This window comes from Hibiscus syriacus, unplaced genomic scaffold, assembly GCF_006381635.1.
Source record: "Hibiscus syriacus cultivar Baekdansim isolate YM2019G1 unplaced genomic scaffold, ASM638163v2 tig00110889_pilon, whole genome shotgun sequence".
NCBI classification, from domain to species: domain Eukaryota; kingdom Viridiplantae; phylum Streptophyta; class Magnoliopsida; order Malvales; family Malvaceae; genus Hibiscus; species Hibiscus syriacus.
The window spans coordinates 955,249-1,025,368 of record NW_024062899.1 but is presented as its reverse complement, the minus strand read 5'-3'; the positions used below and the strand labels follow the sequence as shown (position 1 = coordinate 1,025,368).

At 33.3% G+C, this 70,120-nt stretch overlaps 1 protein-coding gene, 1 long non-coding RNA gene and 3 pseudogenes across 4 annotated transcripts; 1 reads left to right on the top strand and 4 right to left on the bottom strand.

The window, feature by feature from the left end:
• Positions 1-29,011: 29,011 nt before the first annotated feature.
• LOC120144416 lies at positions 29,012-30,635 on the bottom strand. Its single transcript, XR_005518034.1, has 3 exons — positions 30,328-30,635; positions 30,143-30,261; positions 29,012-29,312 (listed from the first exon to the last, which is right to left on the bottom strand). It is a non-coding gene; the product is annotated as an uncharacterized LOC120144416 (long non-coding RNA).
• Positions 30,636-30,685: 50 nt separating this feature from the next.
• LOC120144375 lies at positions 30,686-32,582 on the bottom strand (annotated as a pseudogene).
• A 3,805-nt stretch (positions 32,583-36,387) lies between these two features.
• Positions 36,388-39,669, bottom strand: LOC120144384 (annotated as a pseudogene).
• Positions 39,670-46,600: 6,931 nt separating this feature from the next.
• Positions 46,601-53,190, bottom strand: LOC120144433 (WD repeat-containing protein 26 homolog). 3 transcript variants are annotated; one of them, XM_039158485.1, is made up of 5 exons: positions 53,004-53,190; positions 50,274-51,165; positions 49,002-49,103; positions 47,083-47,709; positions 46,601-46,976 (listed from the first exon to the last, which is right to left on the bottom strand). In XM_039158485.1, exons 2-5 carry the CDS (start codon positions 51,069-51,071, stop codon positions 46,761-46,763), a joined length of 1,743 nt encoding a protein of 580 aa, XP_039014416.1. In that variant the 5' UTR covers positions 51,072-51,165; positions 53,004-53,190; the 3' UTR covers positions 46,601-46,760. The 3 variants fall into 3 exon arrangements, with proteins under 3 accessions (XP_039014416.1, XP_039014418.1, XP_039014417.1); XM_039158487.1 differs by lacking the exon at positions 53,004-53,190 and adding an exon at positions 52,183-52,272; XM_039158486.1 differs by lacking the exon at positions 53,004-53,190 and having other exon boundaries at positions 50,274-51,306.
• A 9,046-nt stretch (positions 53,191-62,236) lies between these two features.
• On the top strand, positions 62,237-66,055 carry LOC120144387 (annotated as a pseudogene).
• The last annotated feature ends 4,065 nt before the right edge of the window (positions 66,056-70,120 follow it).

Here is a 70,120-nt window from a genome sequence, read left to right as displayed (position 1 = left end):
AGAAAATAACCTCAGTGACCAAAAATGCCTTATAATATACGATTTAACCAACTTTTTTTTGGATTTGCTAAAATGACCAACTAAATCGCAATGCGATCGATAATTCGCAACGCAATCTCCAGTATCGCAAATCAGTTTCCAGATTCGCAACGCGATTCTGACTATCGCATTGCGATTTTCCAAATTCGCGTTGCGATTTTCCTAATTCGCAATGCGAATACGTAAATCGCAACGCGAATTTGAAAAATCGCAATGCGATTACGTAAATCGCAATGCGAATACGTAAATCGCAATGCGAATATGTAAATATCAATGCGAATCTGACTATCGCAATGTGAATCTGACTATCGCAACGAGATTCTGACTATCGCAATACTGAATTTCAAATTCGCAACTCGATTTCTGAATTCGCAACAGGTTTTAGTTTCGCAACACAAATGTTTTGGGTATATAACTACGCAGCAGCAGCAGCAGCAGCAACTCATAATCTAAATCTCTAAATCGCAACTCATTCCATCTCCATCTATCACTCATTCTATTTCTGACCGTGAATGATTTCGTCGGAGATGGAGACTGATATCGTTGGAGATGGAGACTAATTTCGTCGGAGATGGGGACGGATGTCGCCTTAGAGAGTGAGAGATGGAGATGAGATTGAGTTGTGATTTAGGGTTTTAGGTTATGAGTTGCAATTACGGGATATACTGTGGATGGTTCGTTGGATACGAATGGCGCTATGTAAATCGCATTGCGATAGCCAGATTCGCATTGCGATTTATTATCGCAATGCGATTTACGTATTTGCATTGCGATTTACGTATTTGCATTGCGATTTACGTAATCACATTGCGATTTTTCAAATTCGCGTTGCGATTTACGTATTCGCATTGCGAATTAAGAAAATCGCAACGCGAATTTGGAAAATCGCAATGCGATATATAGAATCGCGTTGCGAATCTGGAAACTGATTTGCGATACCGGAGATCGCGTTGCGAATTATCGATCGCATTGCGATTTAGTTGGTCATTTTGGCAAATCCAAAAAAAGTTGGTTAAAATCGTATATTATAAGGCATTTTTTGTCACTGAGGTTATTTTCTCAATTATAAATTTATCCTTAAACTATTTTAGATTTACAAACAAAATCTAAAATTAAAATTTTATATGAAGTTCAAGAGTTAAAATAAAATTTTACTCTTTCATTAAACATTTTTATATTTTTAATTTTGTAAAACAAATATATAATAATGAAAATTTGGTTAAATATACATTCCAATAATCTTTTATTCCTTTAATTAAACACGGTAATCTTAAATTCCTGCTAAACCAACCAAACACAAAATATAACATTCTCAATAATCATATTTCCTGATAATTTTACATTCCCACCGATAATCTTATATTCTCACCGATAATCTTATATTCCATGAACTAAACGCACATATATTAATATTGGGATTAGTTGAACGAGGTATGTGTTGCTTAAACGTGAACAAAAGCAGTGAGGGTTGCGAGTGAAATGGGTGTTTCAGTCATGTGATTTGCAGCCTGCTCTTAATATTGATCATTTGATAGGGGAAGGTAAAAGGCCAAAAAACGAAACCTACGGAAAATAGGTATGGATAGACCCATCAATCGTACGGATATCAATTATGTATCGAATTATACACGCAAAAAGGCATCTTGTACTTCTTGAGAAAAAAATCATAGCTCTCGTATTATTTGTATTATCTTTTTAACACGATTTTCTAATTCAAAAAAATATAAATTTAATATAATTTTTTAATTAATATTTTTTAATATTGATTGTTACAATATTAATATGTCAGTGTATGATATTGATATAACAGTTTATGATATTGATATGATAGTTTATCTATCATATTATAGTTATCAATTTAACTCGTTTGTCATCTTATTTATTACGTGAATCTGTCACCCTGGATTACAATATCAACACCGTAAACTGTCAAATTAACATCGTAAATAGTCAACGACGAAAAAACGTTGATTAAAAAATATATTTATTTTATTTTATGAATTGAAACGCCACATTAAGAGAAAAAATACAGAGCAACATTTTTTTTTTCAAAAGTAAATAGACTTTTGATGTCTTTTTGTCAATCATATACTGCCTTTTTATTTATTTAATAAAAAATTAAACCATTTTCAAATTAAACGACTTTACTTTTAGATGATTCAAATTTTTTTAATTTATTTTAGACTATATATTGTCTTTTTATTTATTTAATAAAAATATAAGATTATAACATTTTAATGATAAAATACAAAATTATTTATAAGTAAATTTTATTAAGTTATTCTTGTTATATATATATATATATATATATATATATATATATTAAATTTTTAATATTAAATTAAAAATATTTATGTAAAAATCTATTATACCTCTAGATTAAACTCGTTAGAAAATGTTGACGTTCTACAAAACATAATTATCTAGAAAATCGGTAAAGTTCGAATTTTGGGTCATTTTAGTAGGGAGTATCAATATTGAGGGGGAGAGTATCGATATTGAGGGGAAGAGTATCGATAATGCCTCTCCAATATCAATACTGAGGGTACCTGGTATTGATTTTGGATCACTTTTTAGCAAACATAAGTTATTTTTGGTACCGATACTCATGAGGGGTAATGATACTTGACCTACGAATATCGATAATGCATGTAGGGTATCAATACTACTTATTTTGGATGGTTAAATTTGACTTCATTAAGGCAGTAAGAGTCAAGGACGACTAGAGTACCACTACTTAGTATTGAACCCGAGTAAGGTATCGAGCTAGTAAATAATACAACAAGTGAACAACATAATCAATAATCATCGTAAAGTCATGAAACACATAGAGATCTCCTTAGAGTCAAAAATAACTAAAATGTCCTTAAGTGTTAAATGTCCAAAATAAAACAGCTTAATAGACTAACATATATAATAAATTAGTAAACCCTCACATAACGTTCTAGATGAAAGGACTAACAATATGAAAGCTAGTAAAGGGATGACCTTACCTTAGTATGCCTAGCTATTATAGTGTGTAGTGAGGCTACCTCAGTTTCCCTAGTGGGGCACTGTCATTGGTGTGTAGCTAGGCTATATTTGTTGCCATTGTTGGGCATTATTAGTGTTTTGTTTGAGCCCTCAGTCATGCATGTATGATTGTATCAGTCCAGTACAACAAATGTTTTCAGAGCTTGGCTTAATGGTTGTGTGAGATCGGGCCAATGCTTCATTTGAGCGGGAATTGTATCGGTACTATGTGACACCAGGTTCCCCCTCCATGATCTATTTGATGGCTATGTGAGACCAGGAGATCATTCAACATCTTAGTGGGAGTTTTACCGATGTTATGTGACACTAAGTTCCCTCAAATAACTAGTGTTTGATGGCTATGTGAGTCCAGATACCAGCATTGTGTAGCATTCAGAGTAGCGATTGTAGTATTGGGCTTTGTAAGCTCAACGTTCGGATGTTTTCTGTTCGCAGGTTATTAGCTTGAGCTATTTGTGGAGCACCATGACAGTAGAACTTCCAGCATCTTCCTCAGAGTACTATATTGTAGCTTTAGTGGTAATGTGTATTCATAGGACCCTTATTATTGTATTCAGATTTATAACTCTGAGTTGTTTTATTTTAGTTTTAAACTATGTGACACAGAGCACCGGTTTATAAAACTGATTTTTTTATAAATGTAATGTATGTTTTTTGGTACCATTCATTATATTTGAAAAGATAATAAACAAAATTTGGAAATTAGAGAATGCTTTGATAGCTCAATATAACTAGGGATGGCAATGGGTTGGGTCGGGTTTTTGGGCTACCCGACCCGAGAAGAAAATGTCCTCCACCCGTGACCCGACCCAACCCGACCCGACTCGACCCGAATATATAACTTAGAAACCCGACCCGACCCGAAATAATAAAAAAAATATTTTTATTCAATAAAAACAGTGACTTAATTGAAAAAATTATATAGAGAGGGGTATTATTGTAATTATCTCTAAATATATAAGGTAAAATTATATATATTTTCGGGTCGATCGGATTTTTCCACCCTAAACCCGATCCGAACCCGAATTTTTAAAAAAAAATCCGACCCGATCGGGTCGGGTTACCATCCTTAAATATAACACTTTAAACCCAATCAAATTTAGGGCATTACAGATTCAGTCCGACAACTTCGACGTCGTAGCTCTCATTGATGCTTAGGATATTATGTTGAATCCCTTCTCCTTTGTTAGAGCTATCCATGTTTGAGATAACAAAGTTGAGCCACCGATTTTGTCCGGATACCCCATGAAGCAAATATGCTAGCTGATCGTGTTGCAAAATTACTAAGATCGTATGCCTTGTTCATAGTGCTCCTTGACTCACCACCGGTTGATCTTCATAATTTTATTACTAGAGATATCTTATAGGCAAGCTTGTAAGCTCTTAATCTAATGGCTATGGCCTTCAAATCTAAATAATTAAAAAAAATAAAGGGAGCAAAATTTGACTCGACTCAAAAAAATTATTTCATTTCAATTTTGAGTCTTTGACTAGCGATTTAGTCTTTGATTTTCTTATTCCTTCAATTATTCCTTCATTTGACGTATATTTTTATTAAATTTGAACCACATACCCTTAAGCCATCATAAAATACCTAAGAACTTTTAATTCATATTTTTTATAATAAATTTTATATTTTCAATTTAGTCTATCAAATTTGCACGGTTTTCTTATTTCTTCAATTTATACTTCATTTTAAGTCTTTTTTCTTATCAAATTTTAATCACATGATCCCCTACCAGTATAAAATACACATGTAACTTTGATTCCTATTTTTTAAATTTATCCCATCAACTTTGTATTTTAATTAATTTGATATTTGATTACTATTGTTTGAAAATTCTTTCTTTTTATCAATTTCTTAACTCATTTATACTCTTTTCAATATTTTACTCTCAAATATCTTCTTTGATATATAATATTATAAATATATTTTATAATTTTAGATGTAACTTTATTTATTAAATAACATTGATAATGTAATATATATATATGGTTAAAAAATAATAAATTGGAATCAATCCGTACTATTTTATTATAAAGAATTATAATTAAATTTGTATCAGAGTATAATTTTACAAATTTAACTAAATTCAAAAATATTTTAAATTAAATTTTAATTTAAAATATAACTCAACAATTTGAATAATTTAAAAAATTTTGAGTTGATTCAAATTGATGTAATGCTTAATATTATTAAATCCATATTTTATTATGTGTAAGAGCTATCAATCTTCCATGATAATCCGATATTTTGTAGTTTTGTGGACGTGTTAAAATGCTACAAAAGTAAAGGTTCCTGTCTAGCCACCGACCAATTGTTGAATTATTCAAAACATTTATTTATGTGAAAATGACTTCTTGTTTTGTGTTACATAAACACGTGTGTTTACCTACATCGAACCAAGTTTCAATTTATATTTATAAAATTTTATCTAATGATTCCTGCTGTAATAATAATAAGGAGAAGGAGGACCATGCATTGAGGGTAGAAATTGATAACGATAGTTATAGATACGAAAATTCAAGTAGCCACGGTAAAATATATGTCAGGTATAACTCATAAATATATAGATAAAGAGGATAGAAAATGGAGCATAGTGAGATAGTACAAGGTTATTTTTGTAAATATATATTAGAGTTTATTTATAATAAAATGAGATGTAACATAACTTATGAGACATTAAATTGAATAAAATTCTAGCGCCGCCTAAGGCACCAAAGACGTAAGCAGATTGCTGAACCTCGTTAAAATTCTTGTGTTCTTTCTGTTTTCTTTACCCGATTATTCAACAATTGGTATCAGATGTCAGGAGCCAAATTCGAAGTTGCAAAATTTGATGGTCAGGGTAACTTCGGATTATGGCAAACAAGGGTGAATGATCTGTTGACGAAACAAGGGATCCTGAAGGCTTTGCGACCTAAAAACGTCGATGGAAGAGAAAGATTGGGAAGAATTGTAGCAGCGAGCGGCAGGAACCATACGATTATGTTTGGCGAACGAGGTCATGAATCACATCATGCATTTGTCGTCTCCAGATGAAATTTGGAAGAAGTTGGAAAATCAATTTATGTCCAAATCCTTAACGACTAAACTGTATCTAAAGCAGCGACTACATGGGCTGATGATGCAGGATGATCATGATTTGGCACAACACGTGAAAGTCTTCAATCAAATCGTTTCTGATTTGGCTCGACTTGATGTGAAAATTGGGGATGAAGACAAAGCGATGATTTTGTTGTGTTCGTTGCCTCTCTATTACTAACACATGGTGACTACTCTTACATATGGTAAAGAGACTATCAAAGTTGAGGAGATTACTGCAGCCTTGTTGGCTCACAACCAGCGAAAGCAGAATGCATGAGAAATCTCTCAAGCTGATAGCTTATATGTCAAGGGTAATCGAGATCGTGGATGGAAGCCAGAGAATGTAGGGTCTGGGAAGCAGAATTTTATATCCAAATTTAGGGATAAGAAGACAATTCACTGTTATAAGTGCAAGGAGGCGAGACATATGAAGCGAGACTGTCCGAAGTTGAAAAAGCATACTGATGAGAAATGTGATGACTCATCCAAGTCTATGAATGTGGTTGAGGATGACAATTCTGATTGCAGTGAGGGTGATATGCTCTCTATTTCAACGACTCAATTGACAGATGCTTGGATTCTTGATTCTGGATGTTCTTATCACATCACGCCAAATAGGGAATGATTTTTGATATACATGTCGGTTGATTCTGGTTCTGTTTACTTGGGTGATGATTGATGTTGCAATATTGTTGGTATTGGTGATGTCATAATTAAGATGTATGATGGTTCTGTTCGGACGTTGTGTGGAGTTCGGTATATTCCAGATTTGAAGAAGAATTTGATTTCTTTGGTCGCTTTGCACAAGAATGATTTTATCTCTAAGGCTGATGAGGATAGGGAAACCATTCAGATTGTTAAAGGAGCTTTGACTGTGATGAAAGGAAAGATGATTGCAGGGAATATTTACATATTGTTAGGGAGTACCGTTGTAGGTGGAGTTCATTCTGTTGAGTTCTGTGATGATACTACCAAACTGTGGCATATGCGTCTTGCTCATCTTAGTGAACGTGGTATGGTTGAATTACATAAAAGAAATATGTTGCATGGTATTAAAAGATGTAAGCTCGATTTTTGCAAGTATTGTGTTCTTGGTAAACAGACTAAAGTTCGTTTCAAGACATGAAAGCACACAACTGAAGGGATTTTTGATTATGTGCATTCTGATGTATGGGGGCCTTCCACGACACCGTCTTTGGGTGGATCTAGTTATTATGTTACTTTTATTGATGATATTTCACGGAAAGTTTGGGTGTATTTTTTGAAACAGAAGTATGATGATTTTGAGAAGTTCAAGCTGTGGTAGAAAACCAAACAGGACAAAAAATCAAGTGTTTGCGGTCTGAAAATGGTATGGAGTACACAGATTCAGAGTTTCTAAACTTTTGTAAGGAGCATGGGATTAAGAGGCATTTTACAGTGCACAATACGCCACAACAGAATGGTGTTATGGAACAGATGAACATGTCATTGAATGAAAGAGACAGATGTTTGCGGTTGAATGCGGGGCTTCCCAAACACTTTTAGGTTGAGGCTGTTAACATGGTGTGTTATCTTATCAATAGATCGCTAAGGGTATCATTGGTTGGGAAAGTTGCAGAAGATGTATGGACTGGTCTTGATGTTACTTTTTATCACTACGGATTTTTGGTTGTCCTGCTTATGTGCATGTACATGTTGATGAGATATCCAAACTTGATACAAAATCGAAGAAGTACATTTTTCTGGGTTATAAGACAGGTGTAAAAGGATTCAAGTTATGGGATCCAGTTGCGAAGAAAATTATGATCAGTAAAGATGTTGTTTTTTATGAACAACCCATGTTGCAGCAGAAGAAAGACACGACAGTGGTGGATTTCGAGCAGGTTCCAGTTGAGAAAACAGAAACTTCTCAACCGACTTCTGGTGGTTCCGCTACGGTTGATTTACAAGATTATAGTCTCGCTAAAGACAGGGTGAGACGGACGAATATAAAGCATCTGAACATATTGGGTTTTGAAGACTTGGTCTTTTGCACTTACTGTTAGCAGTGATGATCCGATTATTTTTCATGATGTTGTTACTAGTCAGGAAAACGATAAGTGGATTGCTGCCATGGTTGAGGAGATGGAGTCTTTGAATCACAATCGCACATGGGAATTAGTTCGTCTTTCTGAGGGTAAGAAGCCTATTGGTTACAAATGGGTGTATAAGAAGAAAGCAACAGTAACAGAAAAAGAGGGGGAGAAGTTCAAGGCTCGTTTGGTAGCAAAGGGTTTTTTCACAGCAGAAAGGAGTTGATTATGATGAAATTTTTTCTCCTATGGTTAGGCACACTTCAATCCGAGCAGTACTTGCATTGGTGGCTAGTTGAGATTTGCATTTAGAGCAGATGAATGTTAAAACTGCTTTTTTGCATGGTGATTTAGAGGAGCAGATCTACATGCAGCAGCCTGAAGGTTTCATTCAACCTGAAATGAAAACGAGCATTTAGTTTGCAGATTGAAGAAATCTTTGTACGGGTTGAAACAGTCTCCGAGACAATGATACAAACAGTTTGACTCATATATGATCAAGATTGGCTACAAGCGATGTGAGTATGATTGTTGTGTCTATGTTAAGAGTCTTGATGATGTTTTTTTTTTCTGTTACTGTATGTTGATGATATGTTAATTGCTGCGAAGAACATGAATGATGTTATCAGTTTGAAAACTTTATTGAGTCATGAATTTGATATGAAAGATTTAGGTGCTGCAAAGAAAATTCTTGGAATGAAAATTTATGGGACAGAGACTCAAGGAAACTATGGCTATCTCAACAGGGTTATGTTTAGAAAATGCTATAAAGGTTTACGATGAGCAGTGCAAAACCAGTGAGCACTCCATTGGCAAATCACTTTACACTGCCCTAAGACAGATAAGAAGCCGAAGATATGGCAAAGGTTCTTTATTCTAATATTGTTGGTTGCTTGATGTATGCAATGGTATGTACTCGTCCTGATTTAGCTCATGTTGTTAGTCAAGTTTGTAGGTACATGTCTAAACCTGGTAATCAATATTGAGAAGCAATCAAGTGGATTTTTAGGTACCTAAAGGGTATTATGGAACATGGAATTGTTTTTGGTAGTCAGCGGGATAATCCTTTAGTTGTAGAATATGTGGATTCAGACTATGCGGGTGACTTGGATAATAGAAAATCTACGACAAGGTATGTCTTTACTCTTGGTGGAGAGTCTATTTGTTGGAAGTCTATTGTTCAATCTGTTGTGGCATTATCTACAACTGAAGCTGAATATATGGCAGTGGCTGAATCTGCAAAAGAAGCTTTATGGCTTACTGGTTTAGAGAAGGAGTTGGGTGTTCAGCAAGGTGGAGTTCAGTTGCTTTGTGGCAATCAAAGTACTATTCACTTGACTAAGAATCAGATGTATCGTGCTAGAAGTAAGCATATTGATGTAAGATTTCACAAGATCAGAGAGTTGGTTGCATCTAGAGAAATTTTGTTTCAGAAGTTACATACTGATGAGAATGCCGCTGATATATTCACCAAGCTAGTTACGAGAGACAAGTTCATGCATTGCTTGGACTTGTTGAATGTTTCGAGTTGTTAAAGAAGTAAGGTAACCAACCCACATTGAATGTTTCCAAATGGGCAAGATATTTGCCAAGGTGGAGATTTGTTAAGTATAGGTCATAAATATATTGGTAAAAAGGACAAATGATGGAGGAGAGTGAGACGGTACAGGGTTATTTTTGTAAATATGCAGAAGATTTTTTTTATTATAAAAGAAGATGTAACCTAAACCTATGAGACATTAAATTGAATAAAATTCTAGCGACGCCTAAGGCACCGATGACGTAAGCACATTGTTGAACCTCGTTAAAATTCTTGTGTTCTTTCTGTTTTTGTTACCTGATTATTCAACAATATACAATAATAATAAAAAAGTAAGATATTTTGAATCACAGATTATTATATAAAAAACCCATTAATTATTTTTTTAAAGATTACTCCTTAGTAGATTTGTTAGAAGAATACTCATAAATTGTACAAGTAGGATTAACTAACATCCTACCGAGCACGAGTACATATCTCGCTTTTTATAGGATACAGGTACGATGCAATTTTCAGAGGACGTAATTTAATATGATTATTTAATACATTGCGTTTCATAGAACGCGAGGTCCCCGAGATATTGAATTGTCTGGAGAAATTTATAGCGGAAAGTATTCAATATGCGTTTTTCAAAGAACGATGTATTTAGTTTTCTAGCAAACCACAACTGCTTATAGGTATGTTTGTGTATTTAATCTCGAATTTTTTGTAATTTATAAGATTCTTCGCGTAGTATTGTAATTTATCTTCTAGTTGAGACCAATATAAAGACATACGAGATATTGTAGGCGGGTTAAAAAGCACGTTGATAATGATACCAAATCTTGTTTTGTGCAAGAATAAGAAGATACAAAATTGCATTCAAAATGAATCCAATGCTTGGCTTTGTGCATAAAGAACAAGCTAAAATAGCTTGATAAGAATGACTAGTATCAGCACATACGAGACATTTTAAGCGGTGTAATAATTGTGTTGAAAATTGTTTGAAACAAAAGTAGTACAACGAAAAAAACATAATAGGTTTAAAGCAACGAGTAAAGGTGTGCCATATGTGGGTTTGATGCCTTAAGTAAAGGATGCCACCAGAAGAATATGCCTTTTTGAAAACATCATGGGTTTGATGGAGCGTGAATCATACATAAAAATGGAATTTGAAAGCCATGCCACCACTATTAGATCCACGTTATGAGCGAGAAAATGCGTAGATGATGCCACCAGAAGATAATGCATTCTTAGAAACAATTAGTTTCTCGAGAAGGTCGGGATTTGATAGAATGAAAAGTTTCCCAAGAATCATTCCGTAGTAAATGCAAGAAAAAAAGCTCATAAGATAAGTAGAGGTGTGACATTTGTCAAATCAACGTCATGAGCGAAAAAAGTCATAGAGGATGCCACCAGAAGAGGATGCCTTCATAAATTTTCCCAATAAGGTCATGTTACTCATATTTAATCAACTTTACAAATATACCGTATGAAAAACAAGTTACAGAGGAGACCACCGAAAAGAATATATTGTCTTTTATAAACATTGTTGGTTTGATGAAAAAGGCGACATCTATGAAACAAGTATTTTGTCGAGAAGGCCGTGTCTTTTATATAAGGAATTCTCTTCGGGTGGCATAACTTATAACACCAATATTGACATAAGTTTAGTGCCCAGTTATTTCACCAGAATAAAAACCTCTTATAAGTATAGATTGTGTTAAAATTTACAATATCAGCAGAAAGGGGATATTTATAATAAATAATATCCTGATATGTAAAATGCGAGTTTGGCAGAGATTCCTAACATGATTGGAAACTCGCACTCTGTAAAATGCGAGTTCCTTAGGGATTCTTGACGTGGCAGTGATTTCTGACGTGACAACAGCATTTGATTTGATATGACAAGTCTTGCATTCTAAAATAAATGATATTTGAATAAAATATGTCAATAAAAACAAGACCAGTATCCATTTTGGATGAAATACCTTCATAAAACAAATATTGATGGTGAGATTTTCTACAACTATGTTGTAACACCCTAAACCCGATTATGCCTAAAGTATCACATTGGGCTACCGAAATAACCCCTGATTTTCAAAACATGTTCTTTTTTTCAAACATACTGAATGGTATCATAATAAAACATAAATAACTTATATACAATCATTTTTAAAAAACTGGAGCTCCGTGACACTTAATTTAAAACAAAATAATACAACTTGAAGTGTATAACTCAAATACATAGTAAGGTTCTATGAATACACATGCCTACTAAAGCTACAGTACAATACTTTGTCGGATATGTTGGAAGTCCTGCTACGACGGTGCTCCACGAACGGCTCAAGCTATTGACCTGCCAATGGAAAACATCCGAAGGCTAAGCTTACAAAGCCCAACAGTATAATCGCTAATCTAAAGCAACATAAGAATTTCATAAACATAAATATGTTGAAGATGTGGCATTAAGAAGCATGTACGTACATGGTCTAGGTCAAGTGCTACCTACTTAGGCTTTATTACTATATCACTGAAGTAGGGGTCTCACGCTTCCCTTAATCCTCTGTTAAGGGCCTCATCATGAGTATGCCTCTAAAGGGTCTCTAACCCTAAAGACTGAACATGCTACATATTATCTAAATGCGACACTGATACCCATGTGCATTAACTGAATGCAAACTTGACACATTATGCATTATTTGAATGCAGTCTGACTAGTATCTGGTCTCGCATAGCTCTCAAACACTAGTTACTAAGGGAACCCCGATATCACATAGCATCGGCGTAATTCCCACGAATATATCGAATAATCTCCTAGTCCTGACTATTCATATTCGTTCTCGTTTGAAGATACTTTGGCGTATTACGCTTAATATGGTTACTCTTGTTGTAACCTGCACTTGCGAGTATTTTTAGGTATACTTGGTCGTTTGTTCCTCGTGAACTAAGTCTTATTATTACATATCATCCTTACCTCTTATAAACCTTAAACGAGTCAAATTTGACCATCTAAAGCGAGTAATATCGATACTCTACTTGTAGTATCGATACCCTAGGTTCAAGTATCGACACCCCTATGAGTATCGGTACTAAAAATGTATTTTACTGTGAAATTAGGGTCTCAATATCGATACTGTCATCCTGAGTATCAATACTGCAAGGGCAACATCCATACTCCCATCGACAGTATCAATACTTCAGCCTAGAAACCCTAATTTTTTCCATAATATAACCAATATTAATATTGTTCATCCCAGTATGGCCATAGTTTGGTTCTAAATCATGCACCAATATTATGGGTAGTTATTTAAGGTCTTAAAGTGTCATAAAACACATACTAAATATCAAATACGTGATTTAAAACATAAATTAAAAGTGAAACATTAAATGCTAAAATTCACAAATCATAGAAATTTCTTGTGATTTATGAAAACTTAATGCTCCAAAGGATTAGAAATATACTACCTTGATGATTGGATCCTAAAATAAACCTCCTTGCTTAGCCACACTACCTTTCTTGGTGATTTGGATGAAACCCATACCTTTTTATTTAGCTAGAAAGAAACCAAGACTTTGATTCAATAAAACAGTGTTGCTAGAGCGATTTAGAATGAAAATAAAGCATAAAATTAACCCAAGATCTTACCTTTGCTAAGTAACTTGAAGATGGAGAGAAGAAAAAAGAGAAAAGAAAAGAAGAAGATGAAGAGGAAATATAAACTCACATGAAATTTGATATAAACCCTAATTTTAGCTTCAAATTTCTTTAATTGTATAATTACACTTTTAGTCCTTGTTTTTTGTCTCTAGCATTTAAAAATCCCACTTTTTTTGGCTAATTGAGCCTAATCCAACCCAATTAAACCCAACAACTTAAATCATGAAATCTATAGGGTCCACTTCCCTCTCGGGTAAACTCAAAACTACAAGCCCAAAATTTGGGGTGTTACATGTGCTCCATTTTGGAACTTATTTATACACTTCCTTCAGTGCCAAGATTAAGATAGATGAGTTGTACAATTTGAGTTAAACGGAGCTTAAAAAATGTACAACATGACATATGTCTTCTTTACAAGCTAAAGCTCCCGTGGGTAATACGGATACTAAAGCATATTACATGTTAACCTTATCAAATACAAGCGACCTTCAGAAGATGTTTAAGGCTTACACACGAGTTGGCTCTAGGAACATCCAGTTGACTGTAATGTTTGAAAAAGAACCATATTCAACAAGCAATGCAAGAGTAACTCAGTTATCACAAGACTATGAGGAAGAAGAGTCAGTTCTGCTACGTATTACCCGTGAAAGTCGTGAGAGAGAGGTTTAAACAACTCGTGTAGTTTGTTTTTTATTATATATTTAAATTAGTATTAAAATAAATTTTAGTGAGTATGATGATTCCCGAGTTATGTATGCATCAAATCGAACAAATAATTATCATATTGTTCAAGGATAACTTAAACAAATTAATAATTTAAACTTAATTAATAATTTAAACAAATTAATAATTTAAAGTTAATTAATAATTTAAACAAATTTTAAAAAAAACTAGAACATTATATTCGAATACTATTTAAAAAAAGAAAATGGAGTTCAATTAACTAAAAAAGAAAATAGAGTTTGATTAACTAAAAAATTACAAATTTAAACAACTAATGATGCCTACATCCACCCGTACTGCACTATGGTGAATGACGAGTCTGATGAGGATTCATACGAATCAATCTATATTTGGGGGGCATCATCATCACCCCCATCACCATTATCACCACCACCACCACCACTACCATCACCCTCATATACATGTACAGTACCACCACTGCCATTGGGAGCAAGACCGGTGTAGAACATACTTTGCGGCAACGTCTACTCAACACTATCAAATCCGAAGTATGTTGACAATGGTCGAACAGATGCATACGGAGGTGATGAATAATATGGTTCAACTGGTGCAGGAGGGAAATGAGAATAAACAACGACCATCGGATAGAAACGAAATATATCGACGAAAAAACCATTCGTCGGAGGTGCCATATGCTGAAATGATGATGATAAGCATATGCTGAAATGCTGACTGAGTCCAATGAGTGAATGTAGGTACGTCAACGGTATCTGATGGTCTGTAGGTGCCTCTGTCGCTCCTGATGATGAGGCTTGAGCATTTTTCGTCTACTCTAACTTGATTCTCCTCTAGCACCAGGTTGTGTCGGGAGACGTTGCATAGGTGAACGATTTAGGGGAGGCCTATAAATTTCTCGTTCTTGCTCCTCATCGGTCAATATCTTTGGCATCCCATTTTGTTCGTACTACAACATGTAATCATTTGAAGCACCGTATGACAACATAGGTTTAGAAATGACCTGCTTAACGAACCTCGTTATCTACTATATCACCCATTCCACACGATACACCTCCCAATCAACATTTGTCTTCCCTTATCTCGTTAAGCGATGAAAGGCCATGTCCAAGTTTGTTGGTGGTGGCAGAATCGTTTGGACAAGGCTAAATTGTCGCAACATGTGATCAGGAGGATGCCACTCGACAATCTCATAAACTATCAACAGGACCACCGACATCTAAATGTGAGAACTGTGACTCAGCCGGAGTACACACTCTAATAACATCGTCACTGTACAACGTCCACATGAACTACACAAATATTTTTAAACTATATTAGAAAAACTCGAATAAAAAAATTGATATTTAATTTACAAATAAAAAATATAAAATCAATTACCTCGTATATTATCTTATCGATCGACAATCTAAAATCACGAAGACTTTTTGGTAGATGGGTGTGAGTAAATATGACGATCCACCTACAATTCATATAATAAAATATTATTATTTATAAAACTAAAAAACATGTAGTAATAAATATATAAACATAGGTTATTTTTAATTACCTCCGAAGTAGTGAAAATTCTAATAGGGTTAGTTGTATAGGAATCAACACTAAAAACAAAATTCGAAACTAAGCCCACGATTGTAACAACATCAAACAACCTCCAATTTCTTGTTTGTTCGGATGAACAACTTCACATAGCTCCCGGAACAAAAAGGCCAACACTGTCGATCCCCAATTCTTATTTTTAACGTCCCCAAAATACATAGATAATATAACCATATCAGATGCACTTTGTTTTAGGATTTATCAGGCATCAAGATCACCCTAAAACTTGTAAAATATGAGTACAAACAAATTGTTGTAAAATAAAAATGGTACGAATAGATTAAAAATTTATCATCAAAAAATTATAATAACATAAACTAAAACAAAATTTAAATATTATAAATAAATAAAATAAAATAAATAAACATATATTTAAAAAATTACATGTTTAATTTCTGAAGCAGCAACAGCTGGTAGCTCTGAAAAATTGTCGTCGAAAAATTTAATGTAAATTTTCCCTCCATCCATATCGTCCTCTCTCGGATTAAGTTTGAGCAGTTGCTCACACAAGCCTTTCCAGTTCACATAAGCAATATCAATAATAGGATTTTGGTCAACATGCAATCCAAGATGGTATGCGAAATCTTCAAGGGTAATAGTTACCTTCCGCAAGAAAAATGAAACGTGTGCATATCGGGTCTCCACTGTTCTAGCAAAGTGTTTATCAATTGAGGATGCAACTTCGTACCACCAATTACAGTGCCAACGTAACCAAAACCAACTTCGTGTAAATATGGAATAATATCGTTGTTAGTGGTCGAGAAACGGTTGATATAACACATCAACGAACGCTCAAATCCCTTCGAATAATTAAATAAAAAGATTCGAAATAAATAAATCAATAAATTTGAAATAAATAAATAAATATAAATAAATTATTACAGAAATAAATAAATTACTCAAAAAATTAAAAAAATTCAAAGTAAATAAATAAATAAAAATTACCTCCGAATTTATCTACCAATAGTTGCATGCATACGAAAGATTAGCCCTCAGTAATCTTGCCATATTAATATCATAGAGAAAATATGTGAGAGAAAGTTTTTTTTAATAAAGTTGTGAGAATTTCGAGTAGTGGGGGCCCTATTTACAGCCAACCTCGCATTACCCCTGAAACTAGGTTAATGATACCTTGTATTCTATGAAACACAAGGTTCTAGGAATATTTTCAAATTTTAAATTTCAAATCTCGAGTGAACGATAATTTGTCAATATCTCGGGACCTCGCGTTATGTGAAATGCGAATTATTAAATAACCATATTAAATTACGTCATCTAAAAAATACATCGTACATTGCGTCCTGTAAAAAGTGAGAAATGTCTTCGCGTTCGGTAGGACGCGAATTAGTCTTACGTGTGCAGTTTGGGGGTATTTTTCCTAACAAATCTGTTAAGCGGTACTCTTCAAAAAATAATAATTAACGAGGGTTTTTTTTATATAATAATGCCTTTGAATTATTTACCCTTATTTTTAAAACATATATACCACATTATATTTAAAATTTAACATGAAAATTATCTAGAATTTTTTTGTTACAAATTTAAAAAATTAATAAAGAATATAAAAATAGAGATGAACAAAGAATGCGATTCTTTATTTAATATTTTTTCATTCACTTTAATAATGTATCATGATACATATGCTTGGTGCAAAAATAATGTTAAAGGTTATAAAATCAAAGATAAATATTAAAGATTAATTAAAAATACAATACTAATCTCTAACTTTTTGACACGTTCTCTCTGTCTTTTAACACATTGTTTTTTGTTTGGTTTTTCTCTTTGTTTTTCAAAGTTTCGTTTTATGACAGATCTTACTGACGACTTGGCAAGGTTGGATTTAGACATGGGGGAGGAGGTGGTTTTTGAAGCAGATAATGAATCAAAAGCACGAAAGTTTCGTATGAGTTATGTTTTGTAGGTACTTTAACTTTCAGTCTATGAGATCTACCCCAACGAACGTTTGAGATCCGATCAAGGGTATTGCAATATCAGATATGGGCAATAGTAGGTTCTTGTTTCGCCTTTTTCTGGCAATTGATGCAGATAGAATTGGGGCTGGTGATCCATTGAATTTTAATTCTCACTTGTTAATTCTCCACGGGATAAGAGAAGGGAATGGCCCAAAGACGGTTCCTATAACCCAACTCAACTGTTGGGTGCTAGTTCATGATATTCCTTTGGGTTTCATGACCCCAAATAGGGGGTGTTCAAAAATATATGATCTGCCGATTCGGTTAAAAAATATCAAGCATTTATATTGAAAATATCTAATTTTTCGTGTCGGGTGCTTGACCCGCTAAATTTTTTGGATTTCAATCGAGTACCGCGCCGACTAGGTATTCGGTTTATTATATATATATTAATTTTTATTTTGTATTAAATTTTTATTTATAATTATCAAATTATTTCACTTTAACATTCTAAAGTCCAAATTTATTAAATATGACACCATAACATTTTAGATTCTTAATTTCTTAAATTACTTCACATTAACATTCTAAACTATTTTTTAAAACATTTTTTTTAACTTTGAAACGTTTGAAATTTAATTATACTTTTTATTTTAATTTTAATAATTTTTTAAAGTTATGTAATTTGAATTTTTAAACTTTATGTGTGAATTATATATTATAGACTTTTAAATTTTAATTCTAGATTATATATATAGTGAAAATAGTATAATTTAAAGAAAAAATTAAAAAAAAATTATGAATCGTATACCTGTGACCCATAAATTCAGGTGTCTAGGTTTTACGGGTACCTGAATTATGAGTACCCAGATGTAATGAGTCGGGGCACAGACAAACATTTTGGTACCTGAAAATTGTGGGTGCCCGAAAATACTAGTACCACTTTTGAACACCCCTAACTGCAAACACAACAGAGGGGCTGGGTAATTTTCTTGCTTCTTTTCTGGAGTATGATTCCAAGGAAACAACACTCGGTTATAAGCGAATAATGAGGATTCGAGTATGTTTGGATATTCACCTAGCTTTAAAAGAGAAGAAGAAGTTTCTTCTAAAGGACGGATCCTTGCACTATGTTCGTTTGAAGTACGAAAAATTGACCTTATTTTGTTTCATCTGTGTTATGAGGAGAGCTTTTGTCTTGTCAGGACTCGACATGGTGGGAAAAGAACTTTCGTTGGCTTGGGATCTTTCGATCAGAGCACCGTCGAGAAGGACAACAACTTCGGGTGGTGTTTGGTTATGTGAGGATTCTAACCATAAAAAACCCCGTTGTTCGGGATTCCCTTAACGTAAAATATGAAATCTGGCCAATTCGGATAAATTTTACTTCTGTTTTAGGGAAAATTTACTTCTAATTCCATTCAATCAGAGAATCCCAAGACTATTCAATTTTTTTCATATACTATGGGCGGGAAGACTTTTTGGTCCAAGGGTGTTGGGCCCCAGGTTCCAACTGGACCAGCTTTTATTGGCTATTGACCACAAGAAGTAAACGTAGTTATGGGTAATTTAGATGATGATAATATGATCTCAAATTGAAAAAGAGGCCCAAATTTTAAATGTGGATTCAAGGTGTCAAGAAAAACACGTTGGCTTGGATAAGTCTTCGAAAACGTTTGTCTCAAAATAATTCTATATCGACGGACCATGCTTAGTTGGCTAACCTGGAGCGATCAAACTCCTAATCTGGAACGTTCGAGGGTTAGGACAACCTTGGATGATTAGACGCGTATAAAACACGCTGTGAAAGACGCGATCCCCTCTATAGTTTTCATTATGGAAACAAAGTTACAAGTTGTTAGTACGATAAATGTTAGTAGAAGTAGTGGTTTTTTGAATGAGATTGAAGTTGCGGTAGTGTGTAGAAGTGGGGGTCTTTGTTTTGGTTGAAAGAATAATTAGAGTTTCTTTATAATCTTATTCTAATTGGCATATTGATGTTTTGATCGATGAAGATTCAGATGGAAAAATATGGAGATGCATCGGTTTCTATGGGGACGTTCAGAATAGAAAACAAACATGGGATTTAATGGGGCAGCTAAAGTTTAATCCTTCATGCCCTTGGCTTGTAATAGGCAATTTCAATGAGGTCCTATTTAGCCATGAGGAGGAGGGAGGTCTCTTAAGACGTGAAAGTCAGACGGGTTCTTTCCATTCAGCTCTTATTAATTGTAGTCTTAGTGATATTGGGTATTGCGGTGTCTAGTTTACATGGGAGAAAGGTTGATTCAAAGCTACAAACATTCGGGAATGTTTGAACCTTGGTGTTGTTAATGACCCATGGTGGGATGCGTTCTCCCATTTCAATCTTGACCATTTGCATTATTTCTTTTTCGATCATTATCCCTTTTTACATTGTATCGATGCTTTTGTCTCACAGCCTACTCCTCATTAAAATTTTCATTTTGAGACGGCTTGCTGACGAGTCTTGCAATTAGTAAGTACGAGCCTGGAAATTTGGTTTAGAAGAGTGCAGCATGAAAAGAGGCTTTCGGAGAAACAATTGAAGGATAGACTCGCCCAATTAAATGATGCATAAGTTAATGGTGAAGTCCTTGGTGAAATTGTGAAGTTGAAACTGGCCTTTAATTTAGAGGCATATCAATAAAGGCTTTATTGGGAGCAACGTTCCCAAGCGAATTGGTTAAAGCATGATGATCGTAACACTACGTTTTTTTTCTCTTCATAATATAGCCTCTAGTAAAAGACGACACAATAGAATCTTAGGCCTCAAGGATAGTGTTGGTAATCTCGAAGAAGAGCCTGATAGAATTAATCGAATAGTGGTAGATTATTTTATTGATTTATTTATATCCCAAGAGGATAGATCAGTAGTAGAGATTCTTGAAGGAATAACATTGAGCATCGATGTCGCCTTTGATGCTCACTTAACAAGGCCTTTTGAACGCCAAGAGATGGTAGGAGAGCTAAAAGCTAAGGCTCCTCTAAAAGCTTCTAGGGAGGATGGGTTAGGAGCGGTTTTCTACCAACGATTTTGGTACATTATGGGAGAGAATGTGCCTACTTTCTGTTTGCAAGCATTGTCTGATAATAATTTGTTAGCTAAGATTACTAGAACCTATATAGTCCTCATTCTAGAGATCTATAATCCGACGGGTATGCCACATTTTCATCCATAAGTCTTTATAATGCCCTTTACAAGATTATTTCGAAAATGTTAATGAATCATTTCTAGCACGCGCTTTATTTATGTATTGACGAGGCCTATAGTGCTTTCGTGTCGGGCAAATTGATCTAGGATAATATAATGGTGGCCTATGAAATTTTGCACTCATTAAAGAATAAATGTACTAGTCATTTAGGTTATTTTGCTCTGAAATTGGATATGAACAAAGCCTACGATAGAGTCGAATGGCAGTTTCTGAAAGTAGTAATGCATCGGCTGGGGTTTGGGTCAGTTTAGATCAACTGAACTGTTACCTATTCAGTAGTTTTGAATGGCAATGTGAGTGAGGTCATCACTCCCACAAGGGGTCTTCGTTAAGGCAACCCTTTGAGTCTATATTTGTTTCTTATTTGTGCTAAGGGATCGTCTTTATTACTTTATACTGCATCATGTGCATGGTCCTTGTAGGGTTATCAGATTTCTTGGTGGGGCTCTTTTAATAAAGCACCTGTTTTTTGCGGATGATTGTATGATCTTTGGTTTGCGGATGATTTTATGATCTTTGGAGAGACAAGTGCAATCAGAGCTATGCAGGTTCGACATTTATTGAATCATTATGGACAATGTTATGACAATTGCTTAGTTTTGAAAAATATGGAATCTTTTTTGGGGCAAATTTCATAGAGGTGAATCGAAGGGATATATTTTGTATCCTCGACAGTTCTAATAATCTAGAGAAAACAAAGCCTATCCATGTCATGTCTTGTTTTGGTGGGACTATTGATAATCGTTGGAAAAAACAAGACAAGAGCTTTGGTGGCTTTGAGATAGATTTAGCGATAGTTTGAATAACTGGAGCTCGAGATTACTTTCTAACGGGGGTAAAGAAGTGTTAAAAAAAATTATTCTCCAGTCGTTGCCCATCTATGTCATGTCTTGTTTTTTGTTACACATCTTTTTGCTATGATCTTGAATCATGGTAGCTAGTTTCTGGTAGCCAAATTCAGCCACGAAACGTGGTATTCATTGGTGTACTTGAAATGCCCTTTACAGGTCTAAAGAGGAGGAATGACTTGGTTTTCGAGACTTTAGTAAGTTCAACATTGCTTTATTTGCAAAACAAGGCAGAAGACTCCTTTAGAATCCTGATTCGTTGGTGGAAAGGACTTTTCGAGCAAAGTATTATTATTATTATTAGAGAATTTGTAAAAGGACATCAGTATCGATTTGGAACGATTTTTGGTTGTCGACATTGAGACAAAGTACGGTCGGAACATATAAAGTTTCAGGTGTAGAATATGTTGCTCATCTAATTTGTCGAGTCAAAGAAAATAGACTGAAGATTTAATCTCATCTATCTTTCTCTCCGATGATTCCAATCATATTTTTAGTATCCCTCTTACCCAGTCAAGTTCTGAGGATATCCGTATTTTGGGTGAAGAGAAGAAGGGGGTTTACACAGTAAGGTGTGGTTATAAATTCCTTTCGACCGCCCCTCTCCATGAGACAGAATCTGAGGCTTGCCCTAAGTCTTTATGGAGCGTTAATTTTCCTAACAAAGTAAGAATTTTAATGTAATTTTTTTATGAATTATGTCTCGTGTTTTCAACTTACTTGTAACCCTTTTTGCCTCGGTGTGAGACACAAGTGGAACGACGTTGCATATTAGCAAGGAGTGTTCTTTTACGTAGTGTGTGGAATGGCCAACGTTCATGTGGTCTACAGAGGTCTAACTAATGGGTGTTGAAGAATGGTTTGTGTAGTGTTTTCAACATCTCAACAACAAACAAAAACAATAAATGAACCTTACTGTTTGGGCTCTGTGACATGCTCGAAATAGACTTGTGCATGAAAACAAAATTCAAAAATCAGAGGAAGTAATCACATTTGTTTTAGGCTACACTTCTGATTTGGGGGCTCTCACTTTTACTCTTGCTCATCCAAATCCGAACGAGTCTATCTCTTGGTCTCCTCCGCCGGCTCATCTAGTGAAAGTTAATGATTCTAGTTATCTTAATCAAACAAGATAACAAGTTCAAGGATTATTATTAGAGATAATTTTGTTTTTGGGTTGGGGGCTTGTTGTCGAGTTACTTGATGGGTGAATTTGACCTTTGAAGCTGAGGCTCTCATTTGCTGAAGATATGAGCTTCTTGAAGATTACGGTAGAGAGGGATGTTTGATCGATTGTGCAACAAATTACATCCTCTAATTTTGGCCTCTCGAAAATCAGGCATATGAGTGTAGATACATGAAGTAAAACAAGATGTTCAAGATGTGTAGTTTTTCATACTCTGAAATACTAATCAAACTGCACATGTATTAGCTAAGATAGGGCTAATCGAAATGACCGACCTGCTTTGGTGAAGAAGACCCGGAGGAAGCCCATGACTCTGCAGATCGGGGTCGTCGTAATCTGGATCCTCCGTGAACATTGGGTTTGTTTGTGTTTGTGAGATGGAGGGATTTGTAGTATCTTCTCCCCTCGTCTCTTTTTCTTTTGCTTTTTTACTTCACGTGGGTTTTTTTGGCGAGAAAAGGACTGTCATTGTCTTTTGAGATTTTAGTTTTGTTTTTAATCGCGAAGTTTCCTTTAGCTCAGGTGTTGTTTTGTTTTGTTTTTTATGTTAACGGAGGACAACTTATTTCTCCCGATTGTACACTTTTCATTAATAAAATGTACACTCTAAATTTTGGTTAGTGACCAAAATATAAATTTTGAAAATTTAGTGGTTAAAATATAAATTTGGAAAAATTAAAAGACTAAAAATGTAATTTTCAAATATTTAGAGACCAAAAGTGTAATTTTTAAAATTTATGTGTTTTGACCTATTAGTTCACCCTCAAGAATGATGTTTTGGTGGGAATCAGATTTTTAATATGAAATTTATGTTAAAAGTTGTAAAATGTTAAAGTCCGGTAAAATTTGGTAAATTGGATCGAACAAAAATTTTGAGAAAATTTAAAGAATATTAAATTAAGCTTAGAAATATTATTTTCACATTTTAAAATGATAGAAAATAATATGTACCATTGATAATTTATTTTCATGTTCAATTTGGACCGTTTAATAAAAATGACAATATTGAAATTCTTGGAAAGATTCATGGATAAAGTTGTCAAGGGACAAATTAACATGAAATTAACTAGAAATTTCATGAAAATAAGTCATTCTTCAACCTCCATTTTGTGGTCCTCATAACATAGGTAAGAAATTTTATTTTTCATTTTTTAGTAATTTCCTTTAGATTTTGGGTCGAACCGTGAAATAGAAAATTGTTCTATTCGAAGAGCTCTATCATTTGGTACCATTATTGCATACTAATCTTGTTTGAATGTTAAGTTCTTAAATTTTAGGGTTTATGTTCATGTTAGGATTTCATGAATTGATGATGGATTTTGAGGTTGTAGAAACATTTCCAAACTTGTTTGATGATCAAAACCACCTAGAAATGCTATATTGATTTTCGGCCTAAACCCTAAATTAGGAGAAGTTTGTGATTTGATGAAATTGAGTTAGGGGTTTGATTGTAGAGGTTTTAAAATGTTGAATATAGGTTGATTTCATACTTCAGTAAAATTGAAATAAGTGAAATCATGAAACCCTACCCCCTTAACATTTGACCTAAGCTTTTGGAAGGGATAAAAAATATGGAAAAATTAAACAAGGGTTAGAAATGATGTAAAAAGGATCATACAAGCTTTAGAAAGTTATTTGGACCAATTTTTAATTTTGAGAAAGTTGAGAACCTATTTGAAAATTTTGAAAAGTTATGAGGTTGATGTGTAATTATTCAATACATGAAGTACTATACTGTAAATTAATGTTAGAGTGACGAATTTAGTGTTAGAATGTGAAATTTAACTATTTTGAGAAGTTGACAAAATTTGAGTAATAAATGGCAAATATTGAGAAAGTTAGTGACTTAAGTGGTAATAATGGAATTTTTGCGGTATTGTGCTGGGAATTAGATGCTGGAAATTTAATTAAGTTGTTTGAGATTAGAATTGAAGTGAAAGGGAAAAGGGCTATTTAGAATAAAATGAAAAAATTGAGATGAATTCTAAAATAATTCCATAATTAGTAGTTAAAATGGAAAGTTGAAAAATGTTATGTGAAGTTTGGGTGAATTTGGATAAAAAGGGACTTGAATGGTCAACTTGAAGTGTTAATGTCAATATTTATGTTGTGACATGGAATTAATATCGAATAAGCATCGAAAGATTTTTAGGAATTTATTTTCTTCATATGTTAGTGAGATTCTAACATGTGGTTTTAAATGTACATGTTTTGTAAATTATGTTAATTTAGATTGTGTACTTGAAAACAAGATAAAACAATGTTAAAGCTAAGTAGAGCTTAAGGATGAAATGTGAATTTCTAAGGAAAGTTGCAAGTTAAGGACTCCAGGTGAGTGCATATTTAATTTGTATTTATGATATCCTGCAAACATTGGCTTGCGATGAGCTAGTGACAGAGTTACTATGGTAAGATCTGACTCCTAAATGTTCTGAATTTTTTTTATTCATGCATATATGTTCATTTGGTATGCTAATAAAATTAGTGAATAAGCTGAAAATATAAGTTAGTGAAATCTACCCAGATTTGTGTTATAAACAGTAAGCTTAAAAAATTAGCATAGATTCTATAGAAATGATTAGGGGGATTATTTTTATGCCGTTGGATTTTTATATCAGTATAGTTTTGTTGAGAACAAATGGATACTGATTTCAAGAAGTATACAAAAAAATATGAATTTTTAATCGATGATAGGTCAGAAAAACAAGCCAGCAGATTCTGCTCAAAACAACTTCTGTAAGAACTTGAAAATTCACTAAATTGTACAAGATGAACTAGAAGGACTTCCTTATATGGTCAGATTCTTATTCGAGTATAGTTTCCATTGGTATAAACAAATAATTTTTAAGTGTGTATATTAATACATAACAATATTCTTTAAAGGTAGTGCAAACTGCCAGCATATGAAACTTGTCTAAATTATGTTTCATGTTACTCCTATGTTATATGCTATTAAAAATGTTTGAAATGATTCATTACATTTGGCATGATAGTTAAGATTATTTATTTTGACGAATATGATGTGTTTATGTTCAAGAAAGGTAATTGATGATGATTATGATATATAAATGTTATGCGGAAAGGAATTGTTTAGGGTATTACCCATTATGTTATGATATGAAAAGTCATTTATGTCTATATATTGATATCTTTGATATTCAATAACGTATAATAATTAATGGAAAATCCATTGTATGTTGTATTCAGAGTCGTAGGTACGCTTGACATGCAGGAAGTTGAGTAAAGTTTAAGTTAAGTCAAGTTATGGTATATTTGTGTACATTACTATGGAAACGTTGGTGCATATGATATGTTTTCTTGAAGTGCATCTTATGATGATAGGTACTGTGAAGTGCCTAGTGTGAACATTATGTATGACTCACGTACATTGCATTCTCATAAATATGCATTGGGCTATGAACTTGAAAATAAGCTATGAATATGAAATTAGTTATGAATCTGAAATAAATTATGAGTTTGGAAACAAGTTCTTAATTTGAGAATAAGTTCTGAAATGTGAAAGTACGAATTATGAAAATGAAATTTGAAAGTGAATATGAAGTGAAAGATGAAAACGAGATATGAAAGTTTTGTATTGTATACGAATGAAAAAGTATATGATATGACTATTATGTATGATAATGTTTATCATGACTTTGATATGACTATTATGTATGATATTGTTTATCATGACTTTGATATGACTATTATGTATGATATTGTTTATCATGGTTTTGATAAAATCATGAGATGATTTTCAGATCCTTAATGAGGAAAATGACTTACTATCTTACCTCCCCTTACCCCATATATATGGGAAAAAAGGACAGCCAATACTAAGTGTATATTTAGTGGTAATGATTTTCACGTGTAGGTAAAGAAGAGCAGTGAAAAAGGAGCTGAGTGGGCATAATCAATAAATAAAGGTTACATGTATTAGTAATGACATCCTACCATTTTAAATTTTCTAGATGACATGTATACGAATAAGAAAAGTTTAAGATATGTTATTAGGATATAAATATGAATTTAAGTTTTGTGTTCTAGATAAAAAAATATTTTTGAAAGAGTAAAGAAATATTTTAAATTAGACAATAATTAGACAATTTATCTTATGATATAGAACAATATAAACTACCTAGTTGTTGCCTGAAACTGATTGATTTGGAGGCTTAAATACTATAATATGATTTACTTGATTACATTATTTATTAAAAGGATTGAATTAGATAATTTTAAAAGTTCAAAATTTCACTGGATTTTCAACCTTAGAATGTATGTAAAGCTATGTGACATTTTGACTCGTATTCGGGTACGTATACGGGTTAAGGGTGTTACATAAAAACTCAAACGACATATATTTAAAAAATACAATACTAAAATTATATTTTATTATTTTTAAGTTATTTAAATTATTTAATTATATTGTAATTTAATTTTTCTTCTATCCATAGTTGGTTTCAAGTTCATTTTGACGAATATGAAAACACATATTCCTCACCCACATTAGAAATATTACTCCAAATTCTATTTTGACAATTAAGTTTCTTATTTTATACTTCAATCCCTTAATTTGTATTTTATTCAATTTAGTCATCCGACTACAACTCCTTACAAATTCTTATCTATATCCCATCAAATACTCTATCCTAAAATTCTTTAAAAATTTACATTACAAATATATTATATACTTTTAGATGATATTTGATTTATTAAATAACATTATAAATATTACATACACATGCAAAAAGAGTATGAAAAATATGTTTATTGTATATGGTTAGAGAACACTGTTCAATTTGAAGCCAATAGGTGTCATAATATTAAATAATTACCAATTACATTTAATGAAAATCGAACATATATGTTTGATTTGAGTCAAATCAAATTTAATAAACTTGATTCAACTTGAAAATGATTTGAATAATAAATTAATACTCATCAATTTAATTAACTAGAACTTTTTCTAAATAATTTAACTTGACTCAATCGAATACTCATCCCTAATATTAAAAATTCAATACCCAGCTTTTTCAATTTTTTAAAAATAATAATAAAACAACAGTCATCAATTCAATTAACTAAAACTTTTTTTCCAATTCAATTTTTATCGAATACTCATCCTAATATTATACAAAATATGATAGGCCATCAATTCAATTGCAGTGGGATTTTGTAATGAAACAAAATCTGCCTTCAATCATCGGCCATGTTTTCTTAAGCAAGCTTGGTAGGCCAATTTCAGACTGGGATCTCTTAATATTTGTTATTCTTAAAATACATACGTGTTATACATACGTGTGACGAATTGAAGATTGCTGGCTTATTTGCAGCAAGCAAGCAGCATAGCAGATATGATGAGTTTTGGGTGTGAATGAATAAGATTATATATGTGTTTGTTTGTTTATTTATTTTTTAAAATATTTATATTCAATTCTTTAGTTTGTTTTTTAAGGTGCTTATACCCAAGTGATTTAGTGATTCATTTAATGTTTGTTTTATTCGAGGTTGGTCCTAACTATTATTTAGCTCGGGGTGAAATTAGAAAAATGGATCCTAATTCAAAACAAAATTTAAGAAGTATGTGATATAAATTTTCTATTAGATTTTTTTATTAAATTAAATAAACAGTAATGCATTACATATTAAAAAAATAAAAAATGTCAAAAATATATTTAAGCATACAAATATATTTATGTGGATATGTGTGCGTCATCAATGATTAATAAAGATTGTGAACATCATGAACCGAGTGACCTCGATAAAAAAAAGAACTATTGTTATTCATTGAGATCCGGGTTCGAGCACCAAGAATGCCAAGGTGTGACGTTCAACGTTAAACAGTCAATGTCAAATGCTTAAGAATTATCTTTGAAAAACACTTTCTGTACTTCCCGTATTAATAAAAGAAGAAACAAATTCTGAACCGATACAAAATAGAACCCTTACTTCTCACTGTTTTAAACTCTAAAGTTTGAGCATAGTTCACACCAACGCATTTTTAAATAAATATAAAACACAAAAAAGAAAAAAAATGTTGGTAAACAAGCTTAACAAATTTTAAACGACGTTAACATAAACGAAACCAACACATATGTTCGTGTTCGTTCATTTATTAAAAAATATAAAAGTTTTATTCATGTTTTTATTAATTTAATAAGGAGCATAAATAACGTCATAACAACATTTTATTTATCGTTTTGTTAATTTACACCTTGATAAGCCCCAACGTTCGGTTCATCCTGAAATCGAATGGAACAATACCAATGCCTGCTTGTGTAGAGTCTTCAATAATCTGGTAGGGGCATGTGGACTTAAAATTCCTTCATCGATGATCGGACACCTGGCCCTTCCGCATACCTACTGTTCCAGAAGAAAGGCACCGCATGTTGGGCGGCATTAGCTTCTACCAACTTGCTATGGACCCCCCCGCTTTCACTTACCTATATTAATGCACAATATGAACATTATTCACGATTAAACAAAGAAAGTAGTTACTGTTATGAGGAAATAAAGATACGGACATAAAGATTATTATTAAATACTCGTGGCATAATATTAAAATTAATCTTTTATCAAAATATACGCTTATTGTGTATTTTTTTAAAATATTTTAATTCAATGTTTTAATTTTTGATTAATCTTTTATCAAAATTACGCTTTATTGTGTATTTTTTTAAAATATTTTAATTCAATGTTTTAATTTTTGATTAAAATTATGAAAACAGTTAATGCAGGTTGTTTATGTGTCATTTTCACATGTGTTACGAGTCATTATATCATCTTAAGTGACACGAGATATGTCAACTCATCATCTTAGATGATGTGATATATATCAATAATTTAACACACGTTAAATTGTTACGTCAATAATATTGAGGGCTAAAGTACTAAATTTTAACATTATTCGTATTCTTTTGAGATGAAAATGAAATTAGTGGACGACAGAAAAAGCGGTCCACATCTAACTGGTGCATGCACATAGACATAAAGAAAGAAGCTTGTGGTCACCCGGGCCAATATTTTGGACTCGAATGTTAACGTGGTGATAGCCCCAGTTCAGTGTCATAAATGCCACACCCCACATGCAACCGTCCATGAATATGATACCAAACAAGCATGAGAAACTCGGATATCAAACACTGAGAACAAATTAGTACCTACCTATCTTCCACTTGGAGAGGTGTTATTGGTTGTTGTTGTTAGTCTGGAATATGATACCAAAAGCATGAGAAACTCGGATATCAAACACTGAGAACAAATTAGTACCTACCTATCTTCCACTTGGTAGGTGTTATTGGTTGTTGTTGTTAGTCTGATACTACTAGTGGGAGCTAATGCCATTGGACTTTGCGTTGTAGTTTGGGGGCCATATCCAAATATATTCATCTGCTGCAAACACAATGATGGTAAGCTTACGACGACGAAATAATGAATGCAATGCCTCCGGACACATACCTGAGAGGCATTATGCTATGATGGAAGCCGAGAAAAAGCGCATATTGGTCGGACAGCGTCGGATTCTGCACTTGGTGTTGGTAATTAATCGGATTCAACTGTTGAGTTTGTCCCGTTGCAGTTTGCAGAGGACTGTGAATAGAAGGTATTGCTGTGGACCTATTCCCCTTCCCATGCGGGACATATAATGTGCTTCCTGGAAACATCATTGGGGCATCCCATTTCCCATCCACATTAACTGAACACCACAGATTTCATGACAAAAAGGATATGGTAAAAATACCGACGCGGATTTAAATTTTAGTCGTGGTCGTAGACCTAATGGATGTTTCATACCTGAAGCTGTAACTGAGTGACTTCAGATATTCATTGCCTCATCTAGCATAGATGCCTTGTCTGTCTGCAGCAAAAACACTAATTCAGTTCGGTCGAAATCTCGTATTCTTTTATGTACGATTATAGACCATAGTCTAAAATCTGTAAACGACCTTGTTGCAATTAGGAGCTCTTTCATGCTCGCATCTCTCGTTGATCCGATCCCTCCGTCTCTGCAACAACATTATAAGCAACTCTATGAGAAAACTACATTCATGCATACATACAAGTAAAATTCTTTGTAACTATAACTTATGAAATCCGTATTACTAGAGTACGCCATATTCCCACCCTCTCGGATAATGAACTTCAGCTGCTCGACTCCTGCGAGAAAGACCAGATCGTTGGGGTGGCTTATTTGCGGCAGCAGATTGATGTTCAGCGGCCTGAATAAGGTGAAAACAATTTATGTTCATACCTGAAATCACAGTTCACTTTAAAGGGGGGAAATGTTAAGGACAGTGAAAGCGAGTTTCACCTCACTTTGACACTCATAATCCTCCCCATCTATGCTCTTCCTTTTATGGCTACTCGTGAATCCGGACCCGCCCAAAGAAGTAAAGGTGGGTTCAACGGTCTCGATCTTTTCTTTCTCGCTTTGGAGAGCCGCTTTTCGAGCATCGTCTTTGGATGTCTCGACGGAAAAACCGGTTGCCGTAGTTCCGAAACCGTTTGCTTGATCCTCGGCTAAAATCGATATCGTTTAGAACTTGATTGCTGCCACAATAGCTTGATCCAACCGTCCAGCCGAGCACTCCTTACCTTCTCTTCGCATCGAATCACCACCTTTACTTTTGCTTAAACCTTGTAAATCTTCTTGTCTTGCGCGGAATCGAACTGAAATTTGGGAGGCGGCATCGGAATCCCACGAAACTCCGGCACAGTCGAAGAAGAAAGGTTAAGTTGGTTTGGGTTTGAAGTGGTTTGATGGTGATCCGTTGTCTGATGGGGTTATTAATGTTATCAGCTTCCACTGGATCAGATAAAGGGAGTTCAGAGAAAAAGTCGGAACAAAACTCTTTCTCAAAGGAATCTTCAATAGGGCATTGGATCCATGAAAGTGTTTCATAATCATGAATCAGATTACTTGAATTCCTGTATGATAAGCTACCCTCTCTCAACGTTGGTTCATCATTTTTTTTGAACTTGTTTCTTTGAGTTTGGCTGTTCAAACTACCTGACCATTTTCCCATAATAACTCAACCATTTCATTGTCTTGGCTGCAAAATTTGGTGTGCAAAAAGAGAGAATGATTTCAAGAGAGAGCAGAAGATTGAAAATCAAAGCAAAGAAAGAGTTCTGATAGCAAATGGTGCAGACCCCATGAATTTTCTGTGGTTGGAGATAGGGAGATCAGACTCAAATTCCAATCAGGAGCTGAGTGATTCATGGTGCAAGCCAATAGGAAAACACCCAGACTTTTTTTAAATTAACGGGAAGATGAAACCCTGCTGACAACAAATAATTATTAGTTAATGGATAAAAGAAGAAGAAAATCAATCGACTGTTCACTGAAGTGATATACTTTGTATACTATAAGGAAACATTCCATTCCATGTCTAAAAAATACAGAGGAATGAAGCTTAACTGAAACTGTAATTAAGATTCTATTTGGAAATGTTTCTTCTTACCGAATAAGTTATGGTTTTTATTATAAAAGAAGAAAAGAAGAAATCTTTGTATAAAAAATTAGAAACCCATTACGAAAACTCGAAGAGAAGCTTTCTTCCATTCTCTTGCTCTGTTTCTTTTGAGTTGAACTTGAAGAGAAGCTAAGAGAGCAAGGAACCTCGAAAGGGAAAATAGTAAGTACTAACCTGGAAAAGAGAGCAGTGGTTGCAGAGAGAAGCGAAGCTGTTTGTTTGTGTGGGGAATTTGAGAGAAGAAATAGACAGCGAGTGAGCGGAAGGTGAAAACAAATTCGGGTGTGTAACATCATGTGCAATTTATCATTTATTTTCGTAATTAATTTCCATGTGGGATGAGTTCGAATCTGGAAAATTATTTATTAATAATATTTCTTATTTTAATTAAAAAAATTAATTAAAATAATAAATGTGTCGGTTAATATTATTAATTAAATTAATATTAAGAAAATTGATAGAATGTATAAATAATAAGTGTTATATACATAATATATCAATTTGATTAATGATTGATTTATTACTTTAAAAGTGATTTAAAAAGTATTCTAAAAAAATAATTTTATAATAGTGTTTTAAAAAATATAATTTAAAATTTAGCTAGTTGTTTAAAATTTAGCTAGTTGAGATTGCGTTAAAATTAGAAAGATAAAATGTTCATTTTAAAAATTATATTGTAAATTAAAAATATAGTATTTAAATTATCTACACTTATTAATACTATGATACTTGAAATATATCAACTTAAAGTCTTAAACTATAATAAAAATATTTTAAATATTTTAAATCTATCAATTTACATATAACAATTAATTTAAACATTAGTAAAAATAACTAAAAATAATTACACATGTATGTTTATTAATTCAAAAGCCAATTAAAATTAAATAATTGAGAATAAAAATATAATTTCACTAAAAATATGATTTTTCACAGCAAAGAGCATAAATTTGAACTTTTGAGATCAGGTTTAAAATCTATTTTTTAACCATGATTTTAAGTATGAGTGTACAAAACTATAAATTTATAAATAGTTATATTATGCTAAATGATCTTTTTGGTCATTAAAGTTAATAAACATTAAACTTTGAATTTTGTTAAAAATTATGCACATATATTATTGTTAAAGGATTAATGCGACACACTAAATTATAAAAAAAATATCTCATTTTCTCCCTCAATGTGACTAAATTTTATTTTTATGTTTATTACATTTTAAGTAATCATTCCAAAATTAATAAAATCATTTTAAAATATATGAATTTTAATTTTTTTTGAAAATTATAAATAATTTTTAAAATTATTTCAAATTATTAAATAAAAATTAAATTTTCTGATAAATGAAATTTTTAGATCTTGAAAATTTAAATTATAAATTTTACATATATAATTAAAAATAAATAAATTTACTATAAAAATTTTATGAATTAAAAAATTCAAAAATTATAATTTTTAAGAAATACTTTTTATAATTTTAGAAATGAATTGTGAATTTATATATATATATATAATCTTTTTTTTTCAGAATTATTACTTACAAATATTAAATAATACCTAGATAAAATTTTAGATACAATTGACGGATCAATGAGATACTTTTCTTTGTTAATTTAATATGTCACATTACCCTTTTAATGATAGTTAAAGATATTGTATCCAATTTGTAATAAAATTTAATGTATATTATGTAACTTTTAAAAGCTCGATGTTCAAAAAGATTATTTTAACGTGATTTAATGAGCATTTTAAAATTTGTACCTTATAAAATTAGTGGTTTATTTCAATGTACGATATGCATTCTAAAATTTTTTGGATTTTAAATCAATTTTTAGGTGTTTAGTATTGCTTATTAGGTCAACTCTTCTTTAAATCTTAACAAAAAAAATATTAATACTATTTAAAAAGTTAAGTAATTTACAAAATTAAAAAATTGAAAGTTAAATATTATTACAACAATAACGGGTGCACATTCCTAAAATAGTAAAATATATTTATATTATGTTTAGTATCGTTCAAACGATCACATAGATTTTTTAATTAAGTTAAAGTAATTATAAAGTAATATATTCTAAACACTATTAACCATTTAATAATTAACGTTTAATCACCCTTACATTCGTCTTTACTCGTGACCACCACATGAATTTTAATTATAAAAAATCTCAAATGTTCAAAACTTTTTATCTTAAATTTGACTTTAACATTGGTTGTAGAATAAGATGTACCATCGTGTTGTAAGAATCATAAATCTTAGAATGATGCCTTCCGATCACATATCCAACTTACCTACTTTATATGAATGGCAAACCATCAAGAATATCACCTAAAAATTAATGTTGAGTTCCATTATTAAATTTCATTCATTTGCAAATTTTGTTACATATAACCTTAATCCTGAGTAATAGGCATGCAAACGAATTGAACACGAACGAGGGTGTATCATGTCCGTTTAACTTTAGTTGAAAAATGAACGAACACGAATGACTAACGAACGAAATTCTTTGTTCGTGTTCATTAAGGAATGTAGTTTGTTTGTCTTCATTCATTAAAATGATAATGGATACAAACGAGCAAACATAAAACTAACCGGGTTTATTTTTTAGAAGAGTTTTTCTTCCCAAATATTTTAGGGTTTATATTTTCTTTAATCGATTTGCATATTTTTATTTGGGTTTAAAATTAATTAGATTTTAAAATATTAATGAGTTTAAGGTTAAATTTATAAGGTCTTTATATTTTAAAAGGGTTTGGAGATTGGTCTGAATATAAATAAATGAACGAACATAACGATTACCGAAAATTCACAAACATAAATGAACAAACGGACCCTCTGTTGTGTTCGTTCATTTAATTAAGCGAACATAAAATCTTGTTCATATCATTCGTTTAATAAATAAACGAACTTCCCGTCGAACAGTTCGATGAACGCTTGGTTCATTTACAAACATATTGAGTATATATATATGCCAATTCTGATATTTTAGTGGTCTGGCGAGAATATAGAAATTAGGTATCTAATAATGAGTATTGAAAAAATTAAACAGTAAAAACAAGTATAAATAACTAAATTTACTTATAAATTATTTCGTTTATTATGTTTAATAAACTATATAATAAATATATCAAATTTTAAACAGAAAACATCAAGGAATTTTATTAAACACACAATACGCACTCAAAATAAGCATGGCTCTATTCTAGAGGACTAAATTCGATTTCAACCTTCTTCACCTTATAAAAAATAAAAGAATAATTAAGTGGAAAGTGAAAAATAATTTAAAATGTCACATCTGCATCATCGTTAATTTTTTAACGGTAGATAAAATGAAACAAAATGTAATGTTAAGTATTATTTAAAAAAAGAAATATAATTGAATGACCAAAATAAAATGAAAAAATAGATGAGTAATTAAATAAATAATTTATATATTTTTTAATTATACGTGAAGTATTTTACATAAATGACAGTATCCTTTTGTAATGATATGTAATTGGAAGTTTTATTATTAAGCTATGATGATTACAAAGTAGTATATGATTTAAATACACTTTCAACTATTTGACAATGATGCTCAATCACCCTACTGCAATCGCTAGTGCTCGAATCCATGACCTCTAGGACAACAACAAATTCTTAACTACTGAGATAGTTAATTCTACTTATATAATTGGAAGTTGAATATTGTACTTCTAATCTATTACAGGAATAGTTGTTGGTTCCGTCCATAATCCATAATTTATCTTTTATGTAATTATTCATGCAAATATAAAGAATATACTGTACATGCATAGTACGGACATTTATTAATTATGGTAAAATGCATGTTTTAAGAGGAAGGCGTCTAGTAGACTTAATTCTTGGTATATAGTAATAATAGGAAACCGGACATTTTCTTGTGTCAAATCAGGATCCATGAGTTGGATATGTCGTCTACTTTATGTTATATTCTTCTTGCTTTTTTATAACGACCATGGAATCTATCCACTTCCAATATATGATTCACAGCTTGCATGTGGATAATCTAAATAAAATCCAGGAAAATCTGGAAAATGTTTTTCTCTTTCTCCTGGTACGTGATACATGTGAATAGGGTTCACTGTTATATTTCACCTAAACCAACAAATATAATTGGACCATATGGACTTGCATTGCTCTTAATTTACAGATTCTCAACAGGGGAACTCGGAACAGGACCTATCTTTGAAGCCAACGAACGTAGCTCGTCAACTTCGTCGTTGCTTAATCTCCACCCAAGGGCACCGGAAAATTCTTCAGCTTGTTCAGCAGTTTTGGCTCCCGGTATTGGTACGACATTCTCCTGGGCTATTAACCAGTTGAGCACAACCTATAGCAAAAAATCGAAGGCTAGTCAAATTAGCATGAATAAAACAAAGTCGAACTTTTGTCCTAAAAAGGGCTCGCCATTGGGTCCTATAAGTTTTAGTCCCTCTTGATGAGCTTGATTGATTTTTGTCGAACGCTTGTGACTCGAAAAACTCAGTTGTAACAGAGACTTCAAGTCATCCGTGTGTGTTAGTGCATCATTGTACATGCCTTTTAGTGGAGAAATGGATCATAGAAGTCGAACACGGTCTGTAGAAAACTTTTGTGTTAATTTCTAGACCAACTGTGGCCAAAAAAACAAGAACATAAATGCAATCCAAGCTTAATGCCTACAGGTTTCAGATAGTCAATGCATCAATAGTTAGTCGCTAATGCCGAAGTCTCTGTGCTAAAACTATTAATCGCCCGTATACTTGAAACAGAGAACTATGGACAACTGTAGGCAGATAGAACGAACCTGTGTAGGAGTTTTACCGTAGTTCTCTCCTATTTCATTAATTCCGTTAAGGAGCGGTTGAAGCTGCACATTTATAAAGTCATAAGCAATAAACAGTGAAATTAACAATGGGACATTAATCACTCTTGAAGCTTACTTTAGTTAAAAACTCTGAAGTATAAATCCTAGCTCGAGGTCCAGTGGGTGGATTTTCTGGGTATATTTTCCCGTAAGGGCACCTGCTAAGAAAGAAAATTATACAGCACACTACGCATCTTGTAGATATATGCCACGCTCAAGTTTATGCACCACATTGTACATAAATTCCCAGCAATGTTCTTACATCGATCGATCTCTTGATAAACAACGAAAGGCTCACACACGAATAAATGTAAAGAGCCAATGAAACAAAGGAATATGGATATTACCTTGAGCGATAGGAGAATATGCAATCAAAGTGATTCCAAGTTCATCACATGCAGCCTTTACACCCATTTTGCTCTGGTGCCCTGTATATGAGACTGTATTGCACTTGGTTTGAAGCTAGAGGAATTCCTCTCTTCTTAAGCCTTTCATAAGCCTCACGAAGTCGTCTCTGAAGTAGGAAATTTTTACAAATAAGAAGAAGCCATAAGGTTAGAAACTATGTTACTATGACTCTTTAAGTATTCACGTATGATACATTTTCGAACATGAAAACAGTCCTCCAAATATCATAACTCCTAAAAAGAAAACTGGCCATATCTGTCTAGACACATACCGATATCTGACACTTATCCCGAGTCTGAATAACACGGATTAGAATGAAAACTTTCATATTAGAAGTAAATGGTTTCAGAATATGAACTATACATATATAGAGGATTTGTATTTAAACTCAATAGTGCAAATTAGTAATTGACAGCAAAAATATTTACCACTGTAGTTTGAGACACCAACAGCCTTCACTAGGCCCTGCTCAACAGCATCGCCGAGACCATCAAGGTACCCTGAAAAATATTTTTTTCAATGACTCAGCTTCTTTTCGAAATCGTGGGGCTGCATAAAATCCAATTGTCCTTGGTACATAAAGTTAATTCTTTGATAAAATGTAGCTTTGCAAACAACCTTCATTTCCCCATACTCCAGGCCTGAAATTTAATAGAAATGATTGTGAGGAATTACTTTTCATAATACAATTGATAAATCCTGTAAAGCACTCTTAGCACATACCAATGGAGTTGATAAAGGTCGACTGATGAAAGCCCAAGTCGACAAAGGGAGTCCTTGAGTGCATTGAGGACACTCTGACGACCGAACCTCCACGGAAGAGCAGCAAACTTCGTTGCAACGGCAACTTGCACACCAGGATTTTTTCTTTCCCTTTCCTTTATGAATCTTCAACAACAATGTAGTATTTTAGAAGTTTAAGTAGGCAGATAATAAATTAGAGCAAGATAGTTCTGCATTTGTCCTTCAGTGAGAACTTCAAAGTAGTCTTCAAATAAATTCGAGAAATGTACCTTCCCAACAAAGTTTCAGAATTTATGGCACCCAAGAACTGCAGCAAGAATGAAACCACAGATGGTATTCTTTCCAATAGAGAAAATAAAGTATAAAACCGATAGACGATCATATTTGTTTTTACCGTAGTGCCATAAACTTCTGCTGTATCGAAAAAGGTTATACCACGATCAACACTAGCATCAAAAGCGGCCTTAGCCGCCTTCAATTTTCTATCTGCTTCCACAGCATAGTACAAATCAATCAGATGTAGGAGATCCAGAAGAAAAATACATTCGGATAGACTCACAAATTTTAGAAACAGATAAGTTTTAAGTTTTGTACAGAACATTCTTCACACAGTATTTTGTACTACAGCACAAGCATAGATCGAAACTAACATCAAATCTTGTAACTGGAAAGAATACCGTAATCTAAACCATGAAACCAGAAAGAACACTGAACACAAAGGAACTTCTAATCTTGAAGGCAGAACAAATGACTAAACTTTCAATGGAAAAAAGAAGGGAAATTTTAGTAATCAAACAAAACAGTACCCTTTTTTCCTTGGTCCAGAAGACTCCATATAATTTAATTTCTTAGACATAAAATGGAAAAAAAATGACAAATTCCAAGTAATTTCATTTATGCGCTGCTGGCTTCAAATTCGAACCCATCTTCTAATTCCTTTCATATTTCATTTTTTACATTCTTCTAAAAAGGTAAACCCTCAGCTTTGCTACACCATTTCGTTCTATGAGATTGAATGAAGAAGATTACCATCCCATCCAGAGCTGTTCCAGTAGGTGGTGTCGCCCCATGACCAAGCTCCAATCCCAAGCCTTGTCACTCTCAGCTCCGACCCTCCTATCTTCACCTTCTCTTCTTCTGTTCTGAGAGCAGCAAAATCCTCCGAAGCAACCCCTTTTATTCTCTTCACTTTCTTGTAACTGACAACTGAGAAACATGCACTGCTCACATTCACTGCCATCGATTGTTCCCTCTGGATATTCAAAGCCAAAATATATTTTGCTTTATCTTTCCTTAGCCACACACAAAAATGAAACGTAAGTCAGTGATGTAGCTTATATTTAGACTTTTTTTATATACCAAAAATACCTTTAAATAACTATGGGTAACCTACATTGATAGTCCCTTATATTTTTATTCTGTTCGATTTTGGTCGCTGGTTCAAAATAAGTTTACTTCTGACCCCTTATATTATCGATTTAATATTTTGGTCCCTTGACCATTTAAGTCACCCCGACAAAAGAAGTCTACCATGAGATTTTAAAAAAAGCAAAAAAAAAACCACATAAGTGACCGACTGTAATACACGTGGGCTTGGGAATGATGTTTGACGGTTATTTAACATGTGTATCCATAGCAGCAATACTCAAGTTATCCCTTTCGATTCTTTTAACAAAACCACTTTCAATGACTACTCTTATTATCCTGCTGCTTTGCTTCCTCCATATTTAGAATTATTTGTACTATTTCAAAGTTTGATGGTGAATTAAAGGACATAAGTTGCTGCTTTTTCTTCTGAACCTTCTGACGGTCATGATGGAGTGCCGCTATGTAAGTCCAACAAGGGGAAGTTGAGGACGGCCCTGGTGACAACTGTTTGTGTGGCAGCTGGTGACTTAGGTAGCTTTTGTTTTATTTTCTAAACGCTAAGTTAGACTTGTGTTATCGGATTAATGATTGAATGATGAAAATTAGACGAATCGATAACATAAAGTAAAATTAAACTTTTTTTAAACAAATGATTAAAATCGAATAGATAAGAAATACAAGGGACTATAGTGCGGTTTACCCAATAACTATTAATAATTTAGGACTCTTAATTGAGCTATATATTTATGGAAAGGGTAAATATACTATTTCTCACTGAACTTTAATCTCTCTCTATTATATACAATGTACTTTCAATTTTTATTTACTCACTAAACTTTCGAATTATTTTGTTTTGATCCTTATGAATTATTTATTATTATTTTCGTATGATATGATATTTTTAATTTTGTTAATATAAAAATAATTTAAAATATAAATAAACAGAAGATGGTCGTCTACTATTCGTCGGTGCTAGAAGGTACCGAAGTTTACCATCGTAGATGGTGCTCGTTCGGTCTCAAATTTTGCGAGTAGCTTTGCCTCAACACCCTGATTCTGAACCCGATCTCCATTTCGTCAAAATTTGCTCTCAAGTCCACGAATTGGAGATCAAAGTGAGAAAGTCAAAATATTTCAATTATGATTCATGAGTTTTGAGACATTTTCGGTGAAACAATAATCATATTCAGATTCAGGGGTCGAGGTGAACCAACTCATGAAATTTAAGATCAAATGGACACCATCTACAGTGGTCGACGGCGGTCGGCTATGACTTTCAACACTGACGAACAATGGACAACCACCTTTTGTTTTTATTTTATATTTTAAATTATTTTTATATTAAATAATAATAAAAATACTACGTCATACAAAAATAATAATAAAAAATACAAAATGATCAAACTAACAACAATTCAAAAATGACATTTTTAGTTTTCCGATGAAGGTTTGGGCTTGGATATATTAAATTTAGAGTAAAATATAAAAATAGTCTCCGAACTTAAGGATATTTATATTTTGATCATTAAACTTTTGAAACTTGTAATACAATTTTTAAACTTTAGATTTATTTTTATTTTGATCCTTGTCTTTTTCTCCCGATAATTTTTGTTGACTTAACGCTTAACCCCGTTAACTTTACGTGCCAGTAACAGTTTCTTCTTCTTCCTCCTTTCTTCCTTCTTCCTTCCTTCTTCTCACAACCGAAACCTGCGATCCATGTTTCCAAGCACCCAAGATCGAATGAATAAAAGCAAAATGGCGTAAATTCACAGTTCCAGAATTTTCAGAAGCCTCCTTTTCATTCGCACTTCTTCTATGCTGCTCAGCACTTCGTTCTGCCATCCCAATTTCTTCAAAAGGATCTAGATATAAATAGGGGTGCATTTCCATCCTCCCACCAACAATGGCTAAACCCGAATCCCCCTGCTTCAACGTGTAATTACTTGTCGATATTGCTATCTCTCTATGGTGTGCTTTATGTGGAAAATCCTCCTGCAAATTATTCTCCCATAACCTTTTGAGATTATGGTCGAAACACATAACATACCAACCAGAAGTAACAACAACCAGAACCTGTTTCTGAGGTTGTCCAGACTATAACACCAGTGGCCTTTTTTTTTCCTGCCCACTTTGGACGTGTTCAAACTAGCTTTTATTGGTAATTTTTACCCTCAGACCTCGGCTTTTATATGTTTCTTTTAACCATTTATAAATGATTATAAATTGTTCTGCTAAATAGATTTACAATTTATATGAAGGAAACAGTTTTAATTGGTATAAAATTTTATGCATTATGTTCCTGAGAAAAGGAAATTGTTGATCATGAGTAACTACTAAGTCGCTGTTATCATTTTTCTTTTTCCATTTGATGGGATTTAGGTATCCATGTCTTGGACAACGGCGTCGACCAAAGAAAATTTGGATTGGTATTCAAAGCAAGCGGACATGGTCAACAAAGTTGTTCGTACAATGCCGGTTCACCTCCAAGTAAACTATAAAGAAGTTGTGAAGAATGAGCAAAGCCTCATAATTTTCAGTTGTGAGATATTCTACTTTCCTCGGCATTTTGTTGCGGACTTTGTTGATCTCGTTAACCTGGTCGGCCATTTAAATATCCATCAAAAGGTAGCTGTACCGATGTTCTTTTTGTCGATGGATTCTCCTCTCGGAATTTCGATTCGGTGCTGAGTACAATGGTGTATAAGTAAGATCTACCTTCAACTAATTCTTCTTGGACACATTATTCGGCACAAACATCGGCAGTTCATACGTGGAAGATGCCGAGTGAAGAGGAGTTCATAAAGCTTAATGGCGGAAGGCGATCCTCTCCTAATGGAGTTAGTCTGAAGGTGAGGTTGTTGAGGACCACTTTTGTAACTGTAATACCAACACTGTTTATTTTTCTTTTTGGTTCCTTAATTTTGGCATCGTGAGTAGCGAAAAGGATTTCTTTCTTTCCATCACCATTCAGAGTGGTGACCAGGGGCGGTTTGAGAAATTTAAAATGTGATTCAAAATTTTAATTTTATTTTCTTAAAAATAATGGTATATAAAAATTATAATATTTTTCTTTTTTACTTAACACATTACGTTAAATTTAACCACTTTTCAAAAATAATAGGATTCACTTGACCCTATGGGTTTAGTGCATCCGCCAAGAGGTGGGGGGGGAGACGTTCAGCTTCGTATTTGATTGGATATTCGTCGAATAAATGATACCACGCTTCTCTAAAAGAGAAATCTCCCTCGTGCTGAAGAGAGAAGAATATGGCGAAAGCGGAGAGCATAAGAATAGCTAAATCTCGTTTCCTTATGGCAGCTCCAAGTGAAGGAATCGATGCTTGGTTGAAGGATCAATGGATGATCGGGGTCAGCTCAAGCAGATGTAAAGACTGGAGAGTGGACAAACGTGGAGTGTTTGAATCATATCAGTATGTATATTTGTGAGAAGAAGGAAGGAACAATGAAGAAGAAGAAAAAGAAGGAAGAAGAAGAAAAACTGTTGCTGCCACGTCAGAAAGTTAACGTGTTAAGTTGTCACAACAAGAAAAACTAATAGGATCAGATAACGACGGGACCAAAATAAAAATAAATTAAAAGTTTTATGACTGTATTATAAGTTTCAAATTTTAGATGAGCAAAATGTAAATATTTTAAAATTTTGGGGATTATTTATATTTTACCCTTAAATTTATTTAGGTTGTCAAGTCAACTTTGTTTCACATTTTTGTTTGGATAAATTATACTATTAGCCCCTTTATTGTTTTTTGTCTTACAGATTTTAGTTATCGGTTAAAAAAAGATTAATTTTTTACGTTATTAGTCTTTGCAGTTTTAGTCTATTAATCGTTGATGTATAATTCATTAATGAAAATCTGAATTAACAATTAAAAAAGAAAAAGAAAAGCCACGTAAGACTATGCTGTAATACACGTGGGACTTACAAATTTGGGATTAAAAACCCTAAAATTCCAAATTTGTCTGTCACATTCCAGTCAAAGCATTGAATCATGGCTGCCAGATTAACGGGCAGCTCCTACAAAGGAGGAGTTGTAAGTAAGGTGGTCGATAGTAGTGTTGTGCTTGTGGGCGGAGAAGGTGAGCTTGTGATTTTTAAGAAGCTCTTCGACGAGCTTTGAGGAAGAAGCCACAATACAGTTTATGGACCCAATGCGGAGATACATCAAAGGGTCGTAGATGATGGAGGAGAACTTGTGGAAAGTTTGATGAAAGGGGGGGGGGGTGAGGAGATGGAGGTGGCCGACGACGGATAACGTTATTCGATCCGACCCAAAATCCAAAAGATTTGGATATTACATAGAACCACCAAAACGGATAACTATTTTTTTTGAAAGTCGTTACTAACCATTAAAATAAACCATCTATAATTTAAAACATAAGTGTTATTGGTTTACAAGTGGGGAGATCCCAAATAACATTTCAAAATAACATCAAATTTGATAGAAAGAGTTACGACTCAATTATACATAAAGGTTAATGAAAATACAAGCCCTAAAAAATAATCGAGACGTACTCTGCAACTCGACGGAATTTAGAATTCACAATTTGACGATAAGCTCTCAACTGACACCTACTAACTTGCAAATGAAAATAAATTTCGAAAGCTGAGCAACGAACTCAATGTCACATAGATAATTATACTATACTACATGCATTCGTTAATTGTGCATGTTAACAAGTATGATTATGAGGCAACAAAATGCATCAAGCATGAGACATAACAAAATATCAAATATAAATGTATATATAGAATATATAAATGCTAACAAATACGATATATATATATATATTGAAATTGTCATCGATTAACGAAAGTGTCTTAGCACTAGTACTAAAGTGACTCAGTACTGATACGAAAGTGCATTTGCATTGATAATAAAGTGCCTTAGCACTGATGGGAGTATATCCAGATATCTCATATGTGTTTAATAGATGATTGTCATACATTAAAGTAGTTCGGATGTTCTCGTCGTTTTCCGAGTATCAAACAAATGCATAAGTCTTTTTTTATAACGTTCTTATGCTTATCACACAACATTTAGGGGTTTCACTTTCAAGTCTAACAAAGTAATTCTGATGGTTGTAAACCTCTTCCCAAGCTCTTAACAAAAAATTAGGCTTCTTGTCCAATTCAGTACGATGGTATCGATACTAACCATTTTAGTATCGATACCGACCTTATAGTATTCGGTACCCACCCTTAGTACCAATACTGACCATTTTTACCCGGTTACAAAGGTCATGCACTTGTAAGAATGAATTTAAATCAACTTCAAGATGATTGGGAGATCCATATCCAACTGCTCAAACAAGAACAAAATGCTGTTGCCGACACTTTAACCAAGAACAAAAATATTAAAGTGGTGATTCGTTGAACCAATAACCAATTAATCAAAGAGGATAAAACATTAGATTTTTTTATATAATATCAAGGTTTAAATCTTGAAATTGTATATAAAACGTGATATTAAACTTATTATGCTGGTTGACATATCCAACTGATGACTAAAGCTTAACCATAGGTGTGAGAATTGCAAAACCCTAAGCCTTGCATCAAAGTGACGATATGGCAAAACATAAAAATAATGTGTTTATGGGAACCACATAACATAATTAATTAAACTGTAGAAGTGACCATAGGTTTAAAGCCTTGCTCTAACCCTAACCTATGGATTTCTTTATATTAAAAAGAAAATGATGTGTGAATGAGACTGAGAGTCAGAGAGAGGGATCAGCAAGCTCGTATTAATTAATTCATACTGAAATGTAGGTAAATGTATTGGCGTGAAAGTCACTTACGTAGTAGTTTGAAGTGACAAGCTATAGTCATACAAGAGTAAGCTTCACGCGATTTAATTATCCATCAGTTTATTCATTCAGCTACATATAAGCTGATCACTGTATACAAATACACATATATAATATTGGATGTTCTTCAGCTCTCTAGTTATACTCCGAGATTATTGACAAACTCCTCTACCCTTCCACGATGTCATCAGCCTGCTAAGCAGCGGGTGCTACATCGACTCCATCGTCGTCATCGTCGTCGTCATCCCCATCATTTTCCATGTAAATAAATAGACGAGTTGCGACTAGGTCGTCGGCGATGAGCAGCTCGAGAAGGCCTGCTGCAGCTTTCTTGCTATTGACTAGCACCATTGTAGAAGACACTGCTTTTCAAGGGAAGAATTAAGAGAGATTGTTGTGTGTTGAGAAGAAACGCCATGCTCTTCCTATTTATAACCGGCAAAAGTAGTACTGGTATTGTTCTAAATTGCACTGGCGGAATTCGTTTCGGATGAATAACGGATGTCACGATCTAGAATCTAATATTGTCGTGGCATTATCGTAACGGTTGAAATGCGACGCGCTACTTATGGTTTCGAGTACTGCCGTGAGCATTACGTTGCATGCTAGAAGTATGTGTGGTCACATGAGCATTACTAGTGGTATTTGTACATACATTCCTCTTACATGGCAACCGGCGGTCCTATGCGTGAGCCATTCTCATGTAGGGTTGTTGCCCACTTGTGGGAACATTAGGCCTACACACTTTTGAGCTTCATTTCCACATGCACTTCACATCTACTTGGAAAAATACAGCTTATTAACTCTTTGACTCTTGGGTACGAGATAGAGGCAGAGAATTTTCAAACCAAACTTGCTCAGTTTTATTTCCTCAGGGTATGTAATTTATGGAACCAAGCAATGTATATATAAAAATCAATGTGAAAACTTCTATATATATATATATGCAGCCTTCAGCAGGCTCTGATTCATCTTCTAATCACAATATGAAAAACGGTTCTAGATGGTTGTGCATACTTGTATTGTTAAAAATACATCAAATTAATTAAATGCTAAAAAGAGATGTACCAAATTTAATATCAGAAAGTTGCAGCACTGTTGACAATCTTTTTTGATACGAATGTCAGCATTCAACAAGGTCAAGTATTTACATGAAACCAGTTACATCAGCCATGAATGATTGGAGACCAAACATTCAATCTCAGCTACTTCCATTGCAATGATGGATGCAATTACTACGGGTGTCTTTCCGCTTGGCACTTAGATTATTCAAGCCCCATATCCGAATCGTGCGATCATCGCTAGCTGATGCCAACATGTGAGGGTTTGCTGGATTCCAGCTGACACAATTAACAGCTCCAGAATGACCCGGTAATGCTTCTACAAGCTCTCCTGTGCCCCTATGCCAAATATACACCTAAACATACAATAGAAAGCAAATTAAATTTCCCTAGAACTGTAGAAATAAATCATATTCCTTAAAAATGTATATTTACAAGAAAATGTAAATTTAATGTCCTTACCAGTGAGTCCTCACTACCGCTGGCAATGAAAGCTTGCTTGAGCCCACCAAAACAAGACCTAATTATGAAACGGGTTCGTTTGTGGCCTTTATATTTAGAGACAAGCTTCAGATCACCTTCTATGTCCCATAGATGAATTTCTTGGTTCAAAAGATTTACCAGTAAGAATCTATTGTCTCCTGATAACGAGAACGAAGTTATCGTTTGATCCTCTTCAATAAATCTCTCCACTTTTGCTTCCCTGTCAAGTAATGAAATTGCTGTTTCTTTACATATACTTATAATCTGCTTTCCATCACTTGTTATTTCCAAATCAGAGATTTTTAGAGTGCGTTGCCCTTTCCAGCATTCTACCTCTTTCCCATCCAATTCCCACATGCTAATACTCTTATCATTAACACCAGAAAATATCGATTTGCCATCTGGAGACCATCCACATGAAACCAAGCCAAGACCAGCTTTTTCATAAACGTGGAGGCACTCACCAGAAAAGACGTCCCACCGCCTTACAACCTCCTCTACACCACAAGTGAGAAGCTGGTGGTCATCTGGACCCCATGAAACAGAAGAGATAGGTTTCAGGTGACCAGAGAGTTTATGTTTGAAAGATATTCCATTCGCATCAACCTAAAATAAGTAAAAATATTAGAATGAGAAAATTGGCTGATTGCTAGGCTTCTGAGAAGTGAAAACATGATTGTTTCACAGTGATCTAAGAATGCTCACACATTAATACAAACCATGCATGCTTAAAAATTTAGATTCCAGCCAATAGATTAGTCTAAATTTCACCAGCACCCTTGCATAAATGTAGAAAATTTTGGAAAAGAGAAAAAGGTAAGAGAGTACAAAAAACTTGCCAAAACAAGAAAACAAATTAAGATGGATTTAAATGATAAAGTGATAAGGATGAAAATTAAAAGTCATCATTACAGAGATAATGAAGCTAGATGTAGATGTTCCCATAAGTTGCTTAAATTTGGATAAATAAAACCTCAAGAGGACTTACTATTTCAAGAAAATAAATAAACAATTATGCTTTTTCACTGCTAAAAAAGGCAAGCTCAGGAAGTCCATGAAAAAGATGGAAGTAGAAAAGCTTTTCGACTAGACTACCATGTAATATTTTTCCAAGAGAAAAGAAATTTGAATACACTAAAACCTCAAAAGGGGTAATAATTAAAAACAAACAAATAATAATGTTTTCCACAGCTCAAAAAAAAAGCTCATGAAATCCATAAAAAAGATAAAGAGTAGAAAATCAAATCATTGTGACCAGACTATGTGGAAATGTACAGGAGAAAGGTTCAATAACAGAAGTTGCTCTAAAACAAGTTCTCCCTTTATGTAATCATCTAATTATATATATATATCATAATTTTTCATTCCATACGAATGATAGCTAAAACTATATGAAAGATCCAATGAAATAGTGGTTGAATGAAACAACATACTTTAAGCCTCAGTTATCTAATTTCATTCTAAAAGCATCATTGTGATCAACTCCATAATTCCAAGCCAAAATCACCACAGGGAGTACCTATTTATCGTATTCCAACATTTCTATTTTGTAGAAGAAATAAAAATCAAGCATATTCTAGGTTTAATCAACAAGAGCCATTTCTCTTTTTATCATTTCTTTCCTTCCTTATTTTATCATGTTGGCAGCAAAGGTACACTGTAAGATACAAATGAACCAGAAGGTACCAAAGGAAGATGCCAGAGATTAAAAATTGGACATAAGCATAAAAAAAAAGATAGATATTCCCTAGACTTTATTGAAAATACACAATAAAATACAGACCTCGTGTCCCTAATGGAGTAGTCTGTACAGAAAACAGAGTTGAAAATGTAAATCAATATATACTAAGCAAAATCAGAATATATGTTACATCTATGTTCCAAGCGAATAGCAATACCTCCCAAATGATTGCTGAGCAATCATTTGATGATGAAGCCAAGTATTTCCCATTTTGAGAAAATTGCAAGGACCATATTTCATTTGCGTGAGCCTGTAGTATCTGTTGCAAATGAAAAAAAATCAAAAATAATTTAAGAAAATAAAAAATGCAAGTCATAAGTTGATAAATTTCAGAGAAGGAATAGACAAATAGAAAATAAATCAAGAATCAGGAATAGAGAAATAGAAAATAAATCAAGAATCAGGAATAGACAAATAGAAAATAAACAAACCACATGGAGGAATACGTAAACAAATTATACAGTATTTTTTCTGGACTAGGCAAGTCCACTAAAAAGGTATAAACACTAGAATATAAAACCTAATTCATAATCAAATACCGCCTAATATCAATTCTATCATGATTGAATCAAGAAAATATTATCACTGGCACGTGATTCAAATTACCTGTGCTTATGTGTAGCAATAAATATACATACATACTGTCATACTGATAAAGCACAATCTAAAATAGACTTCTAATTTCCACATTACTAAGACACGAAATCTTGCAGCAACAGAAAATGTAAAAAAACTCCTAAGAAGTTTGCCATCTTAAGGCACGATTTTAGTTTTTAAGGCCACAAGGTGCACTGAGGCACCCTGGAGCCTAGACGAAAGGCGCAGGCACGCACCTTTCGTATGCGAGGCGCACCGTTTGTATTATATGCTATAAATCAAAATAATACTTTGACAACACACTAATACTTTGTAGTGCAAACACAACTACTCAAACTTGAATTTCTTAGAGAGAATAACATTTTTTTACTACTGAAATCACTCAATCGTTCAATTAAAATTTTACTTATAATTATAGTTTAAGGAGTAAATTAGATATTATTTTTTTTGTTAATATGCCACATCATCAATTTATTTGGGTTAATGGAAGAGTGACAGTTTTGTAATTTATTGATAATCATAATGATTGTAGTGTAATTTTTAAAACGTTAATATCCAAAATGAATACCTATTAAATTTTAGTGACCGTAAGTATAGTTTACCCTTAAAAGTCAGTATGGTAAACCCTGGCCATTGATTACCAGCCACCACCAAAGGATTCAACCAAATTTAAAACAGAGCTCGGAAAACCCCCCATTGATTTGTTTCACTTGACTACTACTCTACATAATTCATCCTATTCGTGGAGTCAAATATAGATATTTTGAACTGCATGAAAGCGAAGAAACAGATTGCAAACTACAAAAATCTGATTAACAGAATAAAATCTAACCTGCAATGCAGAAGAAGGAATTTGATCTCTTGCACACTGATGATCAGTATATAGTGACATTTCCTTATCCAATGAATTATGAAACATGCAAGCATCTCTTTGCAAAACAAGGGCCTGTTCAACTAAATGCTCCAACCTTCTTTCTGGAATCATAACAGTTGGAGGAAGCAGCTTCTGTAATTCTTCCAATAACTTACTCCGGGATCTTGGTCTCAAAGTAGCTTGTTTTGGAGACTGAACAGAAAAACAGCGAGAGGGTGATACAAGGAATAAAGAAAGCTTGTGAACTCTACTGTGATTGATACAAAGAGGTGATATCTCGGCTCTCAGTGTCTTCAGAGCATCCATGACTTTTTCTTCATCCAAAAACTCAAAGAACTTCTGTTCCAATATCAGAAAACAGGCTGATTTTATGGTCATTTCATTTGTTAACCCAATATTGCGCAATGTGATGACACTTTCATCCCAATCTCCCTCGAGAATTTGCTGCATAAACACATTAACGACAGAAGAATGCAACGCTATCCCCGATTCTTCCTCTAGATGAGCAGCGCTCTTTATATAACCAAGTGAGTACAATGCTTTTGCAATTATTCGGACAAATTCTACTTTCTTTATAATTCCTTTTGAGCCAAGAACTTCTTCACCCCCTTCAGAATGCAGGGGACGAGCCATCAAGTCTCTAGGAGACCCAACTATAGACTCTTTAAGAGTTGAACTGTTTGAAAGACCTCTCAATTCTTCAAAGGATAGTTTCATGCGCTTTGAGGTTGGTTCATCGTCCTCTACACCTCCCATGAAATGTGCACCTCAGCCCATATATTATTGAAGTGGTAAGAGAATAGCAACAGGTATAAAAAGGAAAGCCTGATGAATGATGAGAAATAAATCCCTGCATAAAATAGTCAAAACGAAGTTGTAGGTTTCTAAATTTGAGCATAAGAGAGAGAACAACTCACAGACCAAAATCTCACCATTATCACTGGCGAAAAAATAACATGATTAAGTCATAAAAAACATATGCAATTATAAGAAGGGTTAGGAAGTAAAGGGAGCAACATGATATCCAAGACAACGGTTAGCTTCAAAAACTCCATAGTATATCTATTCTAAAGAACTTCACATACTCATAAATAGCAGATACAAGTTGTCTGTCAAAAAGAATAGACCAAATCATTTTCACCTTCAGGACATCTCAAACTTGAAATTTCAGACAAAAATTATTATATGGTTAAAATATCCCAATCAATGTTAAAAAGTAATCCAATAACAGAGTCAATCTATAGAAACATGCTCACTTGTAGATGGTCACATCATTGTTGGTTTACTTCCTAAGAAACAACAACAATACAATCCCTTGGCTGGGTTCAAGTAAAGAAATCATGATGTAATTTACAACAAGGGTCAGTTCTAAAAAGTTCATCTGTCCATAGGATAACTGTTTTTAAGAACTTCACATGCTCATAAATAGCAGATATAGTTATCTACCCAAAACAATAGGCCACAAACTGTCTTCACTCTATCCAAGGTAAATGGAAGGCATCCCAAACTTGACATCAGTCAAAGAATCAAATTCAGGGAACTTCAACTTTTAAAGATAAATTATACTGGACCTTTAAAGACAATGAATTTTTAGCTTAATATGACTCAATATCCTATAAATAAGACAGAAAAACTAGATACAACTCTTGCTAGGAATAAGAATTTATCCTCAAGGACTTTGTTCCCAATACCGAAAGCAACGTGAACATTTGGTTGATTTGATATAACAAAAGATCCTATAAATAACAAATATATATATATATATATATATATATATATATAGGATTTTAGCGTCAATTGGTTTTGCATCCTATAGGAGAACACAGGGGGGCATACATTTTCAATGCCATCCAGAGATTATTCTTACCATAATATTATTTTCCGTAATGCTTTCAGAAGGACAATGCTTCTGAATCGGACAAATTATAGAGCAATGACTTGAAACGTTTAAAGCAACTGTACTGCTATTAGACACGATATACTTAACACAATCCGATTTTAAACTCAGTGGTATTGATAATTTCTTGGAATCTTCATGATAAAATGTTTTCAATATTTAAGCTACTACGCTATAATATATCTATGCATATGTTCTTTAAAGAAATGCATTTTGAAGCGCAATCTTAGCTATTTTTAGTTCACGAAGCTGTTGAATTGCCATGTCTGCAAATTGCATCAAAGTTGGACTTGGGAACTTCAATCATTACTTGGACAATCAAAGGAAACGAATTATCGTTGCGTTATAAATATGATGACCATTTCAAAAATATAAGACGGACAGGCATTTACCAACATGTAGAAATGAACAAATACAAGGAGTTTAGTTTCAAAATAGAAAGAAAAAGGGGTTCAAGCAGGATTGATGGAAAACCCACATCTGAAATAAAGGCAATAATGTAGAGTCTCTACAATACCAAGAAGCTAAATCCAGTAGCTTCAGATACAGTACGAAAAGACAAAGCAACTGACAAATAAATCAGATAGCAAGTTAATCAGGGTAAATCGGCCATAAAAGGGAAACTAAGGAATACCCAGAAAAGAGATTATGAACCAAACAGCCGATTCAGATCAAGAAAAACCAGGCGAGAATCCAATAATTAAGAAAAAAAAGTGATTGGATATAGGTGAAGAAATGCAGAAGACCAAGATAAAAGAAACAATAAAATATACAAACAAAAAAAAGATTACCCTTTTTTCTTATACCGTCGGCAGAAACTTGATTGAGTAACCGAGGGAATGAAGAGGCAAAGAAAAAAAGGGGTACGAGGATTAAAATCAGATGTGAAAGTGTAAAGGGAAGGAAAAAGGAAAGTTTTTTGGTAAGTTTGCAAAGTGTGTGGAACAAGAAAACAAGAGACTTTGAATTTTTTTTTCTTTTTCTTCCTTTGCGTGGAGTAAATCAACTCACAAAGGGGATTATAATAAGAGTGATGTAAATTGAGGGATTAATTCATTATAATTTGGGTGGAGAAAGGCTTACATTGGTAACTAGAATAGTGCACCCTGATCCGAACTGAGATTAATTGGAAATTGCTGTCAAGTGTGAATCTTTGGACATTATTCTCGGTGGACAGCTATTTTATTATTAATAATAAATTAAAAATAATTAAGTAATAATAATAATTTTTTGAATAATCAGGGATGATTATATGGAAGTATATGTTTGAGAGATTTTAATCTTCTGACGTTGAACACGTATACATTTCTACAGACATTATATTGAACATAAAACTTTAAGGGATAAGAATCATCATTTTAATCATTAAGATTAATTCATTTGTAATTAAACGTTTAATAAAAAATAATAATTAACACAACTAATATAATTACCGTAAAGATTAAATTATAATTCACACTCTAGCACCTTCAGCTACAATTCAAGTTATTGTCCCATAAAAAAAACCCTATGTACTTTATACATAGGCGTCCCCAAAGTCCATTAAATCCAAGTCAGTCCCCCTTGATCAAAGAATATTGGATTCCTATAAATATTATTTAATATTGTTTTCCAATACCACACACCAAAATTCTACATACATGCCATGAACTCGTATCCGACGCCACTCAGTGCTTTCACGAGTTCCCATGCAAATCATCTCTTTTATTAGCTAAAAAATACCAACAAAACAAAACATGCATACTGAAATTATGCTTCATGCTCTCTTTATCATGGTATTTTGTAACATAGTCGTGCATTCAACGAAGCACGTCATATCAAAGTTGTATCCCTTAAACTTGGCTTAAATAGTATAATTAGATCTTTAATTAAGTAATGGAGCTCGAATCAATACTTATAAAATAACATTGATGTACCTGTCTTTATTTACAAAAATATTAATAGTCATTAATTCATTTAATTGAAATATGATCAAATTATTGTCACGCCATAAAGTTATACACTCTCGTCTACATATAACCTTGATAACCTCTTACCAGAGTGTAGTATATAAGATTTAATAGCAAATATTGTGTCCTTGTCATGTTATCCACTTCTATTCAAATAATATATATCATCACTACATCAACGACAATCCTATACCAAAACTAATATCTTGTTACATATAATGATGAGTGAGTGATTAGATCATGAAATAATAAGAAAAAGAAAGAAACAGCACGAACCATCTTACTTCAATAGTTAAATGAATCGTTATTGTTTCTATAGGTCACGGGTTCGAGCACTAGCGGCATCAACAAGATGATTGAGCGTTAATTGTTAAATGGTTGAGAGTATTTTAGAACATGTATTACTCTGTAATCACCTTAGCTTAATAAAAGAAAAATAAAAAAAAAGAAACAAACAAACACAAATTTTGTGTGTAAACTCCAGGAAAAGCCACATGTAGAATAATACTATATCAAATATCCTTTGCACAAAAAACACACACATAGATCTAGAGGTGTTCACTTTTCGGTTTTAATCAAATTAAGGTACCAAATCGAATTAGTTCGATTAATTCAGTTAACGGTTAATTTGGTTTGAAATTAATTAATTAATCGAATTAATTAAATATTATATATATTATAAACCTATTTTAAGCTCAAACCCATTAAAAAATAATACCTGTTTATTTTTTTAATCACACTAGATTCATTAAATTATCAATACCTAATTAATTTGTAACTCAAATAAAAAAATACATATATTATATTTAAATTAATCTAATTATAAAAAATTATTAAAAAATCGGTTAATTCAATTAACCGACCGAAATAATCGAACTTTGTTCGGTTCGGTTAATATTTTTAAAGAAAATTTCGGTTCGATTAACGGTTAAAAAAATTCGGTTAATGGTAATTCGGTTCGGTCGGTGGTCAAATTAACCGTTTGATCTCGAAACTCTACATACGTATTTTTAGTTGTATGAACGAACACCCAAAATCTTAAAATAATACTATATCAATAGCATTTGAACCGATTATCAAGCCTTATTTTTTCTTTTAAATTATTTCTCACCAAGCAAATCATACTATGAATTTTTTAACAATATCAAACGAAATTCGAGTCGTAATCTCTAACGAGCAATAAATACATTAATTTAAAAACCAAGTTGTGCATTTATAAATGAATCTTGATTGACTTGTTTACACTGAAATATTTATTGATTAACATCCGATTTACCTTATCTAACCCAAGGATTAAGCAAAGCTGAGTTTTTTTTCTAATATGAGAGGAGGCATAAGCCAATTACATTAAGTTGATGCTAAACGTCCATGGGGTGGGTCATGAACGTCTCTATAAACAACACTAAAAAAGTAAGCAGGGACAGCATCGAAAACTTTTTAAGTGACTAAGTGATGTGGATCAATCTTTGGCGATTTTATCAGCTGCTTCCTTTGCTTCTCGTCGGATGAGATGAATATCAACAAACCATGCTTTGTTGATTAACCCCTTGATGGCTCGAACCACAGAGTAGGGGTTGCATTAATTTCGATTCTGGTCCAACATAAACTTTCCATTGCATTCAAGAGAATGGATGGTTATAACGAGGCTCAAGGGTCCAAAAAAAAAACGAATATATATACAAATTAGAACAATGGGCCATTCAACCCAATTCCAGCCTACAGGACAATCAATGAACTTGAAAGCAATATAATTTTGATGAGTTGTTTGTGGTTGTAACACCAAAAATCCTAGTAAAAAAAAGGAGAGAAATATCATATTATAAAAACTAAAAAGCACCAATGAGTGTTGTTACAAGTGATTGAGATTCAAGAATTTGAGCTTGTAAGGCCAAGTTCGAATCCTACCACCGTCACTCAATCCGTAAATTCCAATGTAAATCCTAATTGGGTCTTACGTATGCCTTGATTCTGGACTGAGGAGTCACCCCTGACCTAAACTTTAGTGTAAAAAAGAAGAAGAAACTAAAAAGCCAGACAAAATCATTGTTTCATTTTGATCCATTTTTGGTCATTAAAATCTGAATTGATCCTACTAAGTACTAACCAAATAATAAGGATCTTTTATCTGTGAAAGATTAGGGCATCCTAACCGTACTTGATATGACAATCAAGTAACAATCTTGATTAATGATTCAATAAGATAAAGAAAGAAAGTTCATCTGGATTTGTTTTTACATATTACAATTGAGTTTAGGTGTGAGTATCCTACGATAAAGTAGGCAGTGCATGTGCAATTTTGGTAACTCTTGCTGCTAATGAACTGTCCATTTTATCTTCTTTTTCTTTCTATATTGCATCTTGCTCACTCTCGTTAAGAATTTGAACTAGAGATCTCTAATTCTTGTATTAGCTCTTTTTTATTTGGATTTTTATGCTAATTAATGACTTTTATTCTGTTTTAACTTTAAATCTGTGCTACTTTCTGTTTTGCTTTTGAATTCTAATTATAAGTCTTTTATTTTTAATATTTATTTTATATTTGTACTTTTTTTTTTTGGCTTTCATAAGCTTAGTGGTTTAAATTTTGAATTTAAAAATTTTGTAAATCTTATCACTTCATTTTGAGTTTAGGTAAAAATTCTTAAATCAGATTTGAATTAGAATAATTTTTTTATTAACCCGAGTTGATTTTCAGATTTAGATTCTTTTAGATCCAATCCGAGACAAAAAATCCAATTCGTCTCACCTTATTATCCTCTCTATTTTTTTTGTTAGTCTAGAGTAATTATAAGGTGTTATATGCTCATATTTTTTCTTAGTCATTAATAACAAACACACAACACAATTGCTCAAAGCTTCAAAGTCGAATCTTCTAGAGAGAACATCAATCTCTTTTACCATGAAAATTCTAAGATCACTCAATAGATTCCTATAATAGAATATTTGTCTTGTAATCCCTTGAAAATTTATATAATTTTAAATTAGTTCAATGAAGAAAACTATACTTTAACCCCAAACATTTATAAATTCATTTTAGTCCCTCCAATCTTATCCTAGGATTGTTGCAACCTAAGGCTCGCACACTTTTAGTTAACTCTCTTAAAGCACACCAACTTTTCTTACCGAAAGTTTCAGACAACTCTCAAAGGAGTGAAATAAGTCTTGTCAATGGTTAGGGCTGTTTATGAGTGAGTTGTCACTCAATTGCGAGTAAAGTTTTCGACTGGTGTTTGTTAAAAAATTATTGTTCGACTCGATTATTCTCATTAAGTTTTCCAGAATTTTTACCTCATTTTTAGTTATATGTAAAATATAGTCATATTATATAGAGCTTAATATAAACATAAATTAATAATCTAGTATATTTCTTATTGTTTATTAAAAATTAATAAATTAATGAATTAGTAGTCATTATTAATTAGTAATTTAGCATATTTTTTATTATCTATTAGCAGTAAATTAACAATTATTAGTTAAACTTTTTTAATTGAATAATTTTTAAGGTAACTACTTAAAAATTATAAAAAAATTAATAAATTATTCGTGAACTTATCAAATAGAGTTGAACATTGCTTTAATTAAATCGTTAAAGTCTCGAGTAGAACTCGAATTCGAATCGAATCAACCCAAGTTGAACACTAACTAAATTTTGATTAAGTCGAGTTCGAACAGCTCGTGAGTTACTCAACTCAAGCAACTTTATCAGCAACAATCCTCCTTTCGAGGGTTGTTCGACGAATCAGTACAAGAAGATTGATAGATTGTTGTCAACTCGAGAATGGGGATGTTATTGGCTGTCTCGTGGTGTGGTTCAGTGGTCAAGTGATTCGAGCCATTTTTAGTACGACGATGGAGCATGGGCAACAATGTAGCTTACCAAATTGGTTCAGATGGATCGTGATGCCTGCTTTGCGAGAGGTACAGAGCTTTTGGTTAAATTTGGCTGGACTTAATTTATTTGCTGCTGCTGCAAATTGGTTGATGGTGCCCAAGTGATTTTCCATGCTAGTACAGTGGTTGTTTGAGTGTTTCTTGGTGTCGTATATTTTGTTCTCTTTTGTCTCACTTAGTGTCTGTTTTCTGAGCTGAGCATGTATCACTTTGATGAGAGGGTTCAGGTTAGCGAATGCCATTGAATCTAGTGAGTTTGTAATGGTTTGCTTCGATGGAACACATGTTTTCCGAATGGCTTTGGTCGAGGCACTCTTTTTCCTCAATTTAGGCATAGGGAGGTTTTTTAACGAGGTCTCGGTCATAGTTGTTGTCTTTGCATGTTTTCACTCCCAATACATACAAGACGCTCCTTTAAAAAAAAAAAAAAACAATCCTCCTGCAAATAGAGATCAGCTTGTCAATAATCTTCTTGAATTACTTATCCTTTTAATTATCTCTTATAAAAGGAAATGGTAAATCCATTTGAATTTGAGAAAAGCAGTGGCAGGACCACATCTTTCCATAGCGTTAATTTGTTGAAGTCCTTTCGTGTACACAAAGCAATCATGAGCAAATGAAGACGTATTTCTTAATTTAGCATAAACAAACTAAATGAATGGGTCATGGGAAGTTGGGAAGCAAACATGAAATTGCCAAATTTCAGCTTCAACTCGTTGGGATTCTTACATTCCAAGGTTGGATCTTACAAGATCTCCCGATACCATATAATCTTCCACATCTGAGATATGAAATAAGATGGAATCTTGACTTTGTCTCCCCACTCTCATTAAAATAAACTATACCCTTCCCCTCTTTGATGGTCAAACTGTCCACCCTCCTTTATCAAGTACCTTATAATGTTAACTTCAATCTTCCTTTAGGCTGCTCTAAGGTATTACTTTATTTTCAAGCCATTTTCGAAATTTCCCTCTTCAATCTGTCAATACCCTAATTTTAAAAAAGGACAATTCACATGCTTCATTTGCCTTTAGAGGTCTTCTAGAAAAAAAAAATAATGGATTCGTGCAAACTATATCAGAGTGACTTTTTGATTGTCTAATTTCACATCGATTGTCCCAGTGAATAGGATAGACAACTATAACGATGACATTTGACGAGGGCGTCACGAGAATAATGAAGGTCTCGAAACTTAAAAATAGTAGTATTTGCATATTTCCTAATAAAGAATGGTATATATTTTTTACACATATAAAGGAGATCTAAATTTGGTATTTCGGAAAATTGCTTATATCAGATGGCCTGTTATTGCTTAAAACGAATGATTGAACTAATTGAGTTGAACTTGAAATTTTATTTTAATTATTATTTGGTCCCTGCTTGACCAAGTGTAGGCATCATCCTTCACGTGATTCTCCCACTTTATGCATGTGATATCGCGTCCATTTTCTTTGTACATTCAATTCTGTATTATAATTCGCCTTTTGTGAATGGAATGGAATACTATGAATAATAATTCTAATATTCGAATCTAAATATAATCCAAATATAAAAATAAAATCAAACATCTACGAGTATAATAGGGGCGGATGCATATGGCCACGTAGGGACCAAATACACACCCATTATTTTAGATTATATATTCAATATAGTTCAATATATTAAAAGAAAAAATAAGAAATTTTACATACCCATTATATTGAAAATAAGACTTTTAAAATTTTTGGACCACAATTTTTAAAATTTTGAATTCGTCACCGCAGTATATAAATCTAAACTACCCATTAACATCAATAAATTCCACACGCAATTGAGGTATAAAAACACCTCATGTGACAAATTCATTTTTTGTATATTAAATTATTCGTTTTTTTTTTACTTCACATCGGGACATTTGTTATCATTTTTAACTCTTTTTTTTAAATTTAAAATTTTAAATGTAGGAGATCAAATAATTTTTTATGATAACATAAGATTATATCACATGTTAATGATGTCATGTAATATAATCTTATATTTCAGCATTATTATAAATTGCTATTATTAATAAAGATATTAAAATGATTAATAAAATTAAAGTTTAAGCTTTAATTAAAGAAAAAATAAAAAGTTTTATTGGAATTTCACTTGTACTTTCACTGATATAGTTTCAGAGATTAATATATAAAGAGTTGGATTTGAACAATCACTTTCATAATTTGAAATTTTGAAAGATTAGGACAATGATTGTGTAAAAAGGTTTGTAATTCTGTTATCAAAAAAGAGATAATATTGATTTTAGTTCATAGTCACATCAATCAAGGTTACAGCTTGAACTTCCGAATGTAAAGCCAATGAAATCCAACAATGATAAGATAAAGAGGAAGTAAAACCTAATATGGATTGTACGAATTAATTTATCTATGGTTAGAAGAATTATTTTGTTATTAGAGATCACGGATTCAAACGTTTATTGTCAAATGATTGAAAATCTTTAAAACGAATATTATTTTGTAATCACCTTAGTTTAATAAAAAAAATCTAACATGAATTAAATAGAGATTTAATATATGAATTATACGCATTTTATTACTTTGGTGTTTAATTTTTTATTTTATTATTAATAGTTGAATTATAGGTATATATATATACAATTAAATTATGTGATTTAGATGAAGCTTTACGAATTATATGTACTTATGTTTCAATTATCACTGTACTTTAAATTCAATTTACTCGTTGAATTTAATATAATTGTCATTTTTGGTCACTCAACCATTAAATATTTAACGAAATTAAAACGACGTCGTTTATTATGTATATAACAATTCATTTATAACGTCATTTAGTTAGAAAACTTAGATAATATTTAAATTATGATAAAAATATAGTAAACTCGTCATGAATAATTATTATAATTGTATTGAATTAAAATATTTCAATTATAAAACATTTTTAATTCTTATAAAATTAAAAATTAACTATATATATAATGAAACTACGTTATCTTATAATTACTTCGATAAACAGTAAGTTAAAAAGCTGAGGATTAGCTATAGAAATATATCTTATTTATATGGTTATTATGACATTAAATATTATTTTTTAATAAAACTAATTACTTTTTATTTGAAAAAAAAGGAAAGCCGAGGACTGAAAAAGGCGGCTTGTGTATCAATAGTATGAGTTGGAGTCTAGGTGGGTAGTCTCTGACAGACACCACATGCAGGAGGAGGAGAGGTCCATAGTCCAGACCTACCCTCCATGTTATTTTGTCCACATGGAACTCCTACATTTCCTCAACCACATCTGACCCACAAACCCCACCCCTCCTTTTCACCTCTCGAATCAATTATTTTAATAATAAAAAATTTATTGTTATTTTTTAAATTTTGAGTTTAATCACTAATAATATAAAAAGTATGGATATTTAATATTAAAAAATTTAAAATTATTTTTGAACATATATTATTTTATATTTATCCTAGATTAATCAAAAAAATTATTTATTCCTCTCCTTATAAAATTAAGCGGCGATTGTCTTTTGATATTTTAAAATTTTTTATTGATAATTTATTTTTATTTTTAAAATTTTATAAGTATATTTATTAACCTAAAATTTTATGTTAATTCTTAAATTTATTATAATACTGGATTGAAATGATAAAAGAATATCTAGTGGGTTAATCCCTCTTTCTTCCATGACGGATTAAACAAAAGGTTGCACTACAGCTTCAAATTCTTCGTCACAAGTACAGATTTTCACATTGCCATGGCTGGCTTACCAAATATATTAGTATATTATAAAAAGTATAAACCACTAACATCCCCCTGTTACATAACTCGAGCAAACCCAAAACTAACATATCTTCTTGGGGTCTGCATATCACATCGGATCATCTTTTTTGTTTGGTCCCTCTTCACTTTCTCTTTTGGTTTTCTTTTGGCTTTTTCTCAGCCTAGAAAATGTGGGGTTCCTCCCTCCTTTATTTTAATCTCTAAATCTATCTTCTTCTCCCTGTTATTTTTACTCTGAAAACTCTCAGAAACCACAGAAATATCTCTCTGAGTTAACATCAGCGTTCAGGTTTAAAGGTTTCTGCAATGCATGTATATATATAGTGTATGTACATTTTTTCTGAGATTTGTTCGGGAGCTAAAAGAGTTGAGTTTTAGCTCTTTTTTTTTTTGTTGAGAAGAGAGAGTGAACATGTCTGCAAAGTTTGTATACTCTTTATCAGATGAAAGGCCAGATCTGCAGAAGCAAATTGGGTGCATGAATGGACTGTTTCAGCTCTTTGACCGCCACCATTTCCTTGGCGGCCGCCGCATTGACAGTCCCAACCACAAAAGGCTTCCACCACCAGGTACTTCTTCTTCATCTCAGCTTTTATAAGAATTTTTTATTGTTTGCGAGAAAATTAGCTAAGTTTTGATAAGTTAAAGCTCTATGCTCTCATAACATTGTATATCATACACCGCTTTTAAAGCTAAAGATCTCCATTCAACAGCCATTGAAGGCATGGATTTTTAGTTGAATGATTTCTTTCAGCTTTGGAAAAAAAATAATTTTGCTTCAAAGGTTTTACTGGTTATAATTCACTCTTTTGATGTAATAATTAATTTATGTTGTTTTAGTATATATTTGCCATTTCTGCAAACGTCCATGGTTGACATTCAATGTTACTGTAGGTCGAAATTGCAAGCAAGGAACAAAGCCCAATATTGCCATAGAAAAGATGCAAGTAAGAGTTAATATCACTTAAATTTCATTTAGATTTCCTGAGGAATTGATAAAAAAGCTAATGGAGCTTAATTTGCAGGAGCCGCGGGAAAATAACATGAAGAAGACTGCAAAGGATAAAACAAAGATTCTCCTTTGAATCACCAAGAACCTCATTTTCATCTTCCTCTTGTTCATCTAGCTTTTCATCCGCTGATTGCAGCAAAGCATCGCAGGTCGACCGGTCGTCATCGACGAGCCAAGCCGTCTTCCCCGAAACCTCGAGGCCTGAAATATCCAATTGTCAATCAAATGCTTCTTTGCACTCAAGACAACACTCCGTTGGTCTCCGTAACGTTGTCAAAGACTCCATATACGGAGAGAATGGTGGATTATCAATGAAAACAGCAGCCAAAGTCGAAGCAGGGCACCACCGATCATATACGTACGCAGATTCGCCAAGGCCTTTGCAGTCACCGAAACCTGCAATGTCCAACGAACGCACACCGAGGGAGGATGCTCGTCGGTTCTCTTATGACGAGAGGGGTTCGCAGGATGCACTTAACATTAAGATAAAAGATCTCCCGAGGCTATCACTAGATAGTAGGGAGAGCTCCATAAAGGGTTCCATGGATTGTATGAAATCGAATTCTATCCTCGGAGAGCAGCAGAAAAGTAGCCAACAGAAAGAACCTGGAAGCTACAATGGACAGTCTAGTATTGTAGCCAAGTTAATGGGGTTGGAACCATTGTCGAGCCCCATGCTAACCAATGGGAATCAAAGTCGACCAATCAATACTAGTGAAGACTTGAAAGACGATCCCCTCTCATACTCGTCAAGACTTTATGAGAACAAGAAGAATTGGATTTCTGGTTCGCCGAGAAGTTCGAAAACAGAACCGAGCCCACCCCATTTGACTATTACAAGCTCAAAAAAGTCGGCCGCAACTGAATGTCCTATTGAACCAGCACCACGGAAGCAGCATGATGGAAGCAAGGGTCAACCGTCTGTTTTGAAGTGTCGAGAAACTCCGACAAAAGCCCCAAACACAGCTCTAACTATTTATGGTGAAATCGAGAAAAGGTTGGAAGAACTCGAGTTCAAGAAGTCAGGAAAGGATCTCAGAGCCCTTAAACAAATACTTGAAGCAATGCAGAAGCATAAACATATATTAGAGACCAGAGAAGAAGGCCAAGCTTCAAATTTCGTATCTCATACAAACAGCATCATTGGTGTGAGCTCAGAAGCACCAAATTTGAGAAAGCTAAGAAGTAGCAATGCAGTTTCGACAACAGTTAAGGGAATTAGTTCTCCAACACGCCTTAAATCCCCTATATCCGTTGTAAAACCAGTCAAAACTGTGGAAAATGCCAGCAGTTGTACTTCACCAGTACGCAGGTTAAGAAAGCTTCGCTTGACCACCCCCGCTGATAACAGAAACGGAACGGTAGACAAGCGTTCATATAAGGATTTGACTCCAAGACATAATCATCCTAGGGAGCCTTCCAGTCGACTCCACTTGATGGATAAGGGTACTGCCAGAGCTCTAAAATTCAACCAACTTCAAAAAAGCCGTCTCCTACTGCTCGAGAAAATCCTAAGCTGGAAATAAGTTCAGAAAATGCATGCCTTAAACAGCAGAAGAAGAGGCTTGAATTGGAGAGGCAGTCTTATTGCACCAGTCCAGCGCCGGATCGGGGCAGAAGCAGAAGGCAACCAAGCAGGTTACAATCAGAACCAGGCTTACCACATCGAAAACCCAGGAAACCTCAGCAGAGAAGAGATGACCAATCGAGTGATATCAGTAATGATATGAGAGATTCAACTCAGCAAGGAGATGCTAGTTCAATGAGAACAGAGAGCAATATGAGTGCAGCCTCCTATGGCGACATCGAAGTCACGAGTGCTTACAGATCCCAAAAACATGAAAACAGGCAAAATGTAAACCTTCTGCCTTCTTTTTCAATCATATTAGTACTATGATCATCCCTAAACAGCTTATATTCTTATCATTCAGAATACAACAGCAAGGTCTGGTAAAGGTTATTCGACAGCAGAACCTCCAAGACTAATTCCGGAACAACCTAGTCCGGTCTCTGTTTTAGATGTCACGTTTTACGGTGACGAATCACCATCTCCTGTGAAGAAAAAAACAAATGCTTTTAAAGGTGAAGCTCCTATCTTCCTTATGACAAGATATATAAAGCATAACTTACACAACTTAAGAATTTTGTATACCTATCTATAGAAAACAAGAACATTAAAGGAAGCTACTAGCTATTTCTTACAAGAGGCTTGGCCAGTTATAAAATTAAATATTTTATCATTTTCTTTTATGACAGATTATGAGGGTCTTATCCCTGATGAAGCAGACTGGAGTCCTACCGGTCTCGGGTTCGAGACAGATTACAGGAAAGCAGAAAGCATCAGGCACTTGGTTCAGAAAGTTGTGAACTTGGATTCCAACCGTGAGAGGTCAATTATAAATGAAATTGCTCCTGTTTGCAATAGTCCAAATGCAGACCGTCAATACGTTGTAGAAATATTGTTGGCATCAGGTCTCCTCAATGAACTGGACTCTGGCTTCATGGCCTACGACCATAATCCGTTGGAACATCCGATCAATCGCGACGTGTTTGTTTCCCTAGAAAAAAACAAGGCAAGCATTAGACTTTTAGATGGAATGCACAGTGGCAGAAAGATCAAACGGTTAGAGCTCATTGAGAAGAACCACAGGAAGCTTATATTTGATGCAGTTAATGAAATCCTACTCAGAAAATTTGTGAAGGAAGGATCTTACATGCAGTGGCTCTCACCAGCGGGGATCCAACTAAAAAGACAGCAGCTTGTAAGAGACTTATGTTCAGAAATGGCAAAAAAACAAACTGCACCAATATAAGCTTGGATGACGACGACGGTTCGAGCAACGTCTTATGGGGAGAATTGACGGTCGGATCAAAGGAGTGGACCGAGAACCGAAGTGAGATTCCATGTGTAGTACTAGATGTGGAAAGGTTGATCTTCAAAGACTTAATTTGTGAAGTTATCAGTGGTGAAGCAGCAGCAAACACACAAGTGCACCCTGGTGAGCACTGCAGACGACTGTTCTCCAAGTAAAATTTCGGATAATATTTGTATGTTCTCCTTTTTTTTTTCCTGGTTCATTTAACTGTTCAGTGTTTATTTATGAAGGTATGTGGGTAGGGTCGTTAGTCTGGAGCCTATTACAGTATAACTGACTGATCCACACCACACCTGTAAATCCCTTCTCAAAAGTCTGCATGCATTCGGCCTGGATTAGTTTCCCTTCGTTGATCGCTGCAATTTTAGCTTCAAGGCCCCGTAGCCAAGGGGCTAGCTGTGGCCTTGGCCCCTTGGTAAAATGGTGCAATGGATTTTTCCAGTCAATTCTTAAATACTTATTAATTATTCAACCTAGGCCCTTTCAGCTCTTTAGTTAAACGGGAAGCTTTATATTGGTCCCACCAAAAAATTAATAATTCAATTTAAACCATTTTAATAACCTTTTTAGCTTTAACCCCCTAGACATTTTAAATCTTGTTTCGGTCCCTTGATATAAAATACACATAATACCAAAATTTACCCATAACATTTGATAAATAATCACTTCGACCTTTAATTTTTTTTAAACACTTTAGTCATCAACATTTATTTTGGATTAAAAGATTTTCTAATTGAATGAAAACCATTAATTGGCTAATGATTAATGCTTGTCATTGACGTGATAAGTCTTATGTGTCTAAAGTGATGACATGACATGTGACACATCATTACTTACGTACACGTGATATTTCATGACATCACTTTTGTATACATATTATATGTCTTATCATCACTTATATACACATGAAATGTATCATATCATCATTTTGAACATATGACATGTGTCATGTCAGCACTTATATATGCGTAAGACCTATAAGCTTTATTTGTTAGTCAACTAACGATTTTTGTTTAATCACGAATCATTTTATCTAAAATGAAACACTAAAGATTAAAATACTAAAAAAGTTAAAATAATTATTTAATTAAATATTAAAAGATATAATTTTATTATTATGCCTTAAAAATATATGGCTTTGAGTAAACATGTCTATAGGTTAGGTCGACCAAGTCACTCGGTCTATAGACAGATCTAACTTCGCCCTTGGCCTAAATAACCCGACTCTAAATTAAAGATATTAGGATAAGATTATCGTGGGGACAAATATGTATAGACGAAAAATTTTATGTAAGGGGTGAATTTATAAAATTTTTGTTGTAACCGTCTTTCGGTTGGGCCCCGAAATTGGGTTTCGACTTGAAAAATGTGGATTGGGAGTCGCCACCGATCATTTATTTAAAACAAATGGGTTGATCGGATACCCTATTTCTTACCTGATCTGCGTCTTTCCAAAGATGTGTCGGGTTCGGGAGTAGGTTACGGTCAAGGAAGGATTAGCACCCTTGAACCGCCCTTTCGGTACTACGTAATTTCCAGTTGTCTTTGATTAAGAAAATTGCAAGTTAAATTAAAAGGTAAAATTTGATCTGAATACTTACCCTTAATGAGTTTACGGAAATACCCTTAAAAAATTAAAATAAGATGTTAAAAGAAAATAATAATAATAAAAGAAAGTAACAAACTAAAGAGTAAACCAAGGAATAAATGAAACCATAATAATAAACATAAAATAATTGGATGAAACAATATTTTAAAAAAATAAATTGAATAAAATAAAATAAATGAAGAAAAAATATATACAAAAAAAGAATAAAAAAGGTAAAGTGTTTTAAAAAAAAAAAAAATAATAATAAGAGCAAAGAAACTAAAAACATAATGAAAATAAATAAATAGTATAAATAAAATAAAAAAAAAAAATATATAAAATATAAAATGTATGTATAATAAAATAAAATACTAAATAGTAACAATAATAATAAATAAATGAAAAAATATACATATAATATTAACTAAAAAGTAGTAATCATAGAAATATAAAATAAAATGAAGTAAGAATATATATATAACGTTAGGAAAATATAGTAAAAAACATAGTAAATAAGTAAACATATATAAAAATAATAATATAATATATATATATATAATAATAGGAAAATAATATAATATAACGCAAAGAAAAATGAAAAAAATTATAATAAATAAATAAATAAAATAATTATATATATATATACATATAAATAATAAGGGTTAAATTAAAATAAAAATGATTAGGGGTCAAAATTAAAAGCCAATCGAAGAAAAATGACAACAAAAACCTTTCAAATATAAATGCTTCGAAAATGGCTACGAGTTGCTTGTAATTTTTTGCTTGGTATTTCGTATATCCTCTTCCGATGTGTTACAATAGTGAGTTACAATGACTATTATAATGCTTGTGGATCATATCTTTAGGAGTTTAAATAATAGTAGAACTCTATCCTTTTTAGGAGTTTGAATCCTAGTAGGACGAAAAGGTGTGTTGACAACTGCCCCTCTTTGCCCATAGTCGTGTAACAGGGATCGGGCAAAGATTAAAAGACACACTTTTCGTTCAGTGGAGTTGAAAATTGACTCTGATGTTTTAACAACTCCCTGTCGAATTAAGTTACAGATGACTCCTCCATCGTGAAGTCGAGTTCATCTTGAAATGATATGAAATTGAAGCCGTAGTTCGGAATTTGAATCAACACGTGGCTTCCCGTTGCCTTCGGTCTTCTTCTCGGTTTAAAGACATTGGATTGGAATCGAACTCAAAAATATTCATTGACAGATAGCTTTTTCTTGACTTAAGCTATGCTGCTTGAAAATGGTTGCTTGTCACTCATGCACGGCTAACCCAGGTCCTCTTATCGACTTGAAAACCTCGACTGCAATCGGAAAGTAGTATAATTGATGTGTCATCGAGCTGAATGGAATCGAACGCGACAATTTTGATGGCAGATAACCCTTCTAGCCTTGAGTTATGCTGTAAATGATGTGCCTTGGAGCTTAGCGTAGTCGAACTCGAAGGTCTTTGTTGACAGATAATCCTTCTTTGAGTTGGATATCCCTCGTCGTGAAGTTGAAATCCAATCTAAAGATGGATGATGCTTGTGTGAACGATTCCCTTCGTCGTGAAGTTGAAACCGCGGGTGGCCCCTTCGTCGTGAAGTTGAGCCTAGAATTGGATATCCTTCGTCGTGAAGTTGAAATCCAAGTAAGTAGCATTGTTCCGAGTCCAATATCCTCCGTCGTGAAGTTGAAATTGGCTCTGGAATCAGGAAATTGTTTGTTGACAACCAGCCGTCCCTTCGTTGTGAAGTTGAACTTGTGTTGTTTTGAGTCCAATATCATTTGTTGTGAAGTTGAAATTGGCTCTGAAATTGGGAAGTTGTTTGTTGAAAACCAGCGGTCCCTTCGTCGTGAAGTTGAACTTGCGTTGTCTGGAGTCCAATATCCTTCGTTGTGAAGTTGAAATTGGCTCTGAAATTGAGAAGTTATTTGTTGACAACCAGCGGTCCCTTCGTCGTGAAGTTGAACTTGCGTTGTCTGGAGTCCAATATCCTTCGCTGTGAAGTTGAAATTGGCTTCGAAATTAGGAAATTATTTGTTGACAACCAGTGGTCCCTTCGTCGTGAAGTTGAACTTGCGTTGTCTGGAGTCCAATATCCTTCGATGTGAAGTTGAAATTGGCTCTGAAATTGGGAAGTTGTTTATTGACAACCAGCGGTCCCTTCGTCGTGAAGTTGAACTTGCATTGTCTTGAGTCCAATATCCTTCGCTGTGAAGTTGAAATTGGCTCTGAAATTGGGAAATTGTTTGTTGACAACCAGCGGTCCCTTCGTCGTGAAGTTGAACTTGCGTTGTCTGGAGTCCAATATCATCGTTGTTGTGAAGTTGAAATTGGCTATGAAATTGAGAAGTTGTTTGTTGACAACCAGCGGTCCCTTCGTCGTGAAGTTGAACTTGCGTTGTCTGGAGTCCATATCCTTAGCTGTGAAGTTGAAATTAGATCTGAAATTGGAAGTTGTTTATTGACAACCAGCGGTCCCTTCGTCGTGAAGTTGAACTTGCGTTGTCTTGAGTCCAATATCCTACGCTGTGAAGTTGAAATGGCTCTAAAATTGGGAAATTGTTTATGACAACCAGCGATCCCTTCGTCGTGAAGTTGAACTTGCGTTGTCTGGAGTCCAATATCCTTCGTTGTGAAGTTGAAATTGGCTCTGAAATTGAGAAGTCGTTTGTTGACAACCAGCGGTCCCTTCGTTGTGAAGTTGAACTTGCGTTGTATGGAGTCCAATATCATTCGCTGTGAAGTTGAAATTGGCTCTGAAATTGGGAAATTGTTTATTGACAACCAGCGATCCCTTCGTCGTGAAGTT

What these genes read in the sequence shown, in the direction of transcription:
- LOC120144433 (XM_039158485.1), bottom strand. Translation starts at nt 51,071, where the DNA reads ATGGGAGGTGTAGAGGACGATGAACCAACCTCAAAGCGCATGAAACTA. An exon ending in GCTCAGCAATCATTTGGGAG is followed by an intron (nt 47,710 to 49,001) that starts GTATTGCTATTC and finishes TACTTATTTTAG; the next exon opens with GTTGATGCGAATGGAATATC. An exon ending in GCGGTAGTGAGGACTCACTG is followed by an intron (nt 46,977 to 47,082) that starts GTAAGGACATTA and finishes TTGTATGTTTAG; the next exon opens with GTGTATATTTGGCATAGGGG.